The sequence below is a fragment of the Buteo buteo genome, unplaced genomic scaffold (assembly GCF_964188355.1).
Source record: "Buteo buteo unplaced genomic scaffold, bButBut1.hap1.1 HAP1_SCAFFOLD_165, whole genome shotgun sequence".
Taxonomy (NCBI): domain Eukaryota; kingdom Metazoa; phylum Chordata; class Aves; order Accipitriformes; family Accipitridae; genus Buteo; species Buteo buteo.
Window position 1 is genome coordinate 83306 of NW_027439329.1, and position 68564 is coordinate 151869.

A 68564-nucleotide genomic window follows, 5' to 3' on the forward strand; every position below is an offset into this window, starting at 1 on the left:
TTTGCTGCTAGTGCCGAAAAGCTGATGGAAAAATTGCTGTTAACAGATCGTGCCCTGTTCCTGAACTGGTCTCTTGATGTGTTTTTGTTTCAGGTGAAAGAATGAAATTTCCTGTCTGGTAAATTCAGAGCTGCCTGTTAGCTTCATTAGGGGGTCGAGTGTTTCTCTTCTCTCTGTTCATACTGATTTTATGGGCAAGCTGGAAATAGCCTTTTACTTTTTTATGTATAACTGAATTCTTAGGAATATGTGGTGTCCCTGTAGTTCATTTTTGAGCACCTAGATGCCAGTAGAAATGTAATGAGTGAAACATGATGGGAACTGGTACTTGATTTTTATTTGGTTTTTTTTTTTTTTCCCTTCCCCATTAAGAGTGTTGATGGCACGTTGTCCCGTGGCACAATCCCCATTCCGTTCAGCGGAGTCTTCAGTCTAGGACTTTTAAGTGAAAAAGTTTGTCCTTCCAAAAAGGGACTAGTCATTCCTAGGACCGAGGCATAGACTTGCAAGGAGAGTCGCTTAAGTACGTGATCGGAATGAAGGCCAACTTTCAGTTGATGTTGCTGCTGTTGGTCTTTGCTTTCATTGATTTCTCCACCACTCCCTCATGGTTGGGAGCTCTGAATCGTAATGTTTTTCAGTCTCTAACACATTTCCACCCCCACCCCTCAAAAAAAAGCAGAGGCAGTGTCTGAAAGTTAATTAGTTTCCTCACAAATGCGTGAGTAAATAAAATGTGAGTTATGATGATTAAAACCATAGAAATGACACCAGTCTTGCAGATCTGGACTATTTCTGAACAGGCATTCATCACATGCAAAAGCCGTCAGGGTACGGATCACCTGCGCTTCATGCTCTGACAAGACAAAATGCTGAGGCAGGGATGAGCTCTGAAAGAAGAAGGGGGGAAAAAAAAAAAAAAGAAGGATACAGGGTCACGGTTTTGTTTTGTTGTTGTTTGTTCTTCGAGAGTGCAATATTGACTGGTGCCAGCCTGCAGAGCTCTTCTGCTGCCTGACCTCTCCTTCTCTTTCGTGGCTGTAATTGTCGTTTGGATAATTGTAGAAGAGCAAGTAAGTTATTTGCCTCTGTGAATGTGCTGGTAATACCAGGGAGGCAAATGCTTGAACCAGTAGTGAATAACTGGGCTACGAGTAGAATTTCTGAAGGAAGAACAGCAGCAGCAACAGGAAGCAAATAGCAAGTGACCAAAAACTTGCGTGTGTCAAACGCATCAAAGCTTTCTTGCCGAATGTTGTTTGGCAATATGTTCCAAATGGCTTTTTTTGGTAAACGTAAATTTTCAGGAAGTTCAGGGCTGTGTGTGGCAAGACGTGTCCCTCTGCGTACGCGTCCTGCTACGGAAATAGCATGGGTCAGTGGCAAGTCCAGCGGCAGGGCTGCTGTTCCCTGCTCTCGACGTTGCCGTAGTAGTGTTGCAGTATTTAGACCTTCACGGACGGGCTGAGGAATGGAAGGAGAATGCCCGTTTTCTGTAAGGGCTCAGAATGCCGACCCTTTTCTCTGCCTGCCGCTCCCCTGTGCGTGAGATGAAGCTGTTTTATTTTTCTCCCTTGTTCCTGGTCTAAATATTTCTGGAGCTGTTCCTGCTGTGGGTTTGCAATTGGTGTTACTGCGTGTTTGTAGCGTTCTGGCGATGGGTCGTTTCTACTGTGGCGAAGCGTCGAGATACGGTTTTGGGTTTAAAGCGTCAGAAACTACGTTCACCGGAACCGGTAACTCGCGGCGTAGGGGAAACCGATCTGGCGCGTGCAGCTGTGCTCGCAGGGGTGCTCGGTGGCTCCTCATCAAAACGGCAGGGTGCGTGCGTGGACATCCGTAGGGTTGCGCTCTGGGTCCGAGAGCGTTAACGTATTTTTGCTGTTGGAAGATGGAATGGAGCGTGTGCCTGTTAAATCTCAGGGCGGTCAAAAGCTAGGAGGGACCCTGAGCGGGTTTGGTGGCACAACTGCGGTTTTAAAAGATCTTGCCCGTTTGGAGCAACGGCCTGGAAATAATGATTCCTTTTTTGCAACGAGGCAGTTCACAAGGACAGATGTGTTGCTGTGCTCTTTAGCAAAAATACTCAACTTGGGACGTATAGGGTGATGAAGCCTCGGCTGTACTAAGGCTTGAGAAAATGTAGGTAGGTCTCCATGTGTGTCACCTGCGTGTATCTAGGAAAGTGAGTTCTAGTGAAAGTAAAGTTGCCAGTGAGTCAAAAAAGAAAGGAAAAAAAAAAAAAAGCACAGTTGTCTGAAAAATGCAAAAGCTCTAGTGGCCCGTGTCAACAACCGTACCGAAGATGACGCAAAAATAGTTTTTCCTCCGCTCAGTCGTACTGTCTTCACAAACCTTCACAAAAAAAAAAAAAAAGGCAGCTTTGGGTTCCTACCCAGCTTTGTGCTAATGTTTTTTTTTCTTCTCTCAGCTGGATGTCAGCTGGCACCGTTTTGCCGTGGTTGCCCTTTCTTCTGCCGTGACGGTACGAGACAGACGGAAAGATTCCGTAGTGGCCTGCAAGTACAAGGTACGCCTACGATGTGTGTCTGCGTTTTTGCAAAGGTACTTGCGGTACGGACTTTAACGTTGAGAGTGTGCCAGCTCTCCTTCTACTTTTTTTTACATGAAATATTTTAACACAAATACTAAAAATAAGTTCTGTTCTGGAGCATGTTACACCTATACAAAGTTTACTTCCCTCAGTTTATTTTCTCTTCCTGAAAGCATAATCTTCTGTTTCTGTGTGCTTGCTAGTAAATGATACTGTGAAGCTAATTTTGTACTAAAAGAGGGAAGAAACTGTTCGTAAGAGTTCAGCTGTTCAGAAGAAACAGACTTTGTTTTCATGATAAAACCTTTATGCTTTTACAGTCAATGATTTTTTTTTTTTTTTTAAATATCTTATAGTAGTACTCAAAAACGTTACGGAGATAATTAGCATCTGTACTAAAAGCAGTCAAGGTCAAAGAAGAGACGCGGGCAAAACAGGACAAATGGGCGTCGCATCTGTGTGTTTTCCAGGCTTTCCCAGGAAGCATTAGCAGCCTTGTAACTAGTGACAGTGAGGCCTGAGGTGGTTTTGATGAGTTACTGCTTCAGTAATGTATTTTTTCCTTTAACCTACAGTGTGTAATTGTGACTTCAGTTGGAAAGAGATTTTCCAAAATGGAAGTCTTTCTCTCTCAAAGAAATTTTGTTTTATGAACTTCCCATCAGAGTGGATCTTCAGAGGTGATCGACTTGACAGTAGAAGTCATCAGTAACAAGACTTTTCACTCTCTTTAAAAAAAGAGGGGGAAAAAAAAAAAAGTCAATTTCCTTCCAAAGACCCAAGCACAGCCCATCTTCCTAAAGTTGATGGCATCGCTGGTCTTTGGTTTCTCAGTTGTAGCAGTCGAGATAACATGAAAACGTGTTGCTCTGCATGCTTCAGTACTGCCAAAAGCATTAGGAAACCCACCAGTCCTTTTTGGTAGTCTGAGGTATTGCAGCAGTGGGGATTTTACAAATTGACTTGCATTGTTTAAACTGTAACTGCCAAATAGCTGTAGTATATGATTTGTTAGGTGTATGTAAGCAGTTAGGTATTTGTCTAAATGTTTAAAAAGAGAGGCAACTGAATGTTATGGGTTTTTTTTTTTTCCTGATGTTTTGACGGAGTGCTCTGAAGTACTTTCTTTCTGTCTGGCTTTCAATGGTGCGTGTCCCTGGCAGTTCAGTAGCACCTCTCTTGGGCAGCTCAGCTGGCCAGGTGTCCCTCCGCGTTATGCAACACGCACAAAAACCCCTAGTCCCATTAAAACTGTGTACTTTGGAGAGAGAGAATTTAATGGTATGAATTCAGAGCTGTGCAAGTTAAGGTAATGGAAAAGGAAAATCAAATACTTATACTATAAAAGTATTTTTATTGGATGTATATAAACATGGGCACACCTTTTTAGTGTAAAGTGAATGATTGAGATTTATTCTTTATTTTTCATTTTGCTCTTTGAAGTTTTCCACTTCGCTTTCAGCTTTATTCACCAAACGAGCAAGATGCAAAGCAGCAGCAGCAGCAGCAGCGCAAGGGCTGTAGCTGTTGCGGTGGATCCATAAGCGTAGATTCTGATTGTGTACGACCTCGTCCCGCAGCCTCCCAGGGTTATCTCCCTGCAGCAGTGCCGTAAGGAAGGGAGGAGACGTTTTCCAACACCGGCGAGAGCGTTTACTTGTATGCTAAGAAGGTGTTCAAAATGGTATCGATTAGCCTAAGTGCTGATTTTAAGTGTTCCAATCGCTCTTAACTTGTAAAGGAGGTGGTGTATTTCGAGCTGACCTGTTCACCTGGCATCCTCCTTTAGCTCAGCGACTCTTCTTGTGCACCCCCAGCCTCTGCTGGCAGGGCGGTATGAGAAGCTGGAAGGTCCCTGACTTAGTCTAAACGCTGCTTAGCAACAACTACAGCATCGGTGTGTTGTCAACATTGTTCTCATTCTAAATCCAAAATGGCCCTGTACCAGCTAGTCAGAAGAAAATGAACTTTATTCCAGCCGAAACCAGGACAACCCCAAACCCCCTGATTCTGGGTCTGCAACGGAAAAAACCAAACAAATTTGGGACTCCTGGGAAAGCCAAATCCGCCTGGATTGGTGCAGCTGGAAAGCAAAAAACCCACCCCATTTTCATGCACAAAACCGCAACCAAAAGATCACCCCTTTTTATGTTGTGGAAAAGCACTGAAACACACCCCAAACTGAGTATTTTGAAAAAGCAGAAAACTCCCCAGTTTGGGGAAGATTGGGGGTGAAGCACAGGCAGTTTGAGGGGTGTTGCCGGGGGTCCTCCCAGTGTGGATGATCTGGTGTGGATGCTCTGTTGCGGGTTATCCCAGGCGAGTTACCTGCTGTGGATCATCCTGGGTGGACTCCCTGGGGTAAGGTCATCCCCACCCGTGTCCCCCCCATGCACCTTTGTACCCTCACCTACCCTCTCCCCCGCTTGTGTTTCTCCCCCATATGCCCCCTGCTGCTCCAGCCCGCCCCCTTCACCCATGCGAGTTTTTAACCCACGCGAGTTGTTTCCCCCCGCGTCCCCTGCTCTCCTATCTCCTGCCCCCCCCCGCTTCCTTTCCCTCCTCTATATTCCACCCCCCCCCACCACCACCCGTCAGGCTCCAGACCCCTGGCATGCTGCCTGCACCCCATTCTCTGTCATTTTTTCTTCTTCTTTTCCTTGCAAGTTGTTGTTGTTGTTGTTGTTTCTTTTTAATGATTAGACTGTTTTCGTTTCAAGCCACGAGTTTTCTCACTTTCGCCCTTCCGCTTGTCTCCCCGTCCCACTGGGGGCGGTGGAGCGAGTGAGCGGTCGCGTGGGGCTTTGTTGCTGGCTGGCGTTAAACCACGACACGAGGTGAGTTGCAAGCCCTGCCTGGCTAATGCTGGAGGCTCTCTATGTTCGTCCTGCCATCTTGACGGGCCGTCCTTGTTCTTCATTGCCGCTTTATAGCGAGCGCCTCTCGCTCTGTAAGCGGCAGTACTGGGGCCGTGCAGGTACTGCGTGTTGCAGGCAGCAAAGGGCAATTGCGTCGCTTGCTGGCGGGAGCGGCAAGGAGTGCGGAGCCACGCTCCTGTAGGGAGCAAAGATGGAACCTCGAGGGCTCTACGGTCATCTGCTGAGGACTACTAATATCCCGACAGGCCTCTTTGCTATCCCTGCTTCACGGCTGATTCCTTTGCACGCCGGAGGGCGGGGCGGTAAGTAAGTAACACCGTGCAGCGTCTCTTCGATAAGAGACAAGCCCCGCACAAGAAGCCTTGCGTGCGCGCAGGACTGGGAGAGCAGAGTTCTGACGGCACGGAGGTGAGGAAAGGTGCGCCCACCCCAACTGAGCCCCAGGGTCGCCAGGGTATCACTCGCTTGCAGGTGGGCCGCTGGCATCTGGTGCGCTGGGACGCGGCGTTTCCTGCTGAACAGAGCTGCCCCTCTGGCACAGAGCAGCTTTGGGTCTCTTGTGGCCTGCCTTCAGGCTGTCAGCTGAACCAGGCGTTATTTTTTGTTTTTAAAATCTGTCGCCAGCATCTGTTGACTGGCTGCTGTCACTCCCGCAACCCTGATGCCACATGCAGAGGGATACAGCGGTCCCTGGGGGCTTGGTCCAGGGGACCACCCCCCGCTCCCCCCTGCCGTTTGCAGGCTCCCTGTGCTGCTTCTCCTCTCTAGATAATGGGGTGGGGGGGCAGGGGCAGAAGCGACCACCCGACTTGTCTGTTCTTTGCACTTGACTGCTGTAAACGCTCCAGGCACTCGGGTGCTTTTTGGAACGGAGGCGCTGAAGATGACTGCCCGGGCTGCGAGTGGGGAAAGGGCAGGGCAACGTAAGCCCTGTGCCCCCAGTAAGTAGTTGCCGCCTGTGTCTGGTCTCTGCTGGGCTGAGCTGTCAGTCATCCCTCGTGCAGCCGATACTCCGAAGAGGATCGTTGTGGGGATGCTGCTGCCCGGCGACCAAAATGGGGTCCTACAGCTCGGAGGCTGCAAAGGCGCGGTGGTGCCCCTGTAACGGCACCCGTGGTCCAACGGTAACGGCAGTGCGGCACGGGGGGAGAGTGCCGCCGCGCTCGTTGCTTCCTCCCGGTAAGGAAACGCCGGTGCCGCCCCACGTGCGCGGTGTGGGCGGGCGCTCAGCGCGCAAAGCGCGGAACAGCAGCGCCGGCGCCGCACAGGTGCGCAGCAGCGCCGCCGCCTCGGGTGCTGCCGCCTTGTGGGCAAAGTGTGGTACTGCGGCCCGGCGTTCGCGCGCCGGCCCTGACCCCTCCGGCGCGCCGTCCGGGAGCACCGTGGCGGCGCGCAGGGCGCGGGTCTCGGCGGCAGCGGGCGAGCGCCGGGACCGCGGGTGAGGCGAGCGACCCGCTCCGGCGGGGGCGGTGGCGAGGGGTGCCTCCTGGCCGGCCGGGGCTGGCGGGACGGGAAGCTGCGAAGCGGCCGCCGCGGCGGCAGGCTCCCGGTCCGCCGGAGGCGAGCCGGGCCAGGGCAGCGCCGGTCAGTTTCCCGAGAGCCGATAGAAGGGAAGAGGGGGCGGAGGCGGGCACCCCCCAGGCGCGGCCAGCGGGCGCCTCCCCGAGTCGCCGGAGCTCCGACACGGCGTCGCGGCAACCGCGCATGCGCGGGGGCGCTCCTGGCGTTGCCCAGCAGCCGGAGCGCGTTACGGCAGCCCGGCAACCGCGCATGCGCATTGCGCCTTTTACGGCGCTCGCCGCTGTTGCCTGGCAACCAGAGCGCGACACGACGCCTCGGCCACCGCGCATGCGCGGCTGCGCGGTTTACGGCGCTCCTGCCGTTGCCCAGCAACCGGGGCGCGTTACGGCAGCTCGGCAACCGCGCATGCGCGGTGCGCCTTTTACGGCGCTCGCCGCTGTTGCCTGGCAACCAGAGCGCGACACGACGCCTCGGCCACCGCGCATGCGCGGCTGCGCGGTTTACGGCGCTCCTGCCGTTGCCCAGCAACCGGGGCGCGTTACGGCAGCTCGGCAACCGCGCATGCGCGGTGCGCCTTTTACGGCGCTCGCCGCTGTTGCCTGGCAACCAGAGCGCGACACGACGCCTCGGCCACCGCGCATGCGCGGCTACGCGGTTTACGGCGCTCCTGCCGTTGCCCAGCAACCGGAGCGCGTTACGGCAGCTCGGCATGCGCGGTGCGCCTTTTACGGCGCTCGCCGCTGTTGCCTGGCAACCAGAGCGCGACACGACGCCTCGGCCACCGCGCATGCGCGGCTGCGCGGTTTACGGCGCTCCTGCCGTTGCCTGGCAACCAAAACGCGGCCCTGGCGGTCGGGAGCCGCGCATGCGCGGTGGCGGCTCTTGCCGCCCTCCTGCTGTTGCCTGGCAACCAAAACGCGGTACAGCAGCTCGGGAGCCGCGCATGCGCGGTAGCGGCGCGTTTCTCCTGCGCTCTCTTCCGCCACCTATTGAACAGAGTTCGGTACTGCGGCTGGCGTGCCGCGCATGCGCGCTGGCGCGTTGCGCCAAGCGCTCGCCGCTGCCACCCCGCGACCAATGTTCGGTACTGCAGCTCGGAGGCTGCGAGTGCGCGGGGCTGCCCCGGTCCTGCACGTGCCGTCCGACGGTAACGGCAATGCGGCACCGGCGGGAGGTGCCGCCGCGCTCGTTGCTTCCTCCCGGTAAGGAAACGCTGCCGGCAAGGAAAGCTGGCACGGGCTGTCGCTCCCCGGCCTCCCTCTCCTCGCAGCGCGGGAGCACGAAGGGACAGGCGGGGCGCTTACCGGCTGCGGGCAGGAGCTGCTGCGGCTGAAGCTGGAGAGGCCACAGAAAGGTAGAGAAGAAGAAATGGAAGGCCGGCCGGCTGGCCGGCCGGCAGCTGCCTCCCGCTGCAGGCAAGAGAGAGCCTGCCTCTCCGCGTGTGGAAGGATCCCTCTTTGTAGTCCGCAGGGTCCGTATGCAGCACCGACGGTGCGGTACGGCCACGTAGCGTGCGAGCGAGCGAGGCTCCGTGCCTAGGAAGCCTCGTCTTGCAAGACCTATGAGACGCGTGTTCTCCTAGGGGGAGGACGGCCGTGCCGCCGGAGTTACAGAAGAGGAGGGGAGCGGGAGAGGAGCAGAAAGAAGCGCCTGAACTGGCAAATTCTCCTGGCAGCGCCAAGAACAAGAGATGTGGTGAGCCCCGGGCCCTCGGGGCCCTGACTCCCCTCTTCTGCGTTCTGGTCCCTCCCTGCCCCTCCCCTGGTCCCCTCTCTTTCCCACACCGCTGCCTGGTTTTTTTCTTTTTTCTTTTTTTTTTTCTTTTTCTTTTTCTTTCCTCCCTTGTACCTCTGATACTGAAAAGCCGGTCGAAGAAACTCCCTAAGACTCGTTTTGGAGTTTTAGAAAGCAGGCATTCTTCATTGCAGCGCTGGATGCACGGGGGATAGTTCCACCTAGCGTGCATGCCACAGCTTTAGCACAAACAGGTTATATAGAATAAGTAATTGCATGTTAATCAGATTAGAATACATATACGTAAAAACGATGGCAACCGATTATCATAGTACTGCCTACATCCGATCACGCGCAATGAAGGATCCGTTTGAGTCGAAGGGCCGCTTTTGCGACCACCGACCCATTTGAAGTTCTTGCTGGCTGTCCTTGAAGTCTTTATTCTTGTCCTTGTTCTTTGATCTTGAAGCTTAACGCAGTTTCAATCACGTGTGGTCGGTTTCAGCATTGTTCTCGTCTAGCGTACAGGAACATCTAGTCATAAGAGCAAAGAACTGCAAAACTTAGGAGTACCTACCTCTGCTAGTCGATTGCTTGGCTATACTTTTGTCTATTGTTTCAATGGTAGTGTTAGTATAAGATTTCTAATAATTATTTACCAAATCTCACTTTTGCAGTCACCTAGCAGCAAACCAGTTTCCACAGCTGGTACAAAATATTAAAACCATCCCAATATTTAGACGGGCCATACAGAATGTATGGAAATATGCTATCAGAGGTGTCTGAGGGGCAGGGGGAGCGCCGGGGGGCCGCCCCGAGCCCCGGAGCAGACTCGCTGGCGGGACTCGATAGGCACGCGACCGACTGAATAAACGCTGGCCGTCCGTCCTCTTTGCCCTCCGGGCTGCGTTTGCGCTCCCTTTGCACGGGGCGAGGGGCCGTGAGGGAGCCCAGGGGAGGAGGAGGAGGTGAGGCGCTGGGGGGGTCGGGCCGTGCCCCCCCTGTTCCTGCTGGGCTCCAGCTGTTGCAAATATTCTGGTAAAGAAATCAAAATTTAATCACATAGAAGAGTTAGCTTTGATTAAGAAGTAAAATTGTGAAGCATAACGTATAGGATTGTTAAGTTTGAAACGTAGCCATAGAAACTTTAGGAGCTGTGTTACGCGTGACTCTAGGAACCTTAATATTGTTAAAGTTTGAAAGAGCTAACCCTAGAAACCTCACCAGGAAGTTACTGGCTTTTCTACGTTCTGTTTCAGGAAACTAAGGAAACTGTCGTGGACACCAGTTTGCTGCTTGGAAACCCCCTTACCCTTCCCATCTCGATTTGAGCATCGAAGATGCCAGTCAGCAGAGCTAAGTGTAACTGACCAATGATTGTTTTTAAATAAGGCTATTGATAAGGTTATACAATCAAAGGACCGATCGTTATAAAGGTTAAATTTAAGAACGAGCATAGTATGCATTTTTACAGAAGGAGCTTAGGTAACAATGACCCGACAGAAAAAGTCTGTGAAAACTGATGGATTTTGATACTAAGTGGGGCACGCCTTTGGAGGAGCGATCCCCCGTGTCCCCAGCGCTGCGATAAACAAAGTGCCTGCTTCTTAACTTCACGTTGGTGTTAAGGAGTTTTATTCTGTATTTTGGTAACGGTTTTGGCGACCCAGATGAGACCTTGCGAGTGAGACTGGACGAGATTGAGTGTCGATCGAACTCCGGCCGGCACCGAGGTATTCTCGGGGAGAACCGTCACCCTCGACTCGCAAAGCTCCTCGCAGCGTTCCCTGGAAAAAAGGTGAGGCGCTGCTGCTTTGGAATTTGTTTGGAAAGCCTGCCCGTGAGGCGTGGCGAAAGCTTTGCAGGGTTGGGGCTTGGAGGGTACCCGTCTGCAGTGGAAGCCTAGGCGTCTGCCCGTAAGTCATAAGCGAAACCTATTGCTGGGTTGGACTTTGTGTATTATTTGGGACAATTGTCATTTGCATTTGTTTGGTATTTGGTATTTGAATGTATAGAAGTATAATGGCAGTAGCAAAATTGTTTAAGAATAAGAGTGCAGGAAATGGAACTGCTGATGAAAAGATACCAAAAACATCAGCGTCGGGATGTTTATTGGCACGTTGGGGTGAGTCGCAGGAAAAATGGTAAACAAACAGAGCTTACAGTTACAATACTATATTGCAATTACTGTCGTTTTGTAGGAGAGAGAGTAACTGGAATAAAGTGCCATAGGTAGATTTGTTCTTTTTAAGTGAACGTATCTGACGGGGACCGGAAGGGAGTCTCCCAGCAGAACCTCTGGTTACAGCTAAACTGGGAGAACAGAAAATTGAATTTGCATTGACACTAGAGTCACCTTTTCAGTTTTAAATACCTTAGAGGGAGAGTTAAGTTTTGAAGAAATTGGTGGTGTCGGTGCAACAGGTGAACGAGAAACTAGACCCTTCTTTAAGTCTTTCACAATGAAATTAGGAAAGCAACGGGTCACTCAGCAGTTTTTGTATGTGCCAGATTCTCCTAAACTCCTGTTAAGGAGAGATCTATTTGAGAACTTAGAGGCAGAAATTAAATTTAAAAATGGAGAGATTAAAATTTTAATTCCAGAAACTAAACGTATCGAAGCAGTGGCTTTGTTGTTAACAGGATGGTTACCGACAGCAGAAGATTATACCAGTCAAAGTCTAATGCTGTAATTCCAATCGTCTGGACTGGGAAGTTCCTGGTAAATCCGAAAAGCAGAACCTCTGAGAGTTGATTTAAAGCCAGGATGGAATCCGGTAAGAATGAAACAATACCCCCTAAAACCGGAAAGTCAGAAAGGGTTAGTAATGGTAATACAAACATTTTTAAGATACAAATTGTTAACAGAATGTGAATCCAGATATAACACCCCGATCTTGCCTGTTAAAAGGCTAATGAAAAAGATGATAGATTAGTTCAAGACCTCCTCAGAGCAATAAATCAAATAGTACAAGATATTCATCCGGTAGTAGCAAATCCTTATACTTTGTTAACAACCCTAACGGAGAAACAAGAATGGTTCACAGTGTTAGACCGAAAAGATGCCTTTTTCCGTATTCCCTTGGATCCCAATAGTCAAGAGGTTTTTGCTTTGGAATGGGAAAATCCTGAGACTGGGAGAAAAACACAATGTACGTGGACAGTCTTGCCTCAAGGCTTTAAGAATAGTCTTACCATTTTTGGAAATCAATTGGCACGAGAATTAGAGATTTGGAAGAAAGAAAATAATCAAGAAATCTTGTTGAAATATATGGATGATCTGTTAATTGTAGCCGAGACGGAAGAACAATGCACAAAGTTAACTATTAACTTTTTGAACTTTTGGGGAATCGGTGGATATCGAGCGTCAAAAGAAAAAAAAAAAAAAAAAAACAGAAAGAAGAAACTTATGTAAATGAGTTTTAAAATCCTAAAAGGGCAGAGACAATTGGGAACTGAGAGAAAAGAGGCAATTTGTCGTCTCCCCGAACCTAAGACTAAAAAAATTAATGACGAGCATTTCCGGGAGTGGTCGAGTGGTGTCACCTGTAGATTATAAATTGTGGCTTGCTGGCTTGACCTTTATAGGAGCAGCTCAAAACCTCAAACAACGGATTGGACCGATGCCGAGAAAGCTACTTTCCAAGAATTGAAACAGGCTGTAATAGGGGTGCCAGCCCTAGGCCTGCCAGATCTCACAAAGACACTTGAACTTTTTGCTCGTGAAAGAAGAGGTACAGCTCTGGGTATCCTGGCCCAATATTTAGGGCCAAGTGGGCGAGCTGTGGCCTACTTCTCGAAGCGATCAGATAATGTGAGTCTGGGATGCTCCGGTCGTCCGAGAGCCGTCGCTGCAACTGTGCTACTGATCCAGGAAGTTCGTAAGTTTAACCTGAGGACAAAGGATTACTGTACGTTTCCCATATGATAACTGTTGTGCTAAAACAGAAAGGGGGGCATTGGGTATCCCCTAGCAGGATGCTGAAATGCCAAGTGGTGTTGCTGGAACAAGATGACGTTTACCTAAAAGCTACTACCACCGTTAACCCTGTCGCGTTTTCAACAACTGCTCAAGTTAAAGGAGAACTGGAACGTGACTGCTTGCAGACAATCGAAAGAGTTTACTCCAGCCGACTGGATCTCTGAGATGTGCCGCTAGAAGAAACGGATTGGGAACTATATGCCGACGGAAGCGGTTCCATCTGTGAAGGAAAACGTTTATCAAGATAGACGATAACTACTGAGGAGGTAATTGCGTTGCCAGCTTTGCCTTCGACGATATCTGCCCAAAAGGCTGAATTGATAGCTCTTATTCGAGCTCTGGAACTAAGTCAAGGAAAGCGAGTCAACACTTGGACAGACTCAAAGTATGCTTTTGGAGCAGTACGCGCACATGGAGCGATGCGGAGAGAAAGAGGACTGTTACCTGCACAAGGAACCACCATTCAGCACGCAGAACAAATACCGGGATTGTTAGAAACCATTCAAAAACCAACAGCAGTCACGATAATGCACTGTAAAGCACATCAGTTAGGTAAGACCGGTCCGAACGCAGGTAACCGACTGGCCGATAAAGCTGCTAAAGAGGCTGCAGAAAAAGGCATCCTAGCACTAGTTCCAGAGAAAAGTATAAAGTTGCCTAAAGAAGCTCCAAAGTATAATGAAAAAGATGAAGAAATAATTATTAGATTGCAGGCTAACAAAATGAAACAGGATAGGCTGTAACACCGACAGGTCAAATAATAGTCCCACCCACAATAATAAGAGAAGCTGCCCGAGCTGAACATCACAAAGTATACTGGGGAACAGAAAGTGAAATATGACAAAGATTGCTTAAACAATTATAAGCGGATGTGAAATTTATATATAAAATTATCCCCGAATCAGTAATAAGATCATCTTTGGGATTATTAAAGAAGGAAATTTTTTTAGGAGAATATTAGCAAATTGATTTTATAGAATTGCCTTGAAAAGAAGGATCTATCCTAGTTTTAGTTGATATCTTTACCGGGTGGCCCGAGGCTTTCCCTTGTCGCACCGAGAAAGCAAGGGAAGTAGTCAAAGTCTTGCTCAAAGAGATAATACCAAAATGTGGGGTGCCTGTAAGAATGTCATCTGACAATGGCCCTCATTTTATAGCAAAGATTAGGAGACAAGTTGAGCAAAGTATTATCTATAGATTGAGACTATCACACCCCACATAGACCACAAGCAAGTGGGGGAAAAAAAAAAAAAAAAAAAAAGAGAGAGAGAGAGAGAACGAACTATACCCTTAAGCAACAGTCGAGTAAAATTTGTCAGGAAACCTCACTCCTCACATGGGTTAAAGCATTACCCATGGCTCTATTAAGAATCAGAGTATAGCCAGAAGAGAAAGAAAATTGAAGTCACTATGAAATATTGTACGAAAGACCATATCAAGAGTCCTATGTTCTGAGTATCTTGAGTGCCTTTGGAGATAGGTTTTTAAAAGGTGTTATGATTTCTTTACGTAATTCTTTTCAGGAACTTTGTCAGTATGTCTCCACAGCTGGACCCTTAGAATTGGACGTAGCAGCGCATCCCTTCCGACCGGGAGATTAGATTGAATATATATAAAATCACGGAGAAGTGGAAAGGACCGTATCGAGTCATTTTAACAACCCTTATAGCAGTAAAGGTCTGGGAGAAGAACCTTGGCTTCATTATTCAAGAATAAAGAAAGCACCAACAAGAAATTGGAAGTCTAAAGAAACTGGCCCTTTAAAACTGAAAATCTCTAAGTAAGTTTCACATTATCTATTTGGGAAAACAGTTGTGTAAAGTTTATACTATTGGGGTTGCTATTAGGAATATTGTCGAGGGCAGTAATCTTTTTGTGTGTTTTTAGGGTTTGTGTGGGTTTTTTTGAGGGGTTCTAAACATGAGATAAACAAAATGAAACAATTATTGTTTGAGCTATTAATCTTGATGTTAACCGTTTTTGTAATTTGGATTAAAAAAAAAAAAAATCTAGTTTTGTAATTGATTCAAAGTTTGATAAAGACACAAAATTGAACCTCAGTAACAGCCTGCCTTCCGATTCCAAAGTCAGATGAAAATCTAGTTCCGTGGAGAATATTGACATTGAATTTAACCAAAACTTGAGAACAGATGCAGAACAATGAGAATCATTTTAGCAAATTAAATGGGATGGATTTAAAAGGCAATTATTTTTTTAACATTTGAAAGAAGGAGTTAGAGCGTTGTGAATTATAACATTACCAAACCACCCACCTCGTGGACAAAAGAATTAATTTAATCGCCCTTCGGGAGAAACTTGTGCAGGCACCCCTTGGGGCTGTCAGTTGCCAAAAACCGTAGAGACAAGTGCAAAAAGGAACTTGGCATCATATTTGAAATATAAAACGCTGTTTAGAATTTCCTGGAGTTCCAGGATCCTTGTTAGAGCCACCCAGAGTCGGGACCGTCTATGGAAATTTAGACTGCTTTAGACAACCAGAGAAAAATCACACATCCTAAACAGAGCTGTATGAAAGTTTATACTTGCAGCTCCTCTGACCCCAAACTCCAAAGACTTTCTCTAGTAGCTAAAGCTCTAAGATGGGGATGTATTTGTAGAAAGTATAATAATATTTTACATGATCTTTGGTCCCCTCTTAATGACGGAAAAAATTTAGCTTGGAGTTGACTGTATTAAAGGACAGGTGAAAAGTTCAGGGTTAACTGTTTGGGTGACTAGTGATGATATATGATCCACTCATCTTTTCATGAAGGAGAAAAGCAAATCGTGGACTTTAGACTTAATAACTCTATCCTCTCTCTGGAAGAAATCTCCCTTGTGGCCTCGCTGGTGGACCTGGGTCAATGGAAAAGATGATACCTGGCAATCGCCAAGTCTTAGAACTAAACTAAGATGGGTATTCAAATCTGTATTTTGACCCCGGTTAACACCTCTTCCAAATGAGATGACTCTTGACATCTTTCATTCCATCAAGGAAGTGCCTGCTGCTTAACTTCCCATGGGTGGTGAGGAGTTTTGTTCCGGATTTCGGTCCCCCAGCTGCGGGCCGGGGCTGGAGGAGCCGCAGGTGCGGGCAGTGAGGCTGATGGGGACGGCCCCTCCCTGGAAAGGGGGGGCTGCCGGGGGAGGGGCCGGGGCGGGGCCGGTGGGAGCCCAGGCAGGAGCGGAGCGGTGGCCGGGCTGCGGCTGCCCCTCGGGAGAAGGTGAGCGGGGCCGGGCGCCCCTCGGACCGCGAACGTCGGAGGCGGGGGTGGCCCGGGGGAGGTGGGGGCCGCCTGTGCCGAGGCCGGGGGCGGGGGGGGAGCTGGGGGCTCACAGGGGGGCTGGGAGCACGTGCGCGCGGGGGGGGGGGGGGGCGGCTCACAGGGCGGCTGGGAGCACGTGCGCGTGGGGGGGGTGCTCACCGGGCCCCGTGGCGGGGCTGCGCAGTCGCCCGGCGGGTCCCGGGGAAAGCCCCGAGGAGGACGGCTGGGTCCGTGTCGCACGCACGGAGCGGCGGCGGGGCCGCGCCGTGCCGGGGCGGCGGCGGCGGGCGCTGCCCGAAGCTGGAGCCGGGCGGGGGGGGGGCCGCGCCGTGCCAGGGCGGCGGCGGCGGGCGCTGCCCGAAGCTGGAGCCGGGCGGGGGGGGGCCGCGCCGTGCCGGGGCGGCGGCGGCGGGCGCTGCCCGAAGCTGGAGCCGGGCGGGGGGGGGCCGCGCCGTGCCGGGGCGGCGGCGGGGGGCGCTGCCCGAAGCTGGAGCCGGGCGGGGGGGGGCCGCGCCGTGCCGGGGCGGCGGCGGCGGGCGCTGCCCGAAGCTGGAGCCGGGCGGGGGGGGGCCGCGCCGTGCCGGGGCGGCGGCGGCGGGCGCTGCCCGAAGCTGGAGCCGGGCGGGGGGGGGCCGCGCCGTGCCGGGGCGGCGGCGGTGGGCGCTGCCCGAAGCTGGAGCCGGGCGGGGGGGGGCCGCGCCGTGCCGGGGCGGCGGCGGCGGGCGCTGCCCGAAGCTGGAGCCGGGCGGGGGGGGGGCCGCGCCGTGCCAGGGCGGCGGCGGCGGGCGCTGCCCGAAGCTGGAGCCGGGCGGGGGGGGGCCGCGCCGTGCCGGGGCGGCGGCGGCGGGCGCTGCCCGAAGCTGGAGCCGGGCGAGGGGGGGGCTGTGCCGGGGCGGCGGCGGCGGGCGCTGCCCGAAGCTGGAGCCGGGCGGGGGGGGGGCCGCACGGACCGGCGCTGGGGGCTCGGCGGGGACTGCGGCTGCGCCGGCGTGGGGGTGGGCGGAAACGGAAGCGGTGTCCCCTCGGGGTCAGGCAGCAGGGCAGGCTGCCTCCCGGGGCATGCCGGGAGCTGTAGTTTTCGCGGACTCGGCGGCCGGGCAGCAGCGCGGCTCTCGGGCGCGGCGTAGTCCTCGCTGCCGCCGCGGCCCCCGGAGTCCGACCAGGTCAGACTCGGGAGCGTTGCCGGTTTCGCGTGGTTTTCCGCGGGCTTCCCGCCGCGCCCGCTCCCCGACCAGCCGTGCGGACGCGCCTCCCGGGCGCATGCGCTGTCCTGCGCGTGGGGCAGCCCGGCGTTCGGTCGCCGGCTCCGGCCCCTCCGGCGCATGCGCGGTGTCAGGGAGCAGCGTGGCGGCGGCGGGCGAGCGCCGAGACCGCGGGTGAGGCGAGCGATCCCCCCCGGCGGGGGGCCGGGGCGGTGGCGGTGGCGGGGGGGTGCCTCCCGCCCGCCGGCCGCCCGGGGCTGGCGGGACGGGAAGCTGCGAAGCGGCCGCTGCGGCAGGCTCCCGGTCCGCCGGAGGCGAGCCGGGCCAGGGCAGCGCCGGGCAGTTCCCCGAGAGCCGATAGAAGGGAAGAGGGGACGGAGGCGGGCACCCCCCAGGCGCGGCCAGCGGGCGCCTCCCCGAGTTGCCGGAGCTCCCCCGGCGCCTTCCCCCGGCGCCTTCCCCCGGCGCCTTCCCCCGGCGCCTTCCCCCGGCGCCTTCCCCCGGCGCCTTCCCCCGGCGCCTTCCCCCGGCGCCTTCCCCCGGCGCCTTCCCCCGGCGCCTTCCCCCGGCGCCTTCCCCCGGCGCCGCTCGGCCCGTGCGGCTGCCCCCAGCTCCAGCCCCTCCCATGAAGCCTGTGCTGTAGCCGCAGGCAGCCCCCGAGCCCTGTCGTGAGGGCAGCAAGCTGGCCCTCCGATGTTCTCGAGTCTCCCTGAACGTGGGTGCCGTTAGCAGCGGCGCGGGGAACGAGCGGCGTCTGCGGAAGCCCCTGCAGAAGGAGGGGCTCCGGCCAGGGTCGAGCTACGGTAATAACGGTCACTGCTGCCTCTTTCCCTCTCCCAGAGGCCACGCTGTGAGTGCGGTTGTCCGCTCGTCCCCGGGGATGCCGTTGACTGCAGCAGCCTCAGGCTCGCGTGGGCTGTCTCTGCCTGGCCTCCCTCTCCTCGCGGCGCGGGAGCACAGAGGGACAGGCGGAGCGCTTGCTGGCTGTGGACGGGAGCTGCTGAAGCTGGAGAGGCCACAGAAAGGTCGAGAAGAAGAAACGGAAGGCCGGCCGGCAGCTGCCTCCTGCTGCAGGCAAGAGAGAGCCTGCCTCTCTGGGTGTGGGAGGATCCCTCCTCGTAGTCCACAGCAGGTCAGACCGCCAGGGTCTGTATGCATGACCAGCAGCGCGGTACGGCCACGTAGTGAGCGAGCGAGCGAGGCTACGTGTCTAGGGGGCCTCATCTCGTAAGAGCTGCGAGGCGCTCGCGTGTTCCGTTATGTGGAGGACAGCCAAGCGACTGGAGTTACAGGAGAGAAGGAGAAGGAAGATTCTGAGCTGGCAAGGTCTCCTGGCAGCTCCAAGAGCGAGAGCTGTGGTGAGTCCTGGGCCCTCGGGGCCCTGTCGCTCCTCTTGTGCGTCCCGGACCCTCCCTCCCCCTCTCCTGGCCCCCTAGCTTTCTCGTGCTGCTGTGACGTTTGGGGTTTTTTTTGTTTTGTTTTGTTTTTTATTTTTATTTTGCTTCCCTGTACCTCTCCTCTTCTGTCTATTCTCTTGTCCTGCTCCCTCTTCCTCTCCCCCTTTCTCTCTCTCTTTCATTCGACTGCCCCCCTTTCTTTTTCTCTCTGCGTTCTTGTCCTGCTCCCTCTCCCCCCCCGCCCCCAGCCCCCCGTCTTTGTCCTGCAGTCAGTCGCTGTTTTTTCCTTTTCCATCTCCTTGTTCTGACCTGCATCTGCCTCTTCCCCCGCCTCCCAATTTCTCTACCCTGTTCCCTGGCGTTCTTCTCCTCTCTGCGCCTGTATGTGCTGCTCTGTGTCCCTGCCTTCCTATCTCTCTTCTTCCTACTTTCTGTTTCTCTCTCTATCCCTTTGTCTTGCTCGCTGTTGCTGTTTATTTTTGTCATTCTGGATCTCACTGTCCCCGTCCTCCTTCCTGTTCATCTCTTACTCTCTGTGACCCTTTGTGCTGCTTCCTGCCCCTTTTTTATTCACCCTCCCTCTCTCTGCAGGGCTCCTGATACCTCTCTTTCTAAATTCCCCAACCCCCTGTGCTTCTCACGGTCTCTGTCTCTGTCAGTGTCTCTCTCTCTCTCGTTGTCATCGTTCTTGTCTGTCGCTCTGTCTTGCTTCCTGTCCCGTCGTTTCTCGCTGTATCCCTTTGTCCCGCTCCCTGCTTGTATTCGTATTCCTCTCTGTCCTGAGGACCGTCCCAGTTTTTGATCTCCGTCCTGCCGCTGTCCTCATTTTTCCTTCTCTGCCATGTTCCCTGTCCCTCTTTCTGTCACTTTTCCTCTGTCCCTGCTGCTTATTTCTCCATCTCTGTCCAGACCCCTGTCCCGTCCCTTCCCCCCCCGCCCCGCCTTGCTGTCCCTCTGCCTTGCTTTCTTGTGCTACCTTTTCTGTCTGTCTTTCTCTGCCCCGTTCCCTCTCCCGCCCTTTCTAACTGTGTCTCCCGTCCAGCTAGCTGTCGCTGCTTTCTTTTTTCTGTTCCTCAGTATTTTTTTCTTTTTTCCATATCTCTCTCCCACTGCCCATCGCAGTTGGTTTTTTCCCCCTCCGATGCTGGCCTGCTCTTTGTCCCTTTTGTCTGTCTCCTCTCTGTCCTTCTGTCATGCTCCCTGTGTCTATTTAATCCCTTCATCTCTGTCCTGCAGCCCGTCGCTAATTTTTGTTCCTCTTCCGTCCCTTTGTCCTGCTCCCCGTCCTTGTCTCTCTTTCCCTTGGTTCTGCCTCCCGTCCTTTTTTCCTTTCTTGCTCCATCTCTCTGTCCTGCTCCCTATCCCTCCCGCGCTCTCTCTGTTTCTGTGTCCTTCCCCTTGCCTTTCCCCACGGTCTCTGTCTTGTTGTTCCCTCTTTGGTTTTCTTGTTTTCCGGGTGGCTGGGCCCGGCTACCCGCGGGGGTGCTTCGGCTGGGAGGTTTGGGGTGGGGGGCCTGGCCGTGCCGGTGATGGCGGGGAAATAAAGCCTGAAACGGCAATCGAGAAGCGATGCCCTGCCTGTGCTGGGGCTGCCCTGCAGAGGCGTGGGGCCGGGCCCTCTGCAGGTCCCGAGCACTCCCCGAAACTGCGTGTGGGGCCCCGGGGGTGCAGGCCTGTGGGGTGGCTACGCTCGGCGTCGCCCGTGGGCACTGCAGGGTCAGAAGTGGAGAACAAGTTTTCTGTTCCTGGGGCTTGACAACAGGCTCGCGTGGCTGATTTGGGGGCTCGGAAACAGACCGAGCTGCGCGGCTTTGGGCCCAGAAACAGAAGTCCGGCCCTGCGTGTTTGGGCCTTGAGAACAGGCTCAGCAGCCGGGTTTTTTTGGCTCCCAAATGGGCCCCGAGTCAGCTGGTGTGGGGGCCAAAAGCGGGAGCCGGCTTGGCTGGTTTTGCAGGTGGGTGGGAGGGTGTTGGGGGCTGCGGGGGGAAGCGGGGGGCGGGCAGGGTGCGTGGTCCCTCCCCGTAGATGGGGGTCTGGTTGTGTCGGACGCCGAAGTTCGGGAGGCCGGCACGCAGCAGGCCGAGCTCAACATCTGCGATGGTCTGTGGGGGCGAAAGGCGCTTTTCAGACCCCACGTGCCCTCTTTGAGTCCAGCTCTTCTTTCTGCGGTGCTCGGAATAGTTATTAAGTAATTAATCGCCCAAACTTAACGAATATTTACTTGGCGTGTAACTCTGATGTTTAATCCTAATGCTCCAGTTCTGACAGCAGTTGATATGCAACCTTATGGAAAGCCCAGACCGTTGCACGTAGCTGGAGCTTGTAAGGAGAAGCAGCTGAAATCAGCCGGAGCTTCAGTGCGGAGCTGGGGCTTCAACGAGCCAGAACTGTAGCAAGCGGGAGCTGGAACGAGGCGGGGTGTCCGCTGTCTGGAGCGTGCATTAGCCAGAGGCAAAAGTACCTGCGGCTGTAACGAGCAGGGGGCGCGATTAGCTGGAGCGTCTTTTCGCTGGAGCGTCCGTCGGCCGGCCTGCGCTCCCAGCACGGCGGAAGAGCGGCCGGGCGCAGGCAGGGCTGTCCGCAGCAAGCAGCTCCGAGCAGCAGGGAGGTGAGTTGTCCTTCTGCCAGCGGGGAGCCCGGCCTCTTCCCTCGGGCATGCAATCCACGCCACGCTCCTCTCTCTGCGTGGAGTGTCTCTCCCGGTCCGTTCCCGCGGGCAGAAGCGAGGTGGGGGTCCCCCGGCTCACCTGGGGCAGCCCCCCCTCCCCGCGAGGGGGCACGGGCGAGGTGTCGTCGTCCCCTCGGTACCGGGCAAAGGGGAGAGAAACCGGCTGGCGGGAGCTCCTGGGGTGCAGAGCCCTTCCGGCAGAATCCTCCCCTGTCTTTTCACCATTGGCTGGGTGTGACAAGCAGGTTCATTTCTTTGTCTCCTCTTCTCCCAGCGTCACCTTCCGCGTCACACGAAGAAAATCCTGCGTGGTTAATTCCGCTTGCTGCTCAGGTAATCGCACGTATCGGGCTGCGGGAGCGGAGAGAAACACTTGCGAGTTCGAGGGCACTACAGATGCTCCACGTTAAACCCACAGAGAAGGCAAATTTGCTGCTAGTGCCGAAAAGCTGATGGAAAAATTGCTGTTAACAGATCGTGCCCTGTTCCTGAACTGGTCTCTTGATGTGTTTTTGTTTCAGGTGAAAGAATGAAATTTCCTGTCTGGTAAATTCAGAGCTGCCTGTTAGCTTCATTAGGGGGTCGAGTGTTTCTCTTCTCTCTGTTCATACTGATTTTATGGGCAAGCTGGAAATAGCCTTTTACTTTTTTATGTATAACTGAATTCTTAGGAATATGTGGTGTCCCTGTAGTTCATTTTTGAGCACCTAGATGCCAGTAGAAATGTAATGAGTGAAACATGATGGGAACTGGTACTTGATTTTTATTTGGTTTTTTTTTTTTTTCCCTTCCCCATTAAGAGTGTTGATGGCACGTTGTCCCGTGGCACAATCCCCATTCCGTTCAGCGGAGTCTTCAGTCTAGGACTTTTAAGTGAAAAAGTTTGTCCTTCCAAAAAGGGACTAGTCATTCCTAGGACCGAGGCATAGACTTGCAAGGAGAGTCGCTTAAGTACGTGATCGGAATGAAGGCCAACTTTCAGTTGATGTTGCTGCTGTTGGTCTTTGCTTTCATTGATTTCTCCACCACTCCCTCATGGTTGGGAGCTCTGAATCGTAATGTTTTTCAGTCTCTAACACATTTCCACCCCCACCCCTCAAAAAAAAGCAGAGGCAGTGTCTGAAAGTTAATTAGTTTCCTCACAAATGCGTGAGTAAATAAAATGTGAGTTATGATGATTAAAACCATAGAAATGACACCAGTCTTGCAGATCTGGACTATTTCTGAACAGGCATTCATCACATGCAAAAGCCGTCAGGGTACGGATCACCTGCGCTTCATGCTCTGACAAGACAAAATGCTGAGGCAGGGATGAGCTCTGAAAGAAGAAGGGGGGAAAAAAAAAAAAAAGAAGGATACAGGGTCACGGTTTTGTTTTGTTGTTGTTTGTTCTTCGAGAGTGCAATATTGACTGGTGCCAGCCTGCAGAGCTCTTCTGCTGCCTGACCTCTCCTTCTCTTTCGTGGCTGTAATTGTCGTTTGGATAATTGTAGAAGAGCAAGTAAGTTATTTGCCTCTGTGAATGTGCTGGTAATACCAGGGAGGCAAATGCTTGAACCAGTAGTGAATAACTGGGCTACGAGTAGAATTTCTGAAGGAAGAACAGCAGCAGCAACAGGAAGCAAATAGCAAGTGACCAAAAACTTGCGTGTGTCAAACGCATCAAAGCTTTCTTGCCGAATGTTGTTTGGCAATATGTTCCAAATGGCTTTTTTTGGTAAACGTAAATTTTCAGGAAGTTCAGGGCTGTGTGTGGCAAGACGTGTCCCTCTGCGTACGCGTCCTGCTACGGAAATAGCATGGGTCAGTGGCAAGTCCAGCGGCAGGGCTGCTGTTCCCTGCTCTCGACGTTGCCGTAGTAGTGTTGCAGTATTTAGACCTTCACGGACGGGCTGAGGAATGGAAGGAGAATGCCCGTTTTCTGTAAGGGCTCAGAATGCCGACCCTTTTCTCTGCCTGCCGCTCCCCTGTGCGTGAGATGAAGCTGTTTTATTTTTCTCCCTTGTTCCTGGTCTAAATATTTCTGGAGCTGTTCCTGCTGTGGGTTTGCAATTGGTGTTACTGCGTGTTTGTAGCGTTCTGGCGATGGGTCGTTTCTACTGTGGCGAAGCGTCGAGATACGGTTTTGGGTTTAAAGCGTCAGAAACTACGTTCACCGGAACCGGTAACTCGCGGCGTAGGGGAAACCGATCTGGCGCGTGCAGCTGTGCTCGCAGGGGTGCTCGGTGGCTCCTCATCAAAACGGCAGGGTGCGTGCGTGGACATCCGTAGGGTTGCGCTCTGGGTCCGAGAGCGTTAACGTATTTTTGCTGTTGGAAGATGGAATGGAGCGTGTGCCTGTTAAATCTCAGGGCGGTCAAAAGCTAGGAGGGACCCTGAGCGGGTTTGGTGGCACAACTGCGGTTTTAAAAGATCTTGCCCGTTTGGAGCAACGGCCTGGAAATAATGATTCCTTTTTTGCAACGAGGCAGTTCACAAGGACAGATGTGTTGCTGTGCTCTTTAGCAAAAATACTCAACTTGGGACGTATAGGGTGATGAAGCCTCGGCTGTACTAAGGCTTGAGAAAATGTAGGTAGGTCTCCATGTGTGTCACCTGCGTGTATCTAGGAAAGTGAGTTCTAGTGAAAGTAAAGTTGCCAGTGAGTCAAAAAAGAAAGGAAAAAAAAAAAAAAGCACAGTTGTCTGAAAAATGCAAAAGCTCTAGTGGCCCGTGTCAACAACCGTACCGAAGATGACGCAAAAATAGTTTTTCCTCCGCTCAGTCGTACTGTCTTCACAAACCTTCACAAAAAAAAAAAAAAAGGCAGCTTTGGGTTCCTACCCAGCTTTGTGCTAATGTTTTTTTTTCTTCTCTCAGCTGGATGTCAGCTGGCACCGTTTTGCCGTGGTTGCCCTTTCTTCTGCCGTGACGGTACGAGACAGACGGAAAGATTCCGTAGTGGCCTGCAAGTACAAGGTACGCCTACGATGTGTGTCTGCGTTTTTGCAAAGGTACTTGCGGTACGGACTTTAACGTTGAGAGTGTGCCAGCTCTCCTTCTACTTTTTTTTACATGAAATATTTTAACACAAATACTAAAAATAAGTTCTGTTCTGGAGCATGTTACACCTATACAAAGTTTACTTCCCTCAGTTTATTTTCTCTTCCTGAAAGCATAATCTTCTGTTTCTGTGTGCTTGCTAGTAAATGATACTGTGAAGCTAATTTTGTACTAAAAGAGGGAAGAAACTGTTCGTAAGAGTTCAGCTGTTCAGAAGAAACAGACTTTGTTTTCATGATAAAACCTTTATGCTTTTACAGTCAATGATTTTTTTTTTTTTTTTAAATATCTTATAGTAGTACTCAAAAACGTTACGGAGATAATTAGCATCTGTACTAAAAGCAGTCAAGGTCAAAGAAGAGACGCGGGCAAAACAGGACAAATGGGCGTCGCATCTGTGTGTTTTCCAGGCTTTCCCAGGAAGCATTAGCAGCCTTGTAACTAGTGACAGTGAGGCCTGAGGTGGTTTTGATGAGTTACTGCTTCAGTAATGTATTTTTTCCTTTAACCTACAGTGTGTAATTGTGACTTCAGTTGGAAAGAGATTTTCCAAAATGGAAGTCTTTCTCTCTCAAAGAAATTTTGTTTTATGAACTTCCCATCAGAGTGGATCTTCAGAGGTGATCGACTTGACAGTAGAAGTCATCAGTAACAAGACTTTTCACTCTCTTTAAAAAAAGAGGGGGAAAAAAAAAAAAGTCAATTTCCTTCCAAAGACCCAAGCACAGCCCATCTTCCTAAAGTTGATGGCATCGCTGGTCTTTGGTTTCTCAGTTGTAGCAGTCGAGATAACATGAAAACGTGTTGCTCTGCATGCTTCAGTACTGCCAAAAGCATTAGGAAACCCACCAGTCCTTTTTGGTAGTCTGAGGTATTGCAGCAGTGGGGATTTTACAAATTGACTTGCATTGTTTAAACTGTAACTGCCAAATAGCTGTAGTATATGATTTGTTAGGTGTATGTAAGCAGTTAGGTATTTGTCTAAATGTTTAAAAAGAGAGGCAACTGAATGTTATGGGTTTTTTTTTTTTCCTGATGTTTTGACGGAGTGCTCTGAAGTACTTTCTTTCTGTCTGGCTTTCAATGGTGCGTGTCCCTGGCAGTTCAGTAGCACCTCTCTTGGGCAGCTCAGCTGGCCAGGTGTCCCTCCGCGTTATGCAACACGCACAAAAACCCCTAGTCCCATTAAAACTGTGTACTTTGGAGAGAGAGAATTTAATGGTATGAATTCAGAGCTGTGCAAGTTAAGGTAATGGAAAAGGAAAATCAAATACTTATACTATAAAAGTATTTTTATTGGATGTATATAAACATGGGCACACCTTTTTAGTGTAAAGTGAATGATTGAGATTTATTCTTTATTTTTCATTTTGCTCTTTGAAGTTTTCCACTTCGCTTTCAGCTTTATTCACCAAACGAGCAAGATGCAAAGCAGCAGCAGCAGCAGCAGCGCAAGGGCTGTAGCTGTTGCGGTGGATCCATAAGCGTAGATTCTGATTGTGTACGACCTCGTCCCGCAGCCTCCCAGGGTTATCTCCCTGCAGCAGTGCCGTAAGGAAGGGAGGAGACGTTTTCCAACACCGGCGAGAGCGTTTACTTGTATGCTAAGAAGGTGTTCAAAATGGTATCGATTAGCCTAAGTGCTGATTTTAAGTGTTCCAATCGCTCTTAACTTGTAAAGGAGGTGGTGTATTTCGAGCTGACCTGTTCACCTGGCATCCTCCTTTAGCTCAGCGACTCTTCTTGTGCACCCCCAGCCTCTGCTGGCAGGGCGGTATGAGAAGCTGGAAGGTCCCTGACTTAGTCTAAACGCTGCTTAGCAACAACTACAGCATCGGTGTGTTGTCAACATTGTTCTCATTCTAAATCCAAAATGGCCCTGTACCAGCTAGTCAGAAGAAAATGAACTTTATTCCAGCCGAAACCAGGACAACCCCAAACCCCCTGATTCTGGGTCTGCAACGGAAAAAACCAAACAAATTTGGGACTCCTGGGAAAGCCAAATCCGCCTGGATTGGTGCAGCTGGAAAGCAAAAAACCCACCCCATTTTCATGCACAAAACCGCAACCAAAAGATCACCCCTTTTTATGTTGTGGAAAAGCACTGAAACACACCCCAAACTGAGTATTTTGAAAAAGCAGAAAACTCCCCAGTTTGGGGAAGATTGGGGGTGAAGCACAGGCAGTTTGAGGGGTGTTGCCGGGGGTCCTCCCAGTGTGGATGATCTGGTGTGGATGCTCTGTTGCGGGTTATCCCAGGCGAGTTACCTGCTGTGGATCATCCTGGGTGGACTCCCTGGGGTAAGGTCATCCCCACCCGTGTCCCCCCCATGCACCTTTGTACCCTCACCTACCCTCTCCCCCGCTTGTGTTTCTCCCCCATATGCCCCCTGCTGCTCCAGCCCGCCCCCTTCACCCATGCGAGTTTTTAACCCACGCGAGTTGTTTCCCCCCGCGTCCCCTGCTCTCCTATCTCCTGCCCCCCCCCGCTTCCTTTCCCTCCTCTATATTCCACCCCCCCCCACCACCACCCGTCAGGCTCCAGACCCCTGGCATGCTGCCTGCACCCCATTCTCTGTCATTTTTTCTTCTTCTTTTCCTTGCAAGTTGTTGTTGTTGTTGTTGTTTCTTTTTAATGATTAGACTGTTTTCGTTTCAAGCCACGAGTTTTCTCACTTTCGCCCTTCCGCTTGTCTCCCCGTCCCACTGGGGGCGGTGGAGCGAGTGAGCGGTCGCGTGGGGCTTTGTTGCTGGCTGGCGTTAAACCACGACACGAGGTGAGTTGCAAGCCCTGCCTGGCTAATGCTGGAGGCTCTCTATGTTCGTCCTGCCATCTTGACGGGCCGTCCTTGTTCTTCATTGCCGCTTTATAGCGAGCGCCTCTCGCTCTGTAAGCGGCAGTACTGGGGCCGTGCAGGTACTGCGTGTTGCAGGCAGCAAAGGGCAATTGCGTCGCTTGCTGGCGGGAGCGGCAAGGAGTGCGGAGCCACGCTCCTGTAGGGAGCAAAGATGGAACCTCGAGGGCTCTACGGTCATCTGCTGAGGACTACTAATATCCCGACAGGCCTCTTTGCTATCCCTGCTTCACGGCTGATTCCTTTGCACGCCGGAGGGCGGGGCGGTAAGTAAGTAACACCGTGCAGCGTCTCTTCGATAAGAGACAAGCCCCGCACAAGAAGCCTTGCGTGCGCGCAGGACTGGGAGAGCAGAGTTCTGACGGCACGGAGGTGAGGAAAGGTGCGCCCACCCCAACTGAGCCCCAGGGTCGCCAGGGTATCGCTCGCTTGCAGGTGGGCCGCTGGCATCTGGTGCGCTGGGACGCGGCGTTTCCTGCTGAACAGAGCTGCCCCTCTGGCACAGAGCAGCTTTGGGTCTCTTGTGGCCTGCCTTCAGGCTGTCAGCTGAACCAGGCGTTATTTTTTGTTTTTAAAATCTGTCGCCAGCATCTGTTGACTGGCTGCTGTCACTCCTGCAACCCTGATGCCACATGCAGAGGGATACAGCGGTCCCTGGGGGCTTGGTCCAGGGGACCACCCCCCGCTCCCCCCTGCCGTTTGCAGGCTCCCTGTGCTGCTTCTCCTCTCTAGATAATGGGGTGGGGGGGCAGGGGCAGAAGCGACCACCCGACTTGTCTGTTCTTTGCACTTGACTGCTGTAAACGCTCCAGGCACTCGGGTGCTTTTTGGAACGGAGGCGCTGAAGATGACTGCCCGGGCTGCGAGTGGGGAAAGGGCAGGGCAACGTAAGCCCTGTGCCCCCAGTAAGTAGTTGCCGCCTGTGTCTGGTCTCTGCTGGGCTGAGCTGTCAGTCATCCCTCGTGCAGCCGATACTCCGAAGAGGATCGTTGTGGGGATGCTGCTGCCCGGCGACCAAAATGGGGTCCTACAGCTCGGAGGCTGCAAAGGCGCGGTGGTGCCCCTGTAACGGCACCCGTGGTCCAACGGTAACGGCAGTGCGGCACGGGGGGAGAGTGCCGCCGCGCTCGTTGCTTCCTCCCGGTAAGGAAACGCCGGTGCCGCCCCACGTGCGCGGTGTGGGCGGGCGCTCAGCGCGCAAAGCGCGGAACAGCAGCGCCGGCGCCGCACAGGTGCGCAGCAGCGCCGCCGCCTCGGGTGCTGCCGCCTTGTGGGCAAAGTGTGGTACTGCGGCCCGGCGTTCGCGCGCCGGCCCTGACCCCTCCGGCGCGCCGTCCGGGAGCACCGTGGCGGCGCGCAGGGCGCGGGTCTCGGCGGCAGCGGGCGAGCGCCGGGACCGCGGGTGAGGCGAGCGACCCGCTCCGGCGGGGGCGGTGGCGAGGGGTGCCTCCTGGCCGGCCGGGGCTGGCGGGACGGGAAGCTGCGAAGCGGCCGCCGCGGCGGCAGGCTCCCGGTCCGCCGGAGGCGAGCCGGGCCAGGGCAGCGCCGGTCAGTTTCCCGAGAGCCGATAGAAGGGAAGAGGGGGCGGAGGCGGGCACCCCCCAGGCGCGGCCAGCGGGCGCCTCCCCGAGTCGCCGGAGCTCCGACACGGCGTCGCGGCAACCGCGCATGCGCGGGGGCGCTCCTGGCGTTGCCCAGCAGCCGGAGCGCGTTACGGCAGCCCGGCAACCGCGCATGCGCGTTGCGCCTTTTACGGCGCTCGCCGCTGTTGCCTGGCAACCAGAGCGCGACACGACGCCTCGGCCACCGCGCATGCGCGGCTGCGCGGTTTACGGCGCTCCTGCCGTTGCCCAGCAACCGGGGCGCGTTACGGCAGCTCGGCAACCGCGCATGCGCGGTGCGCCTTTTACGGCGCTCGCCGCTGTTGCCTGGCAACCAGAGCGCGACACGACGCCTCGGCCACCGCGCATGCGCGGCTGCGCGGTTTACGGCGCTCCTGCCGTTGCCTGGCAACCAAAACGCGGCCCTGGCGGTCGGGAGCCGCGCATGCGCGGTGGCGGCTCTTGCCGCCCTCCTGCTGTTGCCTGGCAACCAAAACGCGGTACAGCAGCTCGGGAGCCGCGCATGCGCGGTAGCGGCGCGTTTCTCCTGCGCTCTCTTCCGCCACCTATTGAACAGAGTTCGGTACTGCGGCTGGCGTGCCGCGCATGCGCGCTGGCGCGTTGCGCCAAGCGCTCGCCGCTGCCACCCCGCGACCAATGTTCGGTACTGCAGCTCGGAGGCTGCGAGTGCGCGGGGCTGCCCCGGTCCTGCACGTGCCGTCCGACGGTAACGGCAATGCGGCACCGGCGGGAGGTGCCGCCGCGCTCGTTGCTTCCTCCCGGTAAGGAAACGCTGCCGGCAAGGAAAGCTGGCACGGGCTGTCGCTCCCCGGCCTCCCTCTCCTCGCGGCGCGGGAGCACGAAGGGACAGGCGGGGCGCTTACCGGCTGCGGGCAGGAGCTGCTGCGGCTGAAGCTGGAGAGGCCACAGAAAGGTAGAGAAGAAGAAATGGAAGGCCGGCCGGCCGGCCGGCCGGCAGCTGCCTCCCGCTGCAGGCAAGAGAGAGCCTGCCTCTCCGCGTGTGGAAGGATCCCTCTTTGTAGTCCGCAGGGTCCGTATGCAGCACCGACGGTGCGGTACGGCCACGTAGCGTGCGAGCGAGCGAGGCTCCGTGCCTAGGAAGCCTCGTCTTGCAAGACCTATGAGACGCGTGTTCTCCTAGGGGGAGGACGGCCGTGCCGCCGGAGTTACAGAAGAGGAGGGGAGCGGGAGAGGAGCAGAAAGAAGCGCCTGAACTGGGAAATTCTCCTGGCAGCGCCAAGAACAAGAGATGTGGTGAGCCCCGGGCCCTCGGGGCCCTGACTCCCCTCTTCTGCGTTCTGGTCCCTCCCTGCCCCTCCCCTGGTCCCCTCTCTTTCCCACACCGCTGCCTGGTTTTTTTCTTTTTTCTTTTTTTTTTTCTTTTTCTTTTTCTTTCCTCCCTTGTACCTCTGATACTGAAAAGCCGGTCGAAGAAACTCCCTAAGACTCGTTTTGGAGTTTTAGAAAGCAGGCATTCTTCATTGCAGCGCTGGATGCACGGGGGATAGTTCCACCTAGCGTGCATGCCACAGCTTTAGCACAAACAGGTTATATAGAATAAGTAATTGCATGTTAATCAGATTAGAATACATATACGTAAAAACGATGGCAACCGATTATCATAGTACTGCCTACATCCGATCACGCGCAATGAAGGATCCGTTTGAGTCGAAGGGCCGCTTTTGCGACCACCGACCCATTTGAAGTTCTTGCTGGCTGTCCTTGAAGTCTTTATTCTTGTCCTTGTTCTTTGATCTTGAAGCTTAACGCAGTTTCAATCACGTGTGGTCGGTTTCAGCATTGTTCTCGTCTAGCGTACAGGAACATCTAGTCATAAGAGCAAAGAACTGCAAAACTTAGGAGTACCTACCTCTGCTAGTCGATTGCTTGGCTATACTTTTGTCTATTGTTTCAATGGTAGTGTTAGTATAAGATTTCTAATAATTATTTACCAAATCTCACTTTTGCAGTCACCTAGCAGCAAACCAGTTTCCACAGCTGGTACAAAATATTAAAACCATCCCAATATTTAGACGGGCCATACAGAATGTATGGAAATATGCTATCAGAGGTGTCTGAGGGGCAGGGGGAGCGCCGGGGGGCCGCCCCGAGCCCCGGAGCAGACTCGCTGGCGGGACTCGATAGGCACGCGACCGACTGAATAAACGCTGGCCGTCCGTCCTCTTTGCCCTCCGGGCTGCGTTTGCGCTCCCTTTGCACGGGGCGAGGGGCCGTGAGGGAGCCCAGGGGAGGAGGAGGAGGTGAGGCGCTGGGGGGGTCGGGCCGTGCCCCCCCTGTTCCTGCTGGGCTCCAGCTGTTGCAAATATTCTGGTAAAGAAATCAAAATTTAATCACATAGAAGAGTTAGCTTTGATTAAGAAGTAAAATTGTGAAGCATAACGTATAGGATTGTTAAGTTTGAAACGTAGCCATAGAAACTTTAGGAGCTGTGTTACGCGTGACTCTAGGAACCTTAATATTGTTAAAGTTTGAAAGAGCTAACCCTAGAAACCTCACCAGGAAGTTACTGGCTTTTCTACGTTCTGTTTCAGGAAACTAAGGAAACTGTCGTGGACACCAGTTTGCTGCTTGGAAACCCCCTTACCCTTCCCATCTCGATTTGAGCATCGAAGATGCCAGTCAGCAGAGCTAAGTGTAACTGACCAATGATTGTTTTTAAATAAGGCTATTGATAAGGTTATACAATCAAAGGACCGATCGTTATAAAGGTTAAATTTAAGAACGAGCATAGTATGCATTTTTACAGAAGGAGCTTAGGTAACAATGACCCGACAGAAAAAGTCTGTGAAAACTGATGGATTTTGATACTAAGTGGGGCACGCCTTTGGAGGAGCGATCCCCCGTGTCCCCAGCGCTGCGATAAACAAAGTGCCTGCTTCTTAACTTCACGTTGGTGTTAAGGAGTTTTATTCTGTATTTTGGTAACGGTTTTGGCGACCCAGATGAGACCTTGCGAGTGAGACTGGACGAGATTGAGTGTCGATCGAACTCCGGCCGGCACCGAGGTATTCTCGGGGAGAACCGTCACCCTCGACTCGCAAAGCTCCTCGCAGCGTTCCCTGGAAAAAAGGTGAGGCGCTGCTGCTTTGGAATTTGTTTGGAAAGCCTGCCCGTGAGGCGTGGCGAAAGCTTTGCAGGGTTGGGGCTTGGAGGGTACCCGTCTGCAGTGGAAGCCTAGGCGTCTGCCCGTAAGTCATAAGCGAAACCTATTGCTGGGTTGGACTTTGTGTATTATTTGGGACAATTGTCATTTGCATTTGTTTGGTATTTGGTATTTGAATGTATAGAAGTATAATGGCAGTAGCAAAATTGTTTAAGAATAAGAGTGCAGGAAATGGAACTGCTGATGAAAAGATACCAAAAACATCAGCGTCGGGATGTTTATTGGCACGTTGGGGTGAGTCGCAGGAAAAATGGTAAACAAACAGAGCTTACAGTTACAATACTATATTGCAATTACTGTCGTTTTGTAGGAGAGAGAGTAACTGGAATAAAGTGCCATAGGTAGATTTGTTCTTTTTAAGTGAACGTATCTGACGGGGACCGGAAGGGAGTCTCCCAGCAGAACCTCTGGTTACAGCTAAACTGGGAGAACAGAAAATTGAATTTGCATTGACACTAGAGTCACCTTTTCAGTTTTAAATACCTTAGAGGGAGAGTTAAGTTTTGAAGAAATTGGTGGTGTCGGTGCAACAGGTGAACGAGAAACTAGACCCTTCTTTAAGTCTTTCACAATGAAATTAGGAAAGCAACGGGTCACTCAGCAGTTTTTGTATGTGCCAGATTCTCCTAAACTCCTGTTAAGGAGAGATCTATTTGAGAACTTAGAGGCAGAAATTAAATTTAAAAATGGAGAGATTAAAATTTTAATTCCAGAAACTAAACGTATCGAAGCAGTGGCTTTGTTGTTAACAGGATGGTTACCGACAGCAGAAGATTATACCAGTCAAAGTCTAATGCTGTAATTCCAATCGTCTGGACTGGGAAGTTCCTGGTAAATCCGAAAAGCAGAACCTCTGAGAGTTGATTTAAAGCCAGGATGGAATCCGGTAAGAATGAAACAATACCCCCTAAAACCGGAAAGTCAGAAAGGGTTAGTAATGGTAATACAAACATTTTTAAGATACAAATTGTTAACAGAATGTGAATCCAGATATAACACCCCGATCTTGCCTGTTAAAAGGCTAATGAAAAAGATGATAGATTAGTTCAAGACCTCCTCAGAGCAATAAATCAAATAGTACAAGATATTCATCCGGTAGTAGCAAATCCTTATACTTTGTTAACAACCCTAACGGAGAAACAAGAATGGTTCACAGTGTTAGACCGAAAAGATGCCTTTTTCCGTATTCCCTTGGATCCCAATAGTCAAGAGGTTTTTGCTTTGGAATGGGAAAATCCTGAGACTGGGAGAAAAACACAATGTACGTGGACAGTCTTGCCTCAAGGCTTTAAGAATAGTCTTACCATTTTTGGAAATCAATTGGCACGAGAATTAGAGATTTGGAAGAAAGAAAATAATCAAGAAATCTTGTTGAAATATATGGATGATCTGTTAATTGTAGCCGAGACGGAAGAACAATGCACAAAGTTAACTATTAACTTTTTGAACTTTTGGGGAATCGGTGGATATCGAGCGTCAAAAGAAAAAAAAAAAAAAAAAAACAGAAAGAAGAAACTTATGTAAATGAGTTTTAAAATCCTAAAAGGGCAGAGACAATTGGGAACTGAGAGAAAAGAGGCAATTTGTCGTCTCCCCGAACCTAAGACTAAAAAAATTAATGACGAGCATTTCCGGGAGTGGTCGAGTGGTGTCACCTGTAGATTATAAATTGTGGCTTGCTGGCTTGACCTTTATAGGAGCAGCTCAAAACCTCAAACAACGGATTGGACCGATGCCGAGAAAGCTACTTTCCAAGAATTGAAACAGGCTGTAATAGGGGTGCCAGCCCTAGGCCTGCCAGATCTCACAAAGACACTTGAACTTTTTGCTCGTGAAAGAAGAGGTACAGCTCTGGGTATCCTGGCCCAATATTTAGGGCCAAGTGGGCGAGCTGTGGCCTACTTCTCGAAGCGATCAGATAATGTGAGTCTGGGATGCTCCGGTCGTCCGAGAGCCGTCGCTGCAACTGTGCTACTGATCCAGGAAGTTCGTAAGTTTAACCTGAGGACAAAGGATTACTGTACGTTTCCCATATGATAACTGTTGTGCTAAAACAGAAAGGGGGGCATTGGGTATCCCCTAGCAGGATGCTGAAATGCCAAGTGGTGTTGCTGGAACAAGATGACGTTTACCTAAAAGCTACTACCACCGTTAACCCTGTCGCGTTTTCAACAACTGCTCAAGTTAAAGGAGAACTGGAACGTGACTGCTTGCAGACAATCGAAAGAGTTTACTCCAGCCGACTGGATCTCTGAGATGTGCCGCTAGAAGAAACGGATTGGGAACTATATGCCGACGGAAGCGGTTCCATCTGTGAAGGAAAACGTTTATCAAGATAGACGATAACTACTGAGGAGGTAATTGCGTTGCCAGCTTTGCCTTCGACGATATCTGCCCAAAAGGCTGAATTGATAGCTCTTATTCGAGCTCTGGAACTAAGTCAAGGAAAGCGAGTCAACACTTGGACAGACTCAAAGTATGCTTTTGGAGCAGTACGCGCACATGGAGCGATGCGGAGAGAAAGAGGACTGTTACCTGCACAAGGAACCACCATTCAGCACGCAGAACAAATACCGGGATTGTTAGAAACCATTCAAAAACCAACAGCAGTCACGATAATGCACTGTAAAGCACATCAGTTAGGTAAGACCGGTCCGAACGCAGGTAACCGACTGGCCGATAAAGCTGCTAAAGAGGCTGCAGAAAAAGGCATCCTAGCACTAGTTCCAGAGAAAAGTATAAAGTTGCCTAAAGAAGCTCCAAAGTATAATGAAAAAGATGAAGAAATAATTATTAGATTGCAGGCTAACAAAATGAAACAGGATAGGCTGTAACACCGACAGGTCAAATAATAGTCCCACCCACAATAATAAGAGAAGCTGCCCGAGCTGAACATCACAAAGTATACTGGGGAACAGAAAGTGAAATATGACAAAGATTGCTTAAACAATTATAAGCGGATGTGAAATTTATATATAAAATTATCCCCGAATCAGTAATAAGATCATCTTTGGGATTATTAAAGAAGGAAATTTTTTTAGGAGAATATTAGCAAATTGATTTTATAGAATTGCCTTGAAAAGAAGGATCTATCCTAGTTTTAGTTGATATCTTTACCGGGTGGCCCGAGGCTTTCCCTTGTCGCACCGAGAAAGCAAGGGAAGTAGTCAAAGTCTTGCTCAAAGAGATAATACCAAAATGTGGGGTGCCTGTAAGAATGTCATCTGACAATGGCCCTCATTTTATAGCAAAGATTAGGAGACAAGTTGAGCAAAGTATTATCTATAGATTGAGACTATCACACCCCACATAGACCACAAGCAAGTGGGGGAAAAAAAAAAAAAAAAAAAAAGAGAGAGAGAGAGAGAACGAACTATACCCTTAAGCAACAGTCGAGTAAAATTTGTCAGGAAACCTCACTCCTCACATGGGTTAAAGCATTACCCATGGCTCTATTAAGAATCAGAGTATAGCCAGAAGAGAAAGAAAATTGAAGTCACTATGAAATATTGTACGAAAGACCATATCAAGAGTCCTATGTTCTGAGTATCTTGAGTGCCTTTGGAGATAGGTTTTTAAAAGGTGTTATGATTTCTTTACGTAATTCTTTTCAGGAACTTTGTCAGTATGTCTCCACAGCTGGACCCTTAGAATTGGACGTAGCAGCGCATCCCTTCCGACCGGGAGATTAGATTGAATATATATAAAATCACGGAGAAGTGGAAAGGACCGTATCGAGTCATTTTAACAACCCTTATAGCAGTAAAGGTCTGGGAGAAGAACCTTGGCTTCATTATTCAAGAATAAAGAAAGCACCAACAAGAAATTGGAAGTCTAAAGAAACTGGCCCTTTAAAACTGAAAATCTCTAAGTAAGTTTCACATTATCTATTTGGGAAAACAGTTGTGTAAAGTTTATACTATTGGGGTTGCTATTAGGAATATTGTCGAGGGCAGTAATCTTTTTGTGTGTTTTTAGGGTTTGTGTGGGTTTTTTTGAGGGGTTCTAAACATGAGATAAACAAAATGAAACAATTATTGTTTGAGCTATTAATCTTGATGTTAACCGTTTTTGTAATTTGGATTAAAAAAAAAAAAAATCTAGTTTTGTAATTGATTCAAAGTTTGATAAAGACACAAAATTGAACCTCAGTAACAGCCTGCCTTCCGATTCCAAAGTCAGATGAAAATCTAGTTCCGTGGAGAATATTGACATTGAATTTAACCAAAACTTGAGAACAGATGCAGAACAATGAGAATCATTTTAGCAAATTAAATGGGATGGATTTAAAAGGCAATTATTTTTTTAACATTTGAAAGAAGGAGTTAGAGCGTTGTGAATTATAACATTACCAAACCACCCACCTCGTGGACAAAAGAATTAATTTAATCGCCCTTCGGGAGAAACTTGTGCAGGCACCCCTTGGGGCTGTCAGTTGCCAAAAACCGTAGAGACAAGTGCAAAAAGGAACTTGGCATCATATTTGAAATATAAAACGCTGTTTAGAATTTCCTGGAGTTCCAGGATCCTTGTTAGAGCCACCCAGAGTCGGGACCGTCTATGGAAATTTAGACTGCTTTAGACAACCAGAGAAAAATCACACATCCTAAACAGAGCTGTATGAAAGTTTATACTTGCAGCTCCTCTGACCCCAAACTCCAAAGACTTTCTCTAGTAGCTAAAGCTCTAAGATGGGGATGTATTTGTAGAAAGTATAATAATATTTTACATGATCTTTGGTCCCCTCTTAATGACGGAAAAAATTTAGCTTGGAGTTGACTGTATTAAAGGACAGGTGAAAAGTTCAGGGTTAACTGTTTGGGTGACTAGTGATGATATATGATCCACTCATCTTTTCATGAAGGAGAAAAGCAAATCGTGGACTTTAGACTTAATAACTCTATCCTCTCTCTGGAAGAAATCTCCCTTGTGGCCTCGCTGGTGGACCTGGGTCAATGGAAAAGATGATACCTGGCAATCGCCAAGTCTTAGAACTAAACTAAGATGGGTATTCAAATCTGTATTTTGACCCCGGTTAACACCTCTTCCAAATGAGATGACTCTTGACATCTTTCATTCCATCAAGGAAGTGCCTGCTGCTTAACTTCCCATGGGTGGTGAGGAGTTTTGTTCCGGATTTCGGTCCCCCAGCTGCGGGCCGGGGCTGGAGGAGCCGCAGGTGCGGGCAGTGAGGCTGATGGGGACGGCCCCTCCCTGGAAAGGGGGGGCTGCCGGGGGAGGGGCCGGGGCGGGGCCGGTGGGAGCCCAGGCAGGAGCGGAGCGGTGGCCGGGCTGCGGCTGCCCCTCGGGAGAAGGTGAGCGGGGCCGGGCGCCCCTCGGACCGCGAACGTCGGAGGCGGGGGTGGCCCGGGGGAGGTGGGGGCCGCCTGTGCCGAGGCCGGGGGCGGGGGGGGAGCTGGGGGCTCACAGGGGGGCTGGGAGCACGTGCGCGCGGGGGGGGGGGGGGGCGGCTCACAGGGCGGCTGGGAGCACGTGCGCGTGGGGGGGGTGCTCACCGGGCCCCGTGGCGGGGCTGCGCAGTCGCCCGGCGGGTCCCGGGGAAAGCCCCGAGGAGGACGGCTGGGTCCGTGTCGCACGCACGGAGCGGCGGCGGGGCCGCGCCGTGCCGGGGCGGCGGCGGCGGGCGCTGCCCGAAGCTGGAGCCGGGCGGGGGGGGGGCCGCGCCGTGCCAGGGCGGCGGCGGCGGGCGCTGCCCGAAGCTGGAGCCGGGCGGGGGGGGGCCGCGCCGTGCCGGGGCGGCGGCGGCGGGCGCTGCCCGAAGCTGGAGCCGGGCGGGGGGGGGCCGCGCCGTGCCGGGGCGGCGGCGGGGGGCGCTGCCCGAAGCTGGAGCCGGGCGGGGGGGGGCCGCGCCGTGCCGGGGCGGCGGCGGCGGGCGCTGCCCGAAGCTGGAGCCGGGCGGGGGGGGGCCGCGCCGTGCCGGGGCGGCGGCGGCGGGCGCTGCCCGAAGCTGGAGCCGGGCGGGGGGGGGCCGCGCCGTGCCGGGGCGGCGGCGGTGGGCGCTGCCCGAAGCTGGAGCCGGGCGGGGGGGGGCCGCGCCGTGCCGGGGCGGCGGCGGCGGGCGCTGCCCGAAGCTGGAGCCGGGCGGGGGGGGGGCCGCGCCGTGCCAGGGCGGCGGCGGCGGGCGCTGCCCGAAGCTGGAGCCGGGCGGGGGGGGGCCGCGCCGTGCCGGGGCGGCGGCGGCGGGCGCTGCCCGAAGCTGGAGCCGGGCGAGGGGGGGGCTGTGCCGGGGCGGCGGCGGCGGGCGCTGCCCGAAGCTGGAGCCGGGCGGGGGGGGGGCCGCACGGACCGGCGCTGGGGGCTCGGCGGGGACTGCGGCTGCGCCGGCGTGGGGGTGGGCGGAAACGGAAGCGGTGTCCCCTCGGGGTCAGGCAGCAGGGCAGGCTGCCTCCCGGGGCATGCCGGGAGCTGTAGTTTTCGCGGACTCGGCGGCCGGGCAGCAGCGCGGCTCTCGGGCGCGGCGTAGTCCTCGCTGCCGCCGCGGCCCCCGGAGTCCGACCAGGTCAGACTCGGGAGCGTTGCCGGTTTCGCGTGGTTTTCCGCGGGCTTCCCGCCGCGCCCGCTCCCCGACCAGCCGTGCGGACGCGCCTCCCGGGCGCATGCGCTGTCCTGCGCGTGGGGCAGCCCGGCGTTCGGTCGCCGGCTCCGGCCCCTCCGGCGCATGCGCGGTGTCAGGGAGCAGCGTGGCGGCGGCGGGCGAGCGCCGAGACCGCGGGTGAGGCGAGCGATCCCCCCCGGCGGGGGGCCGGGGCGGTGGCGGTGGCGGGGGGGTGCCTCCCGCCCGCCGGCCGCCCGGGGCTGGCGGGACGGGAAGCTGCGAAGCGGCCGCTGCGGCAGGCTCCCGGTCCGCCGGAGGCGAGCCGGGCCAGGGCAGCGCCGGGCAGTTCCCCGAGAGCCGATAGAAGGGAAGAGGGGACGGAGGCGGGCACCCCCCAGGCGCGGCCAGCGGGCGCCTCCCCGAGTTGCCGGAGCTCCCCCGGCGCCTTCCCCCGGCGCCTTCCCCCGGCGCCTTCCCCCGGCGCCTTCCCCCGGCGCCTTCCCCCGGCGCCTTCCCCCGGCGCCTTCCCCCGGCGCCTTCCCCCGGCGCCTTCCCCCGGCGCCTTCCCCCGGCGCCTTCCCCCGGCGCCGCTCGGCCCGTGCGGCTGCCCCCAGCTCCAGCCCCTCCCATGAAGCCTGTGCTGTAGCCGCAGGCAGCCCCCGAGCCCTGTCGTGAGGGCAGCAAGCTGGCCCTCCGATGTTCTCGAGTCTCCCTGAACGTGGGTGCCGTTAGCAGCGGCGCGGGGAACGAGCGGCGTCTGCGGAAGCCCCTGCAGAAGGAGGGGCTCCGGCCAGGGTCGAGCTACGGTAATAACGGTCACTGCTGCCTCTTTCCCTCTCCCAGAGGCCACGCTGTGAGTGCGGTTGTCCGCTCGTCCCCGGGGATGCCGTTGACTGCAGCAGCCTCAGGCTCGCGTGGGCTGTCTCTGCCTGGCCTCCCTCTCCTCGCGGCGCGGGAGCACAGAGGGACAGGCGGAGCGCTTGCTGGCTGTGGACGGGAGCTGCTGAAGCTGGAGAGGCCACAGAAAGGTCGAGAAGAAGAAACGGAAGGCCGGCCGGCAGCTGCCTCCTGCTGCAGGCAAGAGAGAGCCTGCCTCTCTGGGTGTGGGAGGATCCCTCCTCGTAGTCCACAGCAGGTCAGACCGCCAGGGTCTGTATGCATGACCAGCAGCGCGGTACGGCCACGTAGTGAGCGAGCGAGCGAGGCTACGTGTCTAGGGGGCCTCATCTCGTAAGAGCTGCGAGGCGCTCGCGTGTTCCGTTATGTGGAGGACAGCCAAGCGACTGGAGTTACAGGAGAGAAGGAGAAGGAAGATTCTGAGCTGGCAAGGTCTCCTGGCAGCTCCAAGAGCGAGAGCTGTGGTGAGTCCTGGGCCCTCGGGGCCCTGTCGCTCCTCTTGTGCGTCCCGGACCCTCCCTCCCCCTCTCCTGGCCCCCTAGCTTTCTCGTGCTGCTGTGACGTTTGGGGTTTTTTTTGTTTTGTTTTGTTTTTTATTTTTATTTTGCTTCCCTGTACCTCTCCTCTTCTGTCTATTCTCTTGTCCTGCTCCCTCTTCCTCTCCCCCTTTCTCTCTCTCTTTCATTCGACTGCCCCCCTTTCTTTTTCTCTCTGCGTTCTTGTCCTGCTCCCTCTCCCCCCCCGCCCCCAGCCCCCCGTCTTTGTCCTGCAGTCAGTCGCTGTTTTTTCCTTTTCCATCTCCTTGTTCTGACCTGCATCTGCCTCTTCCCCCGCCTCCCAATTTCTCTACCCTGTTCCCTGGCGTTCTTCTCCTCTCTGCGCCTGTATGTGCTGCTCTGTGTCCCTGCCTTCCTATCTCTCTTCTTCCTACTTTCTGTTTCTCTCTCTATCCCTTTGTCTTGCTCGCTGTTGCTGTTTATTTTTGTCATTCTGGATCTCACTGTCCCCGTCCTCCTTCCTGTTCATCTCTTACTCTCTGTGACCCTTTGTGCTGCTTCCTGCCCCTTTTTTATTCACCCTCCCTCTCTCTGCAGGGCTCCTGATACCTCTCTTTCTAAATTCCCCAACCCCCTGTGCTTCTCACGGTCTCTGTCTCTGTCAGTGTCTCTCTCTCTCTCGTTGTCATCGTTCTTGTCTGTCGCTCTGTCTTGCTTCCTGTCCCGTCGTTTCTCGCTGTATCCCTTTGTCCCGCTCCCTGCTTGTATTCGTATTCCTCTCTGTCCTGAGGACCGTCCCAGTTTTTGATCTCCGTCCTGCCGCTGTCCTCATTTTTCCTTCTCTGCCATGTTCCCTGTCCCTCTTTCTGTCACTTTTCCTCTGTCCCTGCTGCTTATTTCTCCATCTCTGTCCAGACCCCTGTCCCGTCCCTTCCCCCCCCGCCCCGCCTTGCTGTCCCTCTGCCTTGCTTTCTTGTGCTACCTTTTCTGTCTGTCTTTCTCTGCCCCGTTCCCTCTCCCGCCCTTTCTAACTGTGTCTCCCGTCCAGCTAGCTGTCGCTGCTTTCTTTTTTCTGTTCCTCAGTATTTTTTTCTTTTTTCCATATCTCTCTCCCACTGCCCATCGCAGTTGGTTTTTTCCCCCTCCGATGCTGGCCTGCTCTTTGTCCCTTTTGTCTGTCTCCTCTCTGTCCTTCTGTCATGCTCCCTGTGTCTATTTAATCCCTTCATCTCTGTCCTGCAGCCCGTCGCTAATTTTTGTTCCTCTTCCGTCCCTTTGTCCTGCTCCCCGTCCTTGTCTCTCTTTCCCTTGGTTCTGCCTCCCGTCCTTTTTTCCTTTCTTGCTCCATCTCTCTGTCCTGCTCCCTATCCCTCCCGCGCTCTCTCTGTTTCTGTGTCCTTCCCCTTGCCTTTCCCCACGGTCTCTGTCTTGTTGTTCCCTCTTTGGTTTTCTTGTTTTCCGGGTGGCTGGGCCCGGCTACCCGCGGGGGTGCTTCGGCTGGGAGGTTTGGGGTGGGGGGCCTGGCCGTGCCGGTGATGGCGGGGAAATAAAGCCTGAAACGGCAATCGAGAAGCGATGCCCTGCCTGTGCTGGGGCTGCCCTGCAGAGGCGTGGGGCCGGGCCCTCTGCAGGTCCCGAGCACTCCCCGAAACTGCGTGTGGGGCCCCGGGGGTGCAGGCCTGTGGGGTGGCTACGCTCGGCGTCGCCCGTGGGCACTGCAGGGTCAGAAGTGGAGAACAAGTTTTCTGTTCCTGGGGCTTGACAACAGGCTCGCGTGGCTGATTTGGGGGCTCGGAAACAGACCGAGCTGCGCGGCTTTGGGCCCAGAAACAGAAGTCCGGCCCTGCGTGTTTGGGCCTTGAGAACAGGCTCAGCAGCCGGGTTTTTTTGGCTCCCAAATGGGCCCCGAGTCAGCTGGTGTGGGGGCCAAAAGCGGGAGCCGGCTTGGCTGGTTTTGCAGGTGGGTGGGAGGGTGTTGGGGGCTGCGGGGGGAAGCGGGGGGCGGGCAGGGTGCGTGGTCCCTCCCCGTAGATGGGGGTCTGGTTGTGTCGGACGCCGAAGTTCGGGAGGCCGGCACGCAGCAGGCCGAGCTCAACATCTGCGATGGTCTGTGGGGGCGAAAGGCGCTTTTCAGACCCCACGTGCCCTCTTTGAGTCCAGCTCTTCTTTCTGCGGTGCTCGGAATAGTTATTAAGTAATTAATCGCCCAAACTTAACGAATATTTACTTGGCGTGTAACTCTGATGTTTAATCCTAATGCTCCAGTTCTGACAGCAGTTGATATGCAACCTTATGGAAAGCCCAGACCGTTGCACGTAGCTGGAGCTTGTAAGGAGAAGCAGCTGAAATCAGCCGGAGCTTCAGTGCGGAGCTGGGGCTTCAACGAGCCAGAACTGTAGCAAGCGGGAGCTGGAACGAGGCGGGGTGTCCGCTGTCTGGAGCGTGCATTAGCCAGAGGCAAAAGTACCTGCGGCTGTAACGAGCAGGGGGCGCGATTAGCTGGAGCGTCTTTTCGCTGGAGCGTCCGTCGGCCGGCCTGCGCTCCCAGCACGGCGGAAGAGCGGCCGGGCGCAGGCAGGGCTGTCCGCAGCAAGCAGCTCCGAGCAGCAGGGAGGTGAGTTGTCCTTCTGCCAGCGGGGAGCCCGGCCTCTTCCCTCGGGCATGCAATCCACGCCACGCTCCTCTCTCTGCGTGGAGTGTCTCTCCCGGTCCGTTCCCGCGGGCAGAAGCGAGGTGGGGGTCCCCCGGCTCACCTGGGGCAGCCCCCCCTCCCCGCGAGGGGGCACGGGCGAGGTGTCGTCGTCCCCTCGGTACCGGGCAAAGGGGAGAGAAACCGGCTGGCGGGAGCTCCTGGGGTGCAGAGCCCTTCCGGCAGAATCCTCCCCTGTCTTTTCACCATTGGCTGGGTGTGACAAGCAGGTTCATTTCTTTGTCTCCTCTTCTCCCAGCGTCACCTTCCGCGTCACACGAAGAAAATCCTGCGTGGTTAATTCCGCTTGCTGCTCAGGTAATCGCACGTATCGGGCTGCGGGAGCGGAGAGAAACACTTGCGAGTTCGAGGGCACTACAGATGCTCCACGTTAAACCCACAGAGAAGGCAAATTTGCTGCTAGTGCCGAAAAGCTGATGGAAAAATTGCTGTTAACAGATCGTGCCCTGTTCCTGAACTGGTCTCTTGATGTGTTTTTGTTTCAGGTGAAAGAATGAAATTTCCTGTCTGGTAAATTCAGAGCTGCCTGTTAGCTTCATTAGGGGGTCGAGTGTTTCTCTTCTCTCTGTTCATACTGATTTTATGGGCAAGCTGGAAATAGCCTTTTACTTTTTTATGTATAACTGAATTCTTAGGAATATGTGGTGTCCCTGTAGTTCATTTTTGAGCACCTAGATGCCAGTAGAAATGTAATGAGTGAAACATGATGGGAACTGGTACTTGATTTTTATTTGGTTTTTTTTTTTTTTCCCTTCCCCATTAAGAGTGTTGATGGCACGTTGTCCCGTGGCACAATCCCCATTCCGTTCAGCGGAGTCTTCAGTCTAGGACTTTTAAGTGAAAAAGTTTGTCCTTCCAAAAAGGGACTAGTCATTCCTAGGACCGAGGCATAGACTTGCAAGGAGAGTCGCTTAAGTACGTGATCGGAATGAAGGCCAACTTTCAGTTGATGTTGCTGCTGTTGGTCTTTGCTTTCATTGATTTCTCCACCACTCCCTCATGGTTGGGAGCTCTGAATCGTAATGTTTTTCAGTCTCTAACACATTTCCACCCCCACCCCTCAAAAAAAAGCAGAGGCAGTGTCTGAAAGTTAATTAGTTTCCTCACAAATGCGTGAGTAAATAAAATGTGAGTTATGATGATTAAAACCATAGAAATGACACCAGTCTTGCAGATCTGGACTATTTCTGAACAGGCATTCATCACATGCAAAAGCCGTCAGGGTACGGATCACCTGCGCTTCATGCTCTGACAAGACAAAATGCTGAGGCAGGGATGAGCTCTGAAAGAAGAAGGGGGGAAAAAAAAAAAAAAGAAGGATACAGGGTCACGGTTTTGTTTTGTTGTTGTTTGTTCTTCGAGAGTGCAATATTGACTGGTGCCAGCCTGCAGAGCTCTTCTGCTGCCTGACCTCTCCTTCTCTTTCGTGGCTGTAATTGTCGTTTGGATAATTGTAGAAGAGCAAGTAAGTTATTTGCCTCTGTGAATGTGCTGGTAATACCAGGGAGGCAAATGCTTGAACCAGTAGTGAATAACTGGGCTACGAGTAGAATTTCTGAAGGAAGAACAGCAGCAGCAACAGGAAGCAAATAGCAAGTGACCAAAAACTTGCGTGTGTCAAACGCATCAAAGCTTTCTTGCCGAATGTTGTTTGGCAATATGTTCCAAATGGCTTTTTTTGGTAAACGTAAATTTTCAGGAAGTTCAGGGCTGTGTGTGGCAAGACGTGTCCCTCTGCGTACGCGTCCTGCTACGGAAATAGCATGGGTCAGTGGCAAGTCCAGCGGCAGGGCTGCTGTTCCCTGCTCTCGACGTTGCCGTAGTAGTGTTGCAGTATTTAGACCTTCACGGACGGGCTGAGGAATGGAAGGAGAATGCCCGTTTTCTGTAAGGGCTCAGAATGCCGACCCTTTTCTCTGCCTGCCGCTCCCCTGTGCGTGAGATGAAGCTGTTTTATTTTTCTCCCTTGTTCCTGGTCTAAATATTTCTGGAGCTGTTCCTGCTGTGGGTTTGCAATTGGTGTTACTGCGTGTTTGTAGCGTTCTGGCGATGGGTCGTTTCTACTGTGGCGAAGCGTCGAGATACGGTTTTGGGTTTAAAGCGTCAGAAACTACGTTCACCGGAACCGGTAACTCGCGGCGTAGGGGAAACCGATCTGGCGCGTGCAGCTGTGCTCGCAGGGGTGCTCGGTGGCTCCTCATCAAAACGGCAGGGTGCGTGCGTGGACATCCGTAGGGTTGCGCTCTGGGTCCGAGAGCGTTAACGTATTTTTGCTGTTGGAAGATGGAATGGAGCGTGTGCCTGTTAAATCTCAGGGCGGTCAAAAGCTAGGAGGGACCCTGAGCGGGTTTGGTGGCACAACTGCGGTTTTAAAAGATCTTGCCCGTTTGGAGCAACGGCCTGGAAATAATGATTCCTTTTTTGCAACGAGGCAGTTCACAAGGACAGATGTGTTGCTGTGCTCTTTAGCAAAAATACTCAACTTGGGACGTATAGGGTGATGAAGCCTCGGCTGTACTAAGGCTTGAGAAAATGTAGGTAGGTCTCCATGTGTGTCACCTGCGTGTATCTAGGAAAGTGAGTTCTAGTGAAAGTAAAGTTGCCAGTGAGTCAAAAAAGAAAGGAAAAAAAAAAAAAAGCACAGTTGTCTGAAAAATGCAAAAGCTCTAGTGGCCCGTGTCAACAACCGTACCGAAGATGACGCAAAAATAGTTTTTCCTCCGCTCAGTCGTACTGTCTTCACAAACCTTCACAAAAAAAAAAAAAAAGGCAGCTTTGGGTTCCTACCCAGCTTTGTGCTAATGTTTTTTTTTCTTCTCTCAGCTGGATGTCAGCTGGCACCGTTTTGCCGTGGTTGCCCTTTCTTCTGCCGTGACGGTACGAGACAGACGGAAAGATTCCGTAGTGGCCTGCAAGTACAAGGTACGCCTACGATGTGTGTCTGCGTTTTTGCAAAGGTACTTGCGGTACGGACTTTAACGTTGAGAGTGTGCCAGCTCTCCTTCTACTTTTTTTTACATGAAATATTTTAACACAAATACTAAAAATAAGTTCTGTTCTGGAGCATGTTACACCTATACAAAGTTTACTTCCCTCAGTTTATTTTCTCTTCCTGAAAGCATAATCTTCTGTTTCTGTGTGCTTGCTAGTAAATGATACTGTGAAGCTAATTTTGTACTAAAAGAGGGAAGAAACTGTTCGTAAGAGTTCAGCTGTTCAGAAGAAACAGACTTTGTTTTCATGATAAAACCTTTATGCTTTTACAGTCAATGATTTTTTTTTTTTTTTTAAATATCTTATAGTAGTACTCAAAAACGTTACGGAGATAATTAGCATCTGTACTAAAAGCAGTCAAGGTCAAAGAAGAGACGCGGGCAAAACAGGACAAATGGGCGTCGCATCTGTGTGTTTTCCAGGCTTTCCCAGGAAGCATTAGCAGCCTTGTAACTAGTGACAGTGAGGCCTGAGGTGGTTTTGATGAGTTACTGCTTCAGTAATGTATTTTTTCCTTTAACCTACAGTGTGTAATTGTGACTTCAGTTGGAAAGAGATTTTCCAAAATGGAAGTCTTTCTCTCTCAAAGAAATTTTGTTTTATGAACTTCCCATCAGAGTGGATCTTCAGAGGTGATCGACTTGACAGTAGAAGTCATCAGTAACAAGACTTTTCACTCTCTTTAAAAAAAGAGGGGGAAAAAAAAAAAAGTCAATTTCCTTCCAAAGACCCAAGCACAGCCCATCTTCCTAAAGTTGATGGCATCGCTGGTCTTTGGTTTCTCAGTTGTAGCAGTCGAGATAACATGAAAACGTGTTGCTCTGCATGCTTCAGTACTGCCAAAAGCATTAGGAAACCCACCAGTCCTTTTTGGTAGTCTGAGGTATTGCAGCAGTGGGGATTTTACAAATTGACTTGCATTGTTTAAACTGTAACTGCCAAATAGCTGTAGTATATGATTTGTTAGGTGTATGTAAGCAGTTAGGTATTTGTCTAAATGTTTAAAAAGAGAGGCAACTGAATGTTATGGGTTTTTTTTTTTTCCTGATGTTTTGACGGAGTGCTCTGAAGTACTTTCTTTCTGTCTGGCTTTCAATGGTGCGTGTCCCTGGCAGTTCAGTAGCACCTCTCTTGGGCAGCTCAGCTGGCCAGGTGTCCCTCCGCGTTATGCAACACGCACAAAAACCCCTAGTCCCATTAAAACTGTGTACTTTGGAGAGAGAGAATTTAATGGTATGAATTCAGAGCTGTGCAAGTTAAGGTAATGGAAAAGGAAAATCAAATACTTATACTATAAAAGTATTTTTATTGGATGTATATAAACATGGGCACACCTTTTTAGTGTAAAGTGAATGATTGAGATTTATTCTTTATTTTTCATTTTGCTCTTTGAAGTTTTCCACTTCGCTTTCAGCTTTATTCACCAAACGAGCAAGATGCAAAGCAGCAGCAGCAGCAGCAGCGCAAGGGCTGTAGCTGTTGCGGTGGATCCATAAGCGTAGATTCTGATTGTGTACGACCTCGTCCCGCAGCCTCCCAGGGTTATCTCCCTGCAGCAGTGCCGTAAGGAAGGGAGGAGACGTTTTCCAACACCGGCGAGAGCGTTTACTTGTATGCTAAGAAGGTGTTCAAAATGGTATCGATTAGCCTAAGTGCTGATTTTAAGTGTTCCAATCGCTCTTAACTTGTAAAGGAGGTGGTGTATTTCGAGCTGACCTGTTCACCTGGCATCCTCCTTTAGCTCAGCGACTCTTCTTGTGCACCCCCAGCCTCTGCTGGCAGGGCGGTATGAGAAGCTGGAAGGTCCCTGACTTAGTCTAAACGCTGCTTAGCAACAACTACAGCATCGGTGTGTTGTCAACATTGTTCTCATTCTAAATCCAAAATGGCCCTGTACCAGCTAGTCAGAAGAAAATGAACTTTATTCCAGCCGAAACCAGGACAACCCCAAACCCCCTGATTCTGGGTCTGCAACGGAAAAAACCAAACAAATTTGGGACTCCTGGGAAAGCCAAATCCGCCTGGATTGGTGCAGCTGGAAAGCAAAAAACCCACCCCATTTTCATGCACAAAACCGCAACCAAAAGATCACCCCTTTTTATGTTGTGGAAAAGCACTGAAACACACCCCAAACTGAGTATTTTGAAAAAGCAGAAAACTCCCCAGTTTGGGGAAGATTGGGGGTGAAGCACAGGCAGTTTGAGGGGTGTTGCCGGGGGTCCTCCCAGTGTGGATGATCTGGTGTGGATGCTCTGTTGCGGGTTATCCCAGGCGAGTTACCTGCTGTGGATCATCCTGGGTGGACTCCCTGGGGTAAGGTCATCCCCACCCGTGTCCCCCCCATGCACCTTTGTACCCTCACCTACCCTCTCCCCCGCTTGTGTTTCTCCCCCATATGCCCCCTGCTGCTCCAGCCCGCCCCCTTCACCCATGCGAGTTTTTAACCCACGCGAGTTGTTTCCCCCCGCGTCCCCTGCTCTCCTATCTCCTGCCCCCCCCCGCTTCCTTTCCCTCCTCTATATTCCACCCCCCCCCACCACCACCCGTCAGGCTCCAGACCCCTGGCATGCTGCCTGCACCCCATTCTCTGTCATTTTTTCTTCTTCTTTTCCTTGCAAGTTGTTGTTGTTGTTGTTGTTTCTTTTTAATGATTAGACTGTTTTCGTTTCAAGCCACGAGTTTTCTCACTTTCGCCCTTCCGCTTGTCTCCCCGTCCCACTGGGGGCGGTGGAGCGAGTGAGCGGTCGCGTGGGGCTTTGTTGCTGGCTGGCGTTAAACCACGACACGAGGTGAGTTGCAAGCCCTGCCTGGCTAATGCTGGAGGCTCTCTATGTTCGTCCTGCCATCTTGACGGGCCGTCCTTGTTCTTCATTGCCGCTTTATAGCGAGCGCCTCTCGCTCTGTAAGCGGCAGTACTGGGGCCGTGCAGGTACTGCGTGTTGCAGGCAGCAAAGGGCAATTGCGTCGCTTGCTGGCGGGAGCGGCAAGGAGTGCGGAGCCACGCTCCTGTAGGGAGCAAAGATGGAACCTCGAGGGCTCTACGGTCATCTGCTGAGGACTACTAATATCCCGACAGGCCTCTTTGCTATCCCTGCTTCACGGCTGATTCCTTTGCACGCCGGAGGGCGGGGCGGTAAGTAAGTAACACCGTGCAGCGTCTCTTCGATAAGAGACAAGCCCCGCACAAGAAGCCTTGCGTGCGCGCAGGACTGGGAGAGCAGAGTTCTGACGGCACGGAGGTGAGGAAAGGTGCGCCCACCCCAACTGAGCCCCAGGGTCGCCAGGGTATCGCTCGCTTGCAGGTGGGCCGCTGGCATCTGGTGCGCTGGGACGCGGCGTTTCCTGCTGAACAGAGCTGCCCCTCTGGCACAGAGCAGCTTTGGGTCTCTTGTGGCCTGCCTTCAGGCTGTCAGCTGAACCAGGCGTTATTTTTTGTTTTTAAAATCTGTCGCCAGCATCTGTTGACTGGCTGCTGTCACTCCTGCAACCCTGATGCCACATGCAGAGGGATACAGCGGTCCCTGGGGGCTTGGTCCAGGGGACCACCCCCCGCTCCCCCCTGCCGTTTGCAGGCTCCCTGTGCTGCTTCTCCTCTCTAGATAATGGGGTGGGGGGGCAGGGGCAGAAGCGACCACCCGACTTGTCTGTTCTTTGCACTTGACTGCTGTAAACGCTCCAGGCACTCGGGTGCTTTTTGGAACGGAGGCGCTGAAGATGACTGCCCGGGCTGCGAGTGGGGAAAGGGCAGGGCAACGTAAGCCCTGTGCCCCCAGTAAGTAGTTGCCGCCTGTGTCTGGTCTCTGCTGGGCTGAGCTGTCAGTCATCCCTCGTGCAGCCGATACTCCGAAGAGGATCGTTGTGGGGATGCTGCTGCCCGGCGACCAAAATGGGGTCCTACAGCTCGGAGGCTGCAAAGGCGCGGTGGTGCCCCTGTAACGGCACCCGTGGTCCAACGGTAACGGCAGTGCGGCACGGGGGGAGAGTGCCGCCGCGCTCGTTGCTTCCTCCCGGTAAGGAAACGCCGGTGCCGCCCCACGTGCGCGGTGTGGGCGGGCGCTCAGCGCGCAAAGCGCGGAACAGCAGCGCCGGCGCCGCACAGGTGCGCAGCAGCGCCGCCGCCTCGGGTGCTGCCGCCTTGTGGGCAAAGTGTGGTACTGCGGCCCGGCGTTCGCGCGCCGGCCCTGACCCCTCCGGCGCGCCGTCCGGGAGCACCGTGGCGGCGCGCAGGGCGCGGGTCTCGGCGGCAGCGGGCGAGCGCCGGGACCGCGGGTGAGGCGAGCGACCCGCTCCGGCGGTGGCGGTGGCGAGGGGTGCCTCCTGGCCGGCCGGGGCTGGCGGGACGGGAAGCTGCGAAGCGGCCGCCGCGGCGGCAGGCTCCCGGTCCGCCGGAGGCGAGCCGGGCCAGGGCAGCGCCGGTCAGTTTCCCGAGAGCCGATAGAAGGGAAGAGGGGGCGGAGGCGGGCACCCCCCAGGCGCGGCCAGCGGGCGCCTCCCCGAGTCGCCGGAGCTCCGACACGGCGTCGCGGCAACCGCGCATGCGCGGGGGCGCTCCTGGCGTTGCCCAGCAGCCGGAGCGCGTTACGGCAGCCCGGCAACCGCGCATGCGCGTTGCGCCTTTTACGGCGCTCGCCGCTGTTGCCTGGCAACCAGAGCGCGACACGACGCCTCGGCCACCGCGCATGCGCGGCTGCGCGGTTTACGGCGCTCCTGCCGTTGCCCAGCAACCGGGGCGCGTTACGGCAGCTCGGCAACCGCGCATGCGCGGTGCGCCTTTTACGGCGCTCGCCGCTGTTGCCTGGCAACCAGAGCGCGACACGACGCCTCGGCCACCGCGCATGCGCGGCTGCGCGGTTTACGGCGCTCCTGCCGTTGCCTGGCAACCAAAACGCGGCCCTGGCGGTCGGGAGCCGCGCATGCGCGGTGGCGGCTCTTGCCGCCCTCCTGCTGTTGCCTGGCAACCAAAACGCGGTACAGCAGCTCGGGAGCCGCGCATGCGCGGTAGCGGCGCGTTTCTCCTGCGCTCTCTTCCGCCACCTATTGAACAGAGTTCGGTACTGCGGCTGGCGTGCCGCGCATGCGCGCTGGCGCGTTGCGCCAAGCGCTCGCCGCTGCCACCCCGCGACCAATGTTCGGTACTGCAGCTCGGAGGCTGCGAGTGCGCGGGGCTGCCCCGGTCCTGCACGTGCCGTCCGACGGTAACGGCAATGCGGCACCGGCGGGAGGTGCCGCCGCGCTCGTTGCTTCCTCCCGGTAAGGAAACGCTGCCGGCAAGGAAAGCTGGCACGGGCTGTCGCTCCCCGGCCTCCCTCTCCTCGCGGCGCGGGAGCACGAAGGGACAGGCGGGGCGCTTACCGGCTGCGGGCAGGAGCTGCTGCGGCTGAAGCTGGAGAGGCCACAGAAAGGTAGAGAAGAAGAAATGGAAGGCCGGCCGGCCGGCCGGCCGGCAGCTGCCTCCCGCTGCAGGCAAGAGAGAGCCTGCCTCTCCGCGTGTGGAAGGATCCCTCTTTGTAGTCCGCAGGGTCCGTATGCAGCACCGACGGTGCGGTACGGCCACGTAGCGTGCGAGCGAGCGAGGCTCCGTGCCTAGGAAGCCTCGTCTTGCAAGACCTATGAGACGCGTGTTCTCCTAGGGGGAGGACGGCCGTGCCGCCGGAGTTACAGAAGAGGAGGGGAGCGGGAGAGGAGCAGAAAGAAGCGCCTGAACTGGGAAATTCTCCTGGCAGCGCCAAGAACAAGAGATGTGGTGAGCCCCGGGCCCTCGGGGCCCTGACTCCCCTCTTCTGCGTTCTGGTCCCTCCCTGCCCCTCCCCTGGTCCCCTCTCTTTCCCACACCGCTGCCTGGTTTTTTTCTTTTTTCTTTTTTTTTTTCTTTTTCTTTTTCTTTCCTCCCTTGTACCTCTGATACTGAAAAGCCGGTCGAAGAAACTCCCTAAGACTCGTTTTGGAGTTTTAGAAAGCAGGCATTCTTCATTGCAGCGCTGGATGCACGGGGGATAGTTCCACCTAGCGTGCATGCCACAGCTTTAGCACAAACAGGTTATATAGAATAAGTAATTGCATGTTAATCAGATTAGAATACATATACGTAAAAACGATGGCAACCGATTATCATAGTACTGCCTACATCCGATCACGCGCAATGAAGGATCCGTTTGAGTCGAAGGGCCGCTTTTGCGACCACCGACCCATTTGAAGTTCTTGCTGGCTGTCCTTGAAGTCTTTATTCTTGTCCTTGTTCTTTGATCTTGAAGCTTAACGCAGTTTCAATCACGTGTGGTCGGTTTCAGCATTGTTCTCGTCTAGCGTACAGGAACATCTAGTCATAAGAGCAAAGAACTGCAAAACTTAGGAGTACCTACCTCTGCTAGTCGATTGCTTGGCTATACTTTTGTCTATTGTTTCAATGGTAGTGTTAGTATAAGATTTCTAATAATTATTTACCAAATCTCACTTTTGCAGTCACCTAGCAGCAAACCAGTTTCCACAGCTGGTACAAAATATTAAAACCATCCCAATATTTAGACGGGCCATACAGAATGTATGGAAATATGCTATCAGAGGTGTCTGAGGGGCAGGGGGAGCGCCGGGGGGCCGCCCCGAGCCCCGGAGCAGACTCGCTGGCGGGACTCGATAGGCACGCGACCGACTGAATAAACGCTGGCCGTCCGTCCTCTTTGCCCTCCGGGCTGCGTTTGCGCTCCCTTTGCACGGGGCGAGGGGCCGTGAGGGAGCCCAGGGGAGGAGGAGGAGGTGAGGCGCTGGGGGGGTCGGGCCGTGCCCCCCCTGTTCCTGCTGGGCTCCAGCTGTTGCAAATATTCTGGTAAAGAAATCAAAATTTAATCACATAGAAGAGTTAGCTTTGATTAAGAAGTAAAATTGTGAAGCATAACGTATAGGATTGTTAAGTTTGAAACGTAGCCATAGAAACTTTAGGAGCTGTGTTACGCGTGACTCTAGGAACCTTAATATTGTTAAAGTTTGAAAGAGCTAACCCTAGAAACCTCACCAGGAAGTTACTGGCTTTTCTACGTTCTGTTTCAGGAAACTAAGGAAACTGTCGTGGACACCAGTTTGCTGCTTGGAAACCCCCTTACCCTTCCCATCTCGATTTGAGCATCGAAGATGCCAGTCAGCAGAGCTAAGTGTAACTGACCAATGATTGTTTTTAAATAAGGCTATTGATAAGGTTATACAATCAAAGGACCGATCGTTATAAAGGTTAAATTTAAGAACGAGCATAGTATGCATTTTTACAGAAGGAGCTTAGGTAACAATGACCCGACAGAAAAAGTCTGTGAAAACTGATGGATTTTGATACTAAGTGGGGCACGCCTTTGGAGGAGCGATCCCCCGTGTCCCCAGCGCTGCGATAAACAAAGTGCCTGCTTCTTAACTTCACGTTGGTGTTAAGGAGTTTTATTCTGTATTTTGGTAACGGTTTTGGCGACCCAGATGAGACCTTGCGAGTGAGACTGGACGAGATTGAGTGTCGATCGAACTCCGGCCGGCACCGAGGTATTCTCGGGGAGAACCGTCACCCTCGACTCGCAAAGCTCCTCGCAGCGTTCCCTGGAAAAAAGGTGAGGCGCTGCTGCTTTGGAATTTGTTTGGAAAGCCTGCCCGTGAGGCGTGGCGAAAGCTTTGCAGGGTTGGGGCTTGGAGGGTACCCGTCTGCAGTGGAAGCCTAGGCGTCTGCCCGTAAGTCATAAGCGAAACCTATTGCTGGGTTGGACTTTGTGTATTATTTGGGACAATTGTCATTTGCATTTGTTTGGTATTTGGTATTTGAATGTATAGAAGTATAATGGCAGTAGCAAAATTGTTTAAGAATAAGAGTGCAGGAAATGGAACTGCTGATGAAAAGATACCAAAAACATCAGCGTCGGGATGTTTATTGGCACGTTGGGGTGAGTCGCAGGAAAAATGGTAAACAAACAGAGCTTACAGTTACAATACTATATTGCAATTACTGTCGTTTTGTAGGAGAGAGAGTAACTGGAATAAAGTGCCATAGGTAGATTTGTTCTTTTTAAGTGAACGTATCTGACGGGGACCGGAAGGGAGTCTCCCAGCAGAACCTCTGGTTACAGCTAAACTGGGAGAACAGAAAATTGAATTTGCATTGACACTAGAGTCACCTTTTCAGTTTTAAATACCTTAGAGGGAGAGTTAAGTTTTGAAGAAATTGGTGGTGTCGGTGCAACAGGTGAACGAGAAACTAGACCCTTCTTTAAGTCTTTCACAATGAAATTAGGAAAGCAACGGGTCACTCAGCAGTTTTTGTATGTGCCAGATTCTCCTAAACTCCTGTTAAGGAGAGATCTATTTGAGAACTTAGAGGCAGAAATTAAATTTAAAAATGGAGAGATTAAAATTTTAATTCCAGAAACTAAACGTATCGAAGCAGTGGCTTTGTTGTTAACAGGATGGTTACCGACAGCAGAAGATTATACCAGTCAAAGTCTAATGCTGTAATTCCAATCGTCTGGACTGGGAAGTTCCTGGTAAATCCGAAAAGCAGAACCTCTGAGAGTTGATTTAAAGCCAGGATGGAATCCGGTAAGAATGAAACAATACCCCCTAAAACCGGAAAGTCAGAAAGGGTTAGTAATGGTAATACAAACATTTTTAAGATACAAATTGTTAACAGAATGTGAATCCAGATATAACACCCCGATCTTGCCTGTTAAAAGGCTAATGAAAAAGATGATAGATTAGTTCAAGACCTCCTCAGAGCAATAAATCAAATAGTACAAGATATTCATCCGGTAGTAGCAAATCCTTATACTTTGTTAACAACCCTAACGGAGAAACAAGAATGGTTCACAGTGTTAGACCGAAAAGATGCCTTTTTCCGTATTCCCTTGGATCCCAATAGTCAAGAGGTTTTTGCTTTGGAATGGGAAAATCCTGAGACTGGGAGAAAAACACAATGTACGTGGACAGTCTTGCCTCAAGGCTTTAAGAATAGTCTTACCATTTTTGGAAATCAATTGGCACGAGAATTAGAGATTTGGAAGAAAGAAAATAATCAAGAAATCTTGTTGAAATATATGGATGATCTGTTAATTGTAGCCGAGACGGAAGAACAATGCACAAAGTTAACTATTAACTTTTTGAACTTTTGGGGAATCGGTGGATATCGAGCGTCAAAAGAAAAAAAAAAAAAAAAAAACAGAAAGAAGAAACTTATGTAAATGAGTTTTAAAATCCTAAAAGGGCAGAGACAATTGGGAACTGAGAGAAAAGAGGCAATTTGTCGTCTCCCCGAACCTAAGACTAAAAAAATTAATGACGAGCATTTCCGGGAGTGGTCGAGTGGTGTCACCTGTAGATTATAAATTGTGGCTTGCTGGCTTGACCTTTATAGGAGCAGCTCAAAACCTCAAACAACGGATTGGACCGATGCTGAGAAAGCTACTTTCCAAGAATTGAAACAGGCTGTAATAGGGGTGCCAGCCCTAGGCCTGCCAGATCTCACAAAGACACTTGAACTTTTTGCTCGTGAAAGAAGAGGTACAGCTCTGGGTATCCTGGCCCAATATTTAGGGCCAAGTGGGCGAGCTGTGGCCTACTTCTCGAAGCGATCAGATAATGTGAGTCTGGGATGCTCCGGTCGTCCGAGAGCCGTCGCTGCAACTGTGCTACTGATCCAGGAAGTTCGTAAGTTTAACCTGAGGACAAAGGATTACTGTACGTTTCCCATATGATAACTGTTGTGCTAAAACAGAAAGGGGGGCATTGGGTATCCCCTAGCAGGATGCTGAAATGCCAAGTGGTGTTGCTGGAACAAGATGACGTTTACCTAAAAGCTACTACCACCGTTAACCCTGTCGCGTTTTCAACAACTGCTCAAGTTAAAGGAGAACTGGAACATGACTGCTTGCAGACAATCGAAAGAGTTTACTCCAGCCGACTGGATCTCTGAGATGTGCCGCTAGAAGAAACGGATTGGGAACTATATGCCGACGGAAGCGGTTCCATCTGTGAAGGAAAACGTTTATCAAGATAGACGATAACTACTGAGGAGGTAATTGCGTTGCCAGCTTTGCCTTCGACGATATCTGCCCAAAAGGCTGAATTGATAGCTCTTATTCGAGCTCTGGAACTAAGTCAAGGAAAGCGAGTCAACACTTGGACAGACTCAAAGTATGCTTTTGGAGCAGTACGCGCACATGGAGCGATGCGGAGAGAAAGAGGACTGTTACCTGCACAAGGAACCACCATTCAGCACGCAGAACAAATACCGGGATTGTTAGAAACCATTCAAAAACCAACAGCAGTCACGATAATGCACTGTAAAGCACATCAGTTAGGTAAGACCGGTCCGAACGCAGGTAACCGACTGGCCGATAAAGCTGCTAAAGAGGCTGCAGAAAAAGGCATCCTAGCACTAGTTCCAGAGAAAAGTATAAAGTTGCCTAAAGAAGCTCCAAAGTATAATGAAAAAGATGAAGAAATAATTATTAGATTGCAGGCTAACAAAATGAAACAGGATAGGCTGTAACACCGACAGGTCAAATAATAGTCCCACCCACAATAATAAGAGAAGCTGCCCGAGCTGAACATCACAAAGTATACTGGGGAACAGAAAGTGAAATATGACAAAGATTGCTTAAACAATTATAAGCGGATGTGAAATTTATATATAAAATTATCCCCGAATCAGTAATAAGATCATCTTTGGGATTATTAAAGAAGGAAATTTTTTTAGGAGAATATTAGCAAATTGATTTTATAGAATTGCCTTGAAAAGAAGGATCTATCCTAGTTTTAGTTGATATCTTTACTGGGTGGCCCGAGGCTTTCCCTTGTCGCACCGAGAAAGCAAGGGAAGTAGTCAAAGTCTTGCTCAAAGAGATAATACCAAAATGTGGGGTGCCTGTAAGAATGTCATCTGACAATGGCCCTCATTTTATAGCAAAGATTAGGAGACAAGTTGAGCAAAGTATTATCTATAGATTGAGACTATCACACCCCACATAGACCACAAGCAAGTGGGGGAAAAAAAAAAAAAAAAAAAAAGAGAGAGAGAGAGAGAACGAACTATACCCTTAAGCAACAGTCGAGTAAAATTTGTCAGGAAACCTCACTCCTCACATGGGTTAAAGCATTACCCATGGCTCTATTAAGAATCAGAGTATAGCCAGAAGAGAAAGAAAATTGAAGTCACTATGAAATATTGTACGAAAGACCATATCAAGAGTCCTATGTTCTGAGTATCTTGAGTGCCTTTGGAGATAGGTTTTTAAAAGGTGTTATGATTTCTTTACGTAATTCTTTTCAGGAACTTTGTCAGTATGTCTCCACAGCTGGACCCTTAGAATTGGACGTAGCAGCGCATCCCTTCCGACCGGGAGATTAGATTGAATATATATAAAATCACGGAGAAGTGGAAAGGACCGTATCGAGTCATTTTAACAACCCTTATAGCAGTAAAGGTCTGGGAGAAGAACCTTGGCTTCATTATTCAAGAATAAAGAAAGCACCAACAAGAAATTGGAAGTCTAAAGAAACTGGCCCTTTAAAACTGAAAATCTCTAAGTAAGTTTCACATTATCTATTTGGGAAAACAGTTGTGTAAAGTTTATACTATTGGGGTTGCTATTAGGAATATTGTCGAGGGCAGTAATCTTTTTGTGTGTTTTTAGGGTTTGTGTGGGTTTTTTTGAGGGGTTCTAAACATGAGATAAACAAAATGAAACAATTATTGTTTGAGCTATTAATCTTGATGTTAACCGTTTTTGTAATTTGGATTAAAAAAAAAAAAAATCTAGTTTTGTAATTGATTCAAAGTTTGATAAAGACACAAAATTGAACCTCAGTAACAGCCTGCCTTCCGATTCCAAAGTCAGATGAAAATCTAGTTCCGTGGAGAATATTGACATTGAATTTAACCAAAACTTGAGAACAGATGCAGAACAATGAGAATCATTTTAGCAAATTAAATGGGATGGATTTAAAAGGCAATTATTTTTTTAACATTTGAAAGAAGGAGTTAGAGCGTTGTGAATTATAACATTACCAAACCACCCACCTCGTGGACAAAAGAATTAATTTAATCGCCCTTCGGGAGAAACTTGTGCAGGCACCCCTTGGGGCTGTCAGTTGCCAAAAACCGTAGAGACAAGTGCAAAAAGGAACTTGGCATCATATTTGAAATATAAAACGCTGTTTAGAATTTCCTGGAGTTCCAGGATCCTTGTTAGAACCACCCAGAGTCGGGACCGTCTATGGAAATTTAGACTGCTTTAGACAACCAGAGAAAAATCACACATCCTAAACAGAGCTGTATGAAAGTTTATACTTGCAGCTCCTCTGACCCCAAACTCCAAAGACTTTCTCTAGTAGCTAAAGCTCTAAGATGGGGATGTATTTGTAGAAAGTATAATAATATTTTACATGATCTTTGGTCCCCTCTTAATGACGGAAAAAATTTAGCTTGGAGTTGACTGTATTAAAGGACAGGTGAAAAGTTCAGGGTTAACTGTTTGGGTGACTAGTGATGATATATGATCCACTCATCTTTTCATGAAGGAGAAAAGCAAATCGTGGACTTTAGACTTAATAACTCTATCCTCTCTCTGGAAGAAATCTCCCTTGTGGCCTCGCTGGTGGACCTGGGTCAATGGAAAAGATGATACCTGGCAATCGCCAAGTCTTAGAACTAAACTAAGATGGGTATTCAAATCTGTATTTTGACCCCGGTTAACACCTCTTCCAAATGAGATGACTCTTGACATCTTTCATTCCATCAAGGAAGTGCCTGCTGCTTAACTTCCCATGGGTGGTGAGGAGTTTTGTTCCGGATTTCGGTCCCCCAGCTGCGGGCCGGGGCTGGAGGAGCCGCAGGTGCGGGCAGTGAGGCTGATGGGGACGGCCCCTCCCTGGAAAGGGGGGGCTGCCGGGGGAGGGGCCGGGGCGGGGCCGGTGGGAGCCCAGGCAGGAGCGGAGCGGTGGCCGGGCTGCGGCTGCCCCTCGGGAGAAGGTGAGCGGGGCCGGGCGCCCCTCGGACCGCGAACGTCGGAGGCGGGGGTGGCCCGGGGGAGGTGGGGGCCGCCTGTGCCGAGGCCGGGGGCGGGGGGGGAGCTGGGGGCTCACAGGGGGGCTGGGAGCACGTGCGCGCGGGGGGGGGGGGCGGCTCACAGGGCGGCTGGGAGCACGTGCGCGTGGGGGGGGTGCTCACCGGGCCCCGTGGCGGGGCTGCGCAGTCGCCCGGCGGGTCCCGGGGAAAGCCCCGAGGAGGACGGCTGGGTCCGTGTCGCACGCACGGAGCGGCGGCGGGGCCGCGCCGTGCCGGGGCGGCGGCGGCGGGCGCTGCCCGAAGCTGGAGCCGGGCGGGGGGGGGGGCCGCGCCGTGCCAGGGCGGCGGCGGCGGGCGCTGCCCGAAGCTGGAGCCGGGCGGGGGGGGGCCGCGCCGTGCCGGGGCGGCGGCGGCGGCGGGCGCTGCCCGAAGCTGGAGCCGGGCGGGGGGGGGCCGCGCCGTGCCGGGGCGGCGGCGGCGGGCGCTGCCCGAAGCTGGAGCCGGGCGGGGGGGGGCCGCGCCGTGCCGGGGCGGCGGCGGCGGGCGCTGCCCGAAGCTGGAGCCGGGCGGGGGGGGGCCGCGCCGTGCCGGGGCGGCGGCGGCGGGCGCTGCCCGAAGCTGGAGCCGGGCGGGGGGGGCCCGCGCCGTGCCGGGGCGGCGGCGGCGGGCGCTGCCCGAAGCTGGAGCCGGGCGGGGGGGGCCCGCGCCGTGCCGGGGCGGCGGCGGCGGGCGCTGCCCGAAGCTGGAGCCGGGCGGGGGGGGGCCGCGCCGTGCCGGGGCGGCGGCGGCGGGCGCTGCCCGAAGCTGGAGCCGGGCGGGGGGGGCCCGCGCCGTGCCGGGGCGGCGGCGGCGGGCGCTGCCCGAAGCTGGAGCCGGGCGGGAGGGGGGGCCGCACGGACCGGCGCTGGGGGCTCGGCGGGGACTGCGGCTGCGCCGGCGTGGGGGTGGGCGGAAACGGAAGCGGCGTCCCCTCGGGGTCAGGCAGCAGGGCAGGCTGCCTCCCGGGGCATGCCGGGAGCTGTAGTTTTCGCGGACTCGGCGGCCGGGCAGCAGCGCGGCTCTCGGGCGCGGCGTAGTCCTCGCTGCCGCCGCGGCCCCCGGAGTCCGACCAGGTCAGACTCGGGAGCGTTGCCGGTTTCGCGTGGTTTTCCGCGGGCTTCCCGCCGCGCCCGCTCCCCGACCAGCCGTGCGGACGCGCCTCCCGGGCGCATGCGCTGTCCTGCGCGTGGGGCAGCCCGGCGTTCGGTCGCCGGCTCCGGCCCCTCCGGCGCATGCGCGGTGTCCGGGAGCAGCGTGGCGGCGGCGGGCGAGCGCCGAGACCGCGGGTGAGGCGAGCGATCCCCCCCGGCGGGGGGCCGGGGCGGTGGCGGTGGCGGGGGGGTGCCTCCCGCCCGCCGGCCGCCCGGGGCTGGCGGGACGGGAAGCTGCGAAGCGGCCGCTGCGGCAGGCTCCCGGTCCGCCGGAGGCGAGCCGGGCCAGGGCAGCGCCGGGCAGTTCCCCGAGAGCCGATAGAAGGGAAGAGGGGATGGAGGCGGGCACCCCCCAGGCGCGGCCAGCGGGCGCCTCCCCGAGTTGCCGGAGCTCCCCCGGCGCCTTCCCCCGGCGCCTTCCCCCGGCGCCGCTCGGCCCGTGCGGCTGCCCCCAGCTCCAGCCCCTCCCATGAAGCCTGTGCTGTAGCCGCAGGCAGCCCCCGAGCCCTGTCGTGAGGGCAGCAAGCTGGCCCTCCGATGTTCTCGAGTCTCCCTGAACGTGGGTGCCGTTAGCAGCGGCGCGGGGAACGAGCGGCGTCTGCGGAAGCCCCTGCAGAAGGAGGGGCTCCGGCCGGGGTCGAGCTACGGTAATAACGGTCACTGCTGCCTCTTTCCCTCTCCCAGAGGCCACGCTGTGAGTGCGGTTGTCCGCTCGTCCCCGGGGATGCCGTTGACTGCAGCAGCCTCAGGCTCGCGTGGGCTGTCTCTGCCTGGCCTCCCTCTCCTCGCGGCGCGGGAGCACAGAGGGACAGGCGGAGCGCTTGCTGGCTGTGGACGGGAGCTGCTGAAGCTGGAGAGGCCACAGAAAGGTCGAGAAGAAGAAACGGAAGGCCGGCCGGCAGCTGCCTCCTGCTGCAGGCAAGAGAGAGCCTGCCTCTCTGGGTGTGGGAGGATCCCTCCTCGTAGTCCACAGCAGGTCAGACCGCCAGGGTCTGTATGCATGACCAGCAGCGCGGTACGGCCACGTAGTGAGCGAGCGAGCGAGGCTACGTGTCTAGGGGGCCTCATCTCGTAAGAGCTGCGAGGCGCTCGCGTGTTCCGTTATGTGGAGGACAGCCAAGCGACTGGAGTTACAGGAGAGAAGGAGAAGGAAGATTCTGAGCTGGCAAGGTCTCCTGGCAGCTCCAAGAGCGAGAGCTGTGGTGAGTCCTGGGCCCTCGGGGCCCTGTCGCTCCTCTTGTGCGTCCCGGACCCTCCCTCCCCCTCTCCTGGCCCCCTAGCTTTCTCGTGCTGCTGTGACGTTTGGGGTTTTTTTTGTTTTGTTTTGTTTTTTATTTTTATTTTGCTTCCCTGTACCTCTCCTCTTCTGTCTATTCTCTTGTCCTGCTCCCTCTTCCTCTCCCCCTTTCTCTCTCTCTTTCATTCGACTGCCCCCCTTTCTTTTTCTCTCTGCGTTCTTGTCCTGCTCCCTCTCCCCCCCCGCCCCCAGCCCCCCGTCTTTGTCCTGCAGTCAGTCGCTGTTTTTTCCTTTTCCATCTCCTTGTTCTGACCTGCATCTGCCTCTTCCCCCGCCTCCCAATTTCTCTACCCTGTTCCCTGGCGTTCTTCTCCTCTCTGCGCCTGTATGTGCTGCTCTGTGTCCCTGCCTTCCTATCTCTCTTCTTCCTACTTTCTGTTTCTCTCTCTATCCCTTTGTCTTGCTCGCTGTTGCTGTTTATTTTTGTCATTCTGGATCTCACTGTCCCCGTCCTCCTTCCTGTTCATCTCTTACTCTCTGTGACCCTTTGTGCTGCTTCCTGCCCCTTTTTTATTCACCCTCCCTCTCTCTGCAGGGCTCCTGATACCTCTCTTTCTAAATTCCCCAACCCCCTGTGCTTCTCACGGTCTCTGTCTCTGTCAGTGTCTCTCTCTCTCTCGTTGTCATCGTTCTTGTCTGTCGCTCTGTCTTGCTTCCTGTCCCGTCGTTTCTCGCTGTATCCCTTTGTCCCGCTCCCTGCTTGTATTCGTATTCCTCTCTGTCCTGAGGACCGTCCCAGTTTTTGATCTCCGTCCTGCCGCTGTCCTCATTTTTCCTTCTCTGCCATGTTCCCTGTCCCTCTTTCTGTCACTTTTCCTCTGTCCCTGCTGCTTATTTCTCCATCTCTGTCCAGACCCCTGTCCCGTCCCTTCCCCCCCCGCCCCGCCTTGCTGTCCCTCTGCCTTGCTTTCTTGTGCTACCTTTTCTGTCTGTCTTTCTCTGCCCCGTTCCCTCTCCCGCCCTTTCTAACTGTGTCTCCCGTCCAGCTAGCTGTCGCTGCTTTCTTTTTTCTGTTCCTCAGTATTTTTTTCTTTTTTCCATATCTCTCTCCCACTGCCCATCGCAGTTGGTTTTTTCCCCCTCCGATGCTGGCCTGCTCTTTGTCCCTTTTGTCTGTCTCCTCTCTGTCCTTCTGTCATGCTCCCTGTGTCTATTTAATCCCTTCATCTCTGTCCTGCAGCCCGTCGCTAATTTTTGTTCCTCTTCCGTCCCTTTGTCCTGCTCCCCGTCCTTGTCTCTCTTTCCCTTGGTTCTGCCTCCCGTCCTTTTTTCCTTTCTTGCTCCATCTCTCTGTCCTGCTCCCTATCCCTCCCGCGCTCTCTCTGTTTCTGTGTCCTTCCCCTTGCCTTTCCCCACGGTCTCTGTCTTGTTGTTCCCTCTTTGGTTTTCTTGTTTTCCGGGTGGCTGGGCCCGGCTACCCGCGGGGGTGCTTCGGCTGGGAGGTTTGGGGTGGGGGGCCTGGCCGTGCCGGTGATGGCGGGGAAATAAAGCCTGAAACGGCAATCGAGAAGCGATGCCCTGCCTGTGCTGGGGCTGCCCTGCAGAGGCGTGGGGCCGGGCCCTCTGCAGGTCCCGAGCACTCCCCGAAACTGCGTGTGGGGCCCCGGGGGTGCAGGCCTGTGGGGTGGCTACGCTCGGCGTCGCCCGTGGGCACTGCAGGGTCAGAAGTGGAGAACAAGTTTTCTGTTCCTGGGGCTTGACAACAGGCTCGCGTGGCTGATTTGGGGGCTCGGAAACAGACCGAGCTGCGCGGCTTTGGGCCCAGAAACAGAAGTCCGGCCCTGCGTGTTTGGGCCTTGAGAACAGGCTCAGCAGCCGGGTTTTTTTGGCTCCCAAATGGGCCCCGAGTCAGCTGGTGTGGGGGCCAAAAGCGGGAGCCGGCTTGGCTGGTTTTGCAGGTGGGTGGGAGGGTGTTGGGGGCTGCGGGGGGAAGCGGGGGGCGGGCAGGGTGCGTGGTCCCTCCCCGTAGATGGGGGTCTGGTTGTGTCGGACGCCGAAGTTCGGGAGGCCGGCACGCAGCAGGCCGAGCTCAACATCTGCGATGGTCTGTGGGGGGGAAAGGCGCTTTTCAGACCCCACGTGCCCTCTTTGAGTCCAGCTCTTCTTTCTGCGGTGCTCGGAATAGTTATTAAGTAATTAATCGCCCAAACTTAACGAATATTTACTTGGCGTGTAACTCTGATGTTTAATCCTAATGCTCCAGTTCTGACAGCAGTTGATATGCAACCTTATGGAAAGCCCAGACCGTTGCACGTAGCTGGAGCTTGTAAGGAGAAGCAGCTGAAATCAGCCGGAGCTTCAGTGCGGAGCTGGGGCTTCAACGAGCCAGAACTGTAGCAAGCGGGAGCTGGAACGAGGCGGGGTGTCCGCTGTCTGGAGCGTGCATTAGCCAGAGGCAAAAGTACCTGCGGCTGTAACGAGCAGGGGGCGCGATTAGCTGGAGCGTCTTTTCGCTGGAGCGTCCGTCGGCCGGCCTGCGCTCCCAGCACGGCGGAAGAGCGGCCGGGCGCAGGCAGGGCTGTCCGCAGCAAGCAGCTCCGAGCAGCAGGGAGGTGAGTTGTCCTTCTGCCAGCGGGGAGCCCGGCCTCTTCCCTCGGGCATGCAATCCACGCCACGCTCCTCTCTCTGCGTGGAGTGTCTCTCCCGGTCCGTTCCCGCGGGCAGAAGCGAGGTGGGGGTCCCCCGGCTCACCTGGGGCAGCCCCCCCTCCCCGCGAGGGGGCACGGGCGAGGTGTCGTCGTCCCCTCGGTACCGGGCAAAGGGGAGAGAAACCGGCTGGCGGGAGCTCCTGGGGTGCAGAGCCCTTCCGGCAGAATCCTCCCCTGTCTTTTCACCATTGGCTGGGTGTGACAAGCAGGTTCATTTCTTTGTCTCCTCTTCTCCCAGCGTCACCTTCCGCGTCACACGAAGAAAATCCTGCGTGGTTAATTCCGCTTGCTGCTCAGGTAATCGCACGTATCGGGCTGCGGGAGCGGAGAGAAACACTTGCGAGTTCGAGGGCACTACAGATGCTCCACGTTAAACCCACAGAGAAGGCAAATTTGCTGCTAGTGCCGAAAAGCTGATGGAAAAATTGCTGTTAACAGATCGTGCCCTGTTCCTGAACTGGTCTCTTGATGTGTTTTTGTTTCAGGTGAAAGAATGAAATTTCCTGTCTGGTAAATTCAGAGCTGCCTGTTAGCTTCTTTAGGGGGTCGAGTGTTTCTCTTCTCTCTGTTCATACTGATTTTATGGGCAAGCTGGAAATAGCCTTTTACTTTTTTATGTATAACTGAATTCTTAGGAATATGTGGTGTCCCTGTAGTTCATTTTTGAGCACCTAGATGCCAGTAGAAATGTAATGAGTGAAACATGATGGGAACTGGTACTTGATTTTTATTTGGTTTTTTTTTTTCCCTTCCCCATTAAGAGTGTTGATGGCATGTTGTCCCGTGGCACAATCCCCATTCCGTTCAGCGGAGTCTTCAGTCTAGGACTTTTAAGTGAAAAAGTTTGTCCTTCCAAAAAGGGACTAGTCATTCCTAGGACCGAGGCATAGACTTGCAAGGAGAGTCGCTTAAGTACGTGATCGGAATGAAGGCCAACTTTCAGTTGATGTTGCTGCTGTTGGTCTTTGCTTTCATTGATTTCTCCACCACTCCCTCATGGTTGGGAGCTCTGAATCGTAATGTTTTTCAGTCTCTAACACATTTCCACCCCCACCCCTCAAAAAAAAGCAGAGGCAGTGTCTGAAAGTTAATTAGTTTCCTCACAAATGCGTGAGTAAATAAAATGTGAGTTATGATGATTAAAACCATAGAAATGACACCAGTCTTGCAGATCTGGACTATTTCTGAACAGGCATTCATCACATGCAAAAGCCGTCAGGGTACGGATCACCTGCGCTTCATGCTCTGACAAGACAAAATGCTGAGGCAGGGATGAGCTCTGAAAGAAGAAGGGGGGAAAAAAAAAAAAAGAAGGATACAGGGTCACGGTTTTGTTTTGTTGTTGTTTGTTCTTCGAGAGTGCAATATTGACTGGTGCCAGCCTGCAGAGCTCTTCTGCTGCCTGACCTCTCCTTCTCTTTCGTGGCTGTAATTGTCGTTTGGATAATTGTAGAAGAGCAAGTAAGTTATTTGCCTCTGTGAATGTGCTGGTAATACCAGGGAGGCAAATGCTTGAACCAGTAGTGAATAACTGGGCTACGAGTAGAATTTCTGAAGGAAGAACAGCAGCAGCAACAGGAAGCAAATAGCAAGTGACCAAAAACTTGCGTGTGTCAAACGCATCAAAGCTTTCTTGCCGAATGTTGTTTGGCAATATGTTCCAAATGGCTTTTTTTGGTAAACGTAAATTTTCAGGAAGTTCAGGGCTGTGTGTGGCAAGACGTGTCCCTCTGCGTACGCGTCCTGCTACGGAAATAGCATGGGTCAGTGGCAAGTCCAGCGGCAGGGCTGCTGTTCCCTGCTCTCGACGTTGCCGTAGTAGTGTTGCAGTATTTAGACCTTCACGGACGGGCTGAGGAATGGAAGGAGAATGCCCGTTTTCTGTAAGGGCTCAGAATGCCGACCCTTTTCTCTGCCTGCCGCTCCCCTGTGCGTGAGATGAAGCTGTTTTATTTTTCTCCCTTGTTCCTGGTCTAAATATTTCTGGAGCTGTTCCTGCTGTGGGTTTGCAATTGGTGTTACTGCGTGTTTGTAGCGTTCTGGCGATGGGTCGTTTCTACTGTGGCGAAGCGTCGAGATACGGTTTTGGGTTTAAAGCGTCAGAAACTACGTTCACCGGAACCGGTAACTCGCGGCGTAGGGGAAACCGATCTGGCGCGTGCAGCTGTGCTCGCAGGGGTGCTCGGTGGCTCCTCATCAAAACGGCAGGGTGCGTGCGTGGACATCCGTAGGGTTGCGCTCTGGGTCCGAGAGCGTTAACGTATTTTTGCTGTTGGAAGATGGAATGGAGCGTGTGCCTGTTAAATCTCAGGGCGGTCAAAAGCTAGGAGGGACCCTGAGCGGGTTTGGTGGCACAACTGCGGTTTTAAAAGATCTTGCCCGTTTGGAGCAACGGCCTGGAAATAATGATTCCTTTTTTGCAACGAGGCAGTTCACAAGGACAGATGTGTTGCTGTGCTCTTTAGCAAAAATACTCAACTTGGGACGTATAGGGTGATGAAGCCTCGGCTGTACTAAGGCTTGAGAAAATGTAGGTAGGTCTCCATGTGTGTCACCTGCGTGTATCTAGGAAAGTGAGTTCTAGTGAAAGTAAAGTTGCCAGTGAGTCAAAAAAGAAAGGAAAAAAAAAAAAAAGCACAGTTGTCTGAAAAATGCAAAAGCTCTAGTGGCCCGTGTCAACAACCGTACCGAAGATGACGCAAAAATAGTTTTTCCTCCGCTCAGTCGTACTGTCTTCACAAACCTTCACAAAAAAAAAAAAAAAGGCAGCTTTGGGTTCCTACCCAGCTTTGTGCTAATGTTTTTTTTTCTTCTCTCAGCTGGATGTCAGCTGGCACCGTTTTGCCGTGGTTGCCCTTTCTTCTGCCGTGACGGTACGAGACAGACGGAAAGATTCCGTAGTGGCCTGCAAGTACAAGGTACGCCTACGATGTGTGTCTGCGTTTTTGCAAAGGTACTTGCGGTACGGACTTTAACGTTGAGAGTGTGCCAGCTCTCCTTCTACTTTTTTTTACATGAAATATTTTAACACAAATACTAAAAATAAGTTCTGTTCTGGAGCATGTTACACCTATACAAAGTTTACTTCCCTCAGTTTATTTTCTCTTCCTGAAAGCATAATCTTCTGTTTCTGTGTGCTTGCTAGTAAATGATACTGTGAAGCTAATTTTGTACTAAAAGAGGGAAGAAACTGTTCGTAAGAGTTCAGCTGTTCAGAAGAAACAGACTTTGTTTTCATGATAAAACCTTTATGCTTTTACAGTCAATGATTTTTTTTTTTTTTAAATATCTTATAGTAGTACTCAAAAACGTTACGGAGATAATTAGCATCTGTACTAAAAGCAGTCAAGGTCAAAGAAGAGACGCGGGCAAAACAGGACAAATGGGCGTCGCATCTGTGTGTTTTCCAGGCTTTCCCAGGAAGCATTAGCAGCCTTGTAACTAGTGACAGTGAGGCCTGAGGTGGTTTTGATGAGTTACTGCTTCAGTAATGTATTTTTTCCTTTAACCTACAGTGTGTAATTGTGACTTCAGTTGGAAAGAGATTTTCCAAAATGGAAGTCTTTCTCTCTCAAAGAAATTTTGTTTTATGAACTTCCCATCAGAGTGGATCTTCAGAGGTGATCGACTTGACAGTAGAAGTCATCAGTAACAAGACTTTTCACTCTCTTTAAAAAAAGAGGGGAAAAAAAAAAAAAGTCAATTTCCTTCCAAAGACCCAAGCACAGCCCATCTTCCTGAAGTTGATGGCATCGCTGGTCTTTGGTTTCTCAGTTGTAGCAGTCGAGATAACATGAAAACGTGTTGCTCTGCATGCTTCAGTACTGCCAAAAGCATTAGGAAACCCACCAGTCCTTTTTGGTAGTCTGAGGTATTGCAGCAGTGGGGATTTTACAAATTGACTTGCATTGTTTAAACTGTAACTGCCAAATAGCTGTAGTATATGATTTGTTAGGTGTATGTAAGCAGTTAGGTATTTGTCTAAATGTTTAAAAAGAGAGGCAACTGAATGTTATGGGTTTTTTTTTTTTCCTGATGTTTTGACGGAGTGCTCTGAAGTACTTTCTTTCTGTCTGGCTTTCAATGGTGCGTGTCCCTGGCAGTTCAGTAGCACCTCTCTTGGGCAGCTCAGCTGGCCAGGTGTCCCTCCGCGTTATGCAACACGCACAAAAACCCCTAGTCCCATTAAAACTGTGTACTTTGGAGAGAGAGAATTTAATGGTATGAATTCAGAGCTGTGCAAGTTAAGGTAATGGAAAAGGAAAATCAAATACTTATACTATAAAAGTATTTTTATTGGATGTATATAAACATGGGCGCACCTTTTTAGTGTAAAGTGAATGATTGAGATTTATTCTTTATTTTTCATTTTGCTCTTTGAAGTTTTCCACTTCGCTTTCAGCTTTATTCACCAAACGAGCAAGATGCAAAGCAGCAGCAGCAGCAGCAGCGCAAGGGCTGTAGCTGTTGCGGTGGATCCATAAGCGTAGATTCTGATTGTGTACGACCTCGTCCCGCAGCCTCCCAGGGTTATCTCCCTGCAGCAGTGCCGTAAGGAAGGGAGGAGACGTTTTCCAACACCGGCGAGAGCGTTTACTTGTATGCTAAGAAGGTGTTCAAAATGGTATCGATTAGCCTAAGTGCTGATTTTAAGTGTTCCAATCGCTCTTAACTTGTAAAGGAGGTGGTGTATTTCGAGCTGACCTGTTCACCTGGCATCCTCCTTTAGCTCAGCGACTCTTCTTGTGCACCCCCAGCCTCTGCTGGCAGGGCGGTATGAGAAGCTGGAAGGTCCCTGACTTAGTCTAAACGCTGCTTAGCAACAACTACAGCATCGGTGTGTTG

At 52.9% G+C, this 68564-nt stretch overlaps 5 long non-coding RNA genes across 10 annotated transcripts in view; all 5 read left to right on the top strand.

Moving 5' to 3' along the window:
* The window catches only part of LOC142028149 (uncharacterized), a 9168-nt gene extending 3895 nt beyond the window's left edge, over positions 1 to 5273 (top strand). For both annotated transcript variants that reach the window (XR_012649434.1, XR_012649435.1), the window contains 2 exons: positions 2432 to 2530; positions 4017 to 5273. This is a non-coding gene — a long non-coding RNA (uncharacterized LOC142028149). The remainder of the gene's footprint in view (positions 1 to 2431; positions 2531 to 4016) is intronic.
* Positions 5274 to 8281: 3008 nt separating this feature from the next.
* LOC142028148 (uncharacterized) lies at positions 8282 to 14577 on the top strand. Of its 2 annotated transcripts, none has more exons than XR_012649432.1 (3): positions 8282 to 8649; positions 9948 to 10486; positions 14194 to 14577. It is a non-coding gene; the product is annotated as an uncharacterized LOC142028148 (long non-coding RNA). The 2 variants fall into 2 exon arrangements; XR_012649433.1 differs by lacking the exon at positions 14194 to 14577 and having other exon boundaries at positions 9948 to 10050; positions 10359 to 11242.
* A 557-nt stretch (positions 14578 to 15134) lies between these two features.
* On the top strand, positions 15135 to 26904 carry LOC142028150 (uncharacterized). Of its 2 annotated transcripts, none has more exons than XR_012649437.1 (3): positions 15135 to 15894; positions 24063 to 24161; positions 25648 to 26904. It is a non-coding gene; the product is annotated as an uncharacterized LOC142028150 (long non-coding RNA). The 2 variants fall into 2 exon arrangements; XR_012649436.1 differs by lacking the exon at positions 15135 to 15894 and adding an exon at positions 17737 to 18496.
* Positions 26905 to 36461: 9557 nt separating this feature from the next.
* Positions 36462 to 48231, top strand: LOC142028143 (uncharacterized). 2 transcript variants are annotated; one of them, XR_012649426.1, is made up of 3 exons: positions 36462 to 37221; positions 45390 to 45488; positions 46975 to 48231. It is a non-coding gene; the product is annotated as an uncharacterized LOC142028143 (long non-coding RNA). The 2 variants fall into 2 exon arrangements; XR_012649425.1 differs by lacking the exon at positions 36462 to 37221 and adding an exon at positions 39064 to 39823.
* A 9262-nt stretch (positions 48232 to 57493) lies between these two features.
* LOC142028144 (uncharacterized) overlaps positions 57494 to 68564 on the top strand; it is an 11882-nt gene continuing 811 nt past the window's right edge. Inside the window, exons 1-3 of one of the 2 annotated variants that reach the window (XR_012649428.1) lie at positions 57494 to 58548; positions 66539 to 66637; positions 68122 to 68564. The exon at positions 68122 to 68564 is cut by the window's right edge and continues 811 nt beyond it. This is a non-coding gene — a long non-coding RNA (uncharacterized LOC142028144). Of the gene's footprint in view, positions 58549 to 60454; positions 60977 to 66538; positions 66638 to 68121 lie in introns of those variants that run through there. The other variant, XR_012649427.1, reaches the window with a different exon arrangement.